Here is a 72,089-nt window from a genome sequence, read left to right as displayed (position 1 = left end):
CTGGAGTCTCTTTAACCGGGCAGCATATGGCATCTGTTTGAGCCCTTTGATCCTCTTGGTGAGGTACTTTTGGGGTCTTTCCAGTTGCTGAAGGTGTCTGGTAAGGTACATCCCAAAAGGGGCATTGTACTCAATTATGGGCCTGATGAGGGATGAGTAAAGAGGCACGATGACCTCCCCTGATCTAGATGTGAATCCCTTCATGATTAGGTGGGCTATATAAAATGTTTTTCTAACCACTTTGGCCACGTGGTTGTCAAATGAGAGATTGCTATATGTGTGTATGCGCATTCTGAGACATGTTTCATACCACCTCAGGACTCCAAATACACTGTGGCCTGGGGCAGTATATGTAGGTGTGTTGTGTGACTGGCATTCAGGATATATCTGTCCACACAGTCGTTATACTGTAGTGTTTGGTTGCCTTACCAGTATATTGCTGTGACTGTGGTGCAATTCATTGTGTATATGTACTTTCACAATGGTGTCTGTTTTTCAGTACAGTTATATCCCTGTAGTGCATGCTATATTTGCTTGTGTAATTCCCCAGAGCTGCTTTGGGGTACTGTTGTGTTGTTCTGACTTGTATTTTGGACAGTGCTTGGTGACATGCTTGTCAGCTCAGTTTACTTTCCCTATTGTTACATAGCTGCAGCCATAGCTCTCAACTCTCCAGATATTCAAAGGATGTCCAGTTGTCTGTCTCATATCTTTGGTGTGGTCCCCATGACAGATGTGTATGTCTGACAGACGGTGTTACTGCAGCAACTTTCTCAGCTTATCTATCCAATTATGTCAGATATGTCCCTATTTCCATGCCTTTGTCCCCCCACTTTGTCTGACTTGGCCAGAATCCTTGCACTAAGGTGTTTTATATACATATATATATATATATATATATATATATATATATATATATATATATATATATATATATGTATATGGATATTGGACTGTTGAACAAAAGTTCAACAGTCTGAATCTGAAATTACCAAACGCACTTTAACGAAAGCGATTTTACTGAAAAAGCACTTTCGTTAAAGTTCTAAAAAAACAAAAAAAGGTAAAACAACAAAAAGGTGTTTATGCAGGAGGTCTACGTCCCCCTTCACCCCTTATGTGGGGGACTGAGCCCCCCACACCCCCTACTTTAATATTCTCACTCCGAGAACGCACTACAGTGGGGAAAAGGAAAAAATTCCCTTACCTGCACCGTAGTATGATCTCCACAACAGTCATTCCCCCACGACTCCCTCTGGCTGCAGGCATACATACGTGAAAGCACTTTTTCGGTTAAAAGCACTTTCACGTAAATATGCCCGGCCATTAAGCCTTCGGTGAAAAGCACCATTGAGCATCAGTCCTAGACCCATGTGTGTATATATATATATATATATATATATATATATATATATATATATATATGTATATATATATTCCTGTTCTGGATCCTCACTGAAATAATATGCAGATGATTCTCCACTTATCACTATTGTTGAATCACCAACTCAACTAAAATAAGATACACAGTCCTCTTTTAACTCTGTAGAAAACTGGCTATCTGAAAACCAACTTATCCTAAATCCAAAGGAAACCAAATTACTACTCTTTCCCCCTAAAAACCTTAACCACATAAAGTCTTCCTTCTCCATACTGTCACAAAATAATACTCAAATACAGGTGGACACCAGTACAAAACTCTTAGGTGTTACTATTGATGATAGACTAACCTTTGATTTACACGTCAATAATTGTACCCAAAAAACAGATCGCAATCTAGGTCTCCTCTATAGAAACAAAAAATATCTTAACAAAACAGCAAAACTATCCCTTTCAAATGCCTACCTCTTACCCACTTTACTTTATAGCTCCCAAATTCTCACTATTCTCAATACTGGACTACTAAACAAGTTAGAAACAACTTATAACAGGATTGCCAAATTTGCTGCCCAGAATTCTTACAAGTCCCATCACTGTCTCTCACTAAAAGAACTAAATTGGCTAGAATTACCTAACCTGCTTCGGTATAACCAGTTTCAGATTATTCATTCCATTCTCTACAAACCCTCTTTCTGTCCAACTATCTCATCTCTAATCTCTCATTACCTACCCACTAGATTACTCTGCAGTTCTGAACAAGGCCTACTAAAAATCTAAAAACCAAGGACCAAAATGGGTCACCTAGTCTATAGCTTTAACCCTTCCAAGGCCTGGAATAGCCTACCACTAGATATAAGATCCCTTGAACATCCTAATCAATTCAAAACCGCTACAAAAGAATACCTTCATGAAAAATGGACTTGCCAATGTAATTATCCCCCATAAACACTCCGCTATAACCTTCTACTTGTTTTCTCTCTTCCTTCCCTTCAATAAACAAACTTACTACTTTATCTTCTCCTATTGGTAAATCACTGTACAAATATAACTAGTAAAATATCTCAGCTATGTAACTATTGCACTATTATGTATATAATATGTAATTATGAATGTATCCCTCTGATGAATGTTTAATGTATGGCACTGTAATCCAGTAATCTGTGGTACTGATGAATGTATTTCTATATGTATTCAATATGTAAAATTTCTGACCGCTACAAAAGAATACCTTCAAAAAAAAAACTTGCCAATGTAATATTCCCCCCCAACACTCCGCTATAACCCTTCTTCTACTTCTCTCTCTTTTCTTTCCAATAATAAAACTTACTACTTTATTTATCTTCTCCTATTGTAAATCACTGCACAAATATAACTAAAAAAAATATCTCATATATAACTATTATTTATGTATATATATATAATATATATGAATATATGATGTGAATGCTGATGAATGTTGATGTAATGTAATAATCTGTAGTAATCTGTGGCTGATGTATTTCTATATGTATTCAATATGTAAAATTTCTGTTTTCTGTTGGAGCGTTTCTCCTCGGGCCTCTGCTGAAAATGGGCATTTGTAGCCCAGTCGGACAAACCCAGTCAACAAATATAAAATAAATAAATAAAATATATTTATATATATATATATATATATATATATATATATATATATATATGTGTGTGTGTGTGTGTGTGTGTGTGTGTGTGTGTGTGTGTGTGTGTGTGTGTGTGTGTGTGTTTGTGTCGGTTATGTGTGGTTTCGTGTTTATGGACTGTCGAATATATGTCGGTGATGGTTGTGTGTTGTATATATATATATATATATATATATATATATATATATATATATATATAAATAACTCAGTATTAATTGCTAATATATATATTTGTATACATATATATATATATATGTACCTCCATACACACACACACACACACACACACACACACATATGTATATATATATATATATATATATATATATATATATATATATATATATATATACATATATTCTGTTTCATATATATATATATATATATATATATATATATATATATATATATATATATATTATTTTTTGTATATACAAATCATTAGTGATTCCACAGCTTTTCTTCCCTATTGTTAGCTGACTGTATTGCATGGTATGTTTGAAAAAAAAACATCAAAAATTCCTACAGCTCAGCTGGCTTAGTGGTACATTGCTGTGACTATAGTGTACAGGGTCCTGGGTTTGAGCTTTGGCTGGGCTGGTTATTTTGTTGATAGGCAGGGGATGGAGACAGAGTGATTAAAGCAGTTTTAAGTGGGTTTGCATGGGTTTGCATGAAGCTAAGTGATGCTAACAGATGGTTACGTCCTCTTAGCTTCTCTTAGCAGTGTTTATACCTGCTTACACCCACGCTAATTTTAAATAAAGAAAAGAAAAAAGGGGTGATAAGAAAGTGGTAAAAAAGGGGCATGCAGAGAGAAAAACAATATGAAAGCTAGCTAGGGTTGTGCAGAATGGGTGTAGAGAAGGTCCATAGCTGTCCATTTCTTTTACAGCAACAGCTGTGCATTTGTACAGGATTTAGGGATGAATTTGGACTCTCAAACCCCAGAGAGAGGGGTGAGGACAACAGTAATGTGCTGTCAAGCCAATTGGACCAGATTACATCTGTCCAGTGGACACATGCAAAATGGTCAGCGGGTACAGATGCCTATTTCTTTTAAGGTGAGAGTGGGATGTTGGAGTAGGCACATTTGGGGAAGTAGGTTGGGTGGGGAGACAGACAAGACAGACAAGACAGCAGACAGGTATGGTATATGGCACATGTGAGGGTAAACACCTTAGACAGGCCGGGTGGTTGGGAATCAGAGGCCCATGAGCCACCAAATGGATACAGTGGGACTGACATCCCCACCCATGGGCATTCACCACTGCACATTCACAGCCCCAAAGATGGCTATGCTGGGATCAAGACAGGAGGGGCAGCCTGCCCCTCGAGGTGCACCAGGCAGCCCTCCATATGGCTCAGCCATCCATCCAGCTTGGAGCAGATGATGCTGTGCACCAAACCCCAGAACTATCTGTAGGTGATGGGGACCTCTCAGCGCCCATACCCAGGGGGACAGGCCCCACCCCCTGAGGCAGCTCCACCCGAAGGTGATGCAGGGCATGCAGAGGAGGACATTCCAGGGTGGGTGCCAGACGTGCTGGGGCCCAGTGCCATGGCCACATGGGGTGGGACAGGTGGATCCACAGGGATTGGCCTTCCCAAATGTGCTATGGTGTTGTAGTTTTCCAACAATTATTAGTTAGTCATGCAGAAAACATTGCAATATTAGTTATAACAGCATGCATGGGTGTTCCAGTTACCAAAAACTATAGATTTGAAACAGTTGCCTAGCAAACAGAACACATGCATAAATGGAACAACAGTAAATATTATAATGGCATGCCACTTACATTGAAGGCAACAGGCCAACAATGATAGTGTTTGAACAAGGTATGTCGACCCCTAACGGGAAAAGCCGAAAGATGATGATGATGATGATGATGTTAATATATGACCAATTAAATATATGAACAATAATAGGATACATGTCCCAACATTAGGTTTTGAGAACAACATACCCGTTGAATATGAATAATAATTATTGATGCAGATAGGGGTGGGGGAATAGAAAGATGTCAATTAACAACTGTATAGGCTTCTATTTTTCACAACAGTACTGCTCAATACTCTACAGGTCTGCCCTCACTTTACATCTACCTATGCCCCATAGCTACTGTACCACATACATAACTGTTAAAGTGTTAACCCGGAATGGCATGGGGCATACAGTAACAACTCTGGATACATGACTATAGGGGACACATACATGTGAGGGTTACATATATGAAAAAGAAGGGGTACCATGCACCGATGCCATGTAGTTGTACTACTGGCATACCCCACCTGGATTTCTATCTCTGTCCATGGTTATTGGCAGCAGAGACCACTAGCAGCAACAGTGTGACACTTGAGAGACATGTATCGGGAAGAGTGCTTGGTGTATGTGCCTATCCTCCTGTCATTTTCAGGCATGGGGTTGAACAGTGGAAGAGTTGTACACAGTGTATTAGTAAACCCTTCTTACAGCTACTACAGACATGTCTTTACCTGTAAGACCTGTGGAGGAAATATCTGTTAACACTACCTGACTGTTTCTACACAGTTTCACAAAATCTTGAGTGAAAATATGCACACAGCTTACTACCACTCCTGGGATTCAAACCATGTCTGTTTGTACAAAAAGGAACAACAAAGCATATTTCATCACACTGACCTACTGGGGAAGTACTACCTTTAGTTTGACTGATTTCAGTCTAATACTGTCTTGGTTAGACAGTCTGACCTTGCAATTGTGAGATTCATACATGAAAGATAGTTACTGTACTGTGTATTTATCCTTTAAAATAATACAATCTGTGAGGCATAGGTTAGCAAACTGCAATGCAGCTGTGTACACACTATTATACACTACAAATTTCTATTCATGGTTCCAATCTTAGTGCAGGACATATTTCACATCTCATGTATATGTTACCTCAGTTAATGCATACTGTCAAAGCCATATTTACAGTGAATAACATGTTCACATTCTATTTCTACTACAACATAGCAGAGTAAACACAACAGTTTTTGGTAAACATCTTTATTAGCAGACAGATGGCAGATTACTCAATGAATAACTTTAGATCGATATTAGTCTGACAAATGTGTCAGTTATTCATTAGGCACAGTATACCTCTACTTCGTGACACTACATATTGCAAGATAGATCTGTACTCACCAGCCTGTTGGCTCATCCATGCAATTCTGTCTGCATGGGCCTCTACATTACTAGCCCTCTCTGCTGCAGCTGTAGGGGTGAAAAAAACATTATGCGTACCTGTCTATCACATACTCGGGTTATAATTTGGTACACCTATATCTGTGATACTTGCAAACATCTGGAGCACGGTTGTCCCTGGCATCTTGGACCCACTGGTCCAAAAGTGCTCCCTTACTACACTTTAGGTCAGCATACTGATGCTGTACCTGCTCACCAGTCCAGGGGATACCAGTAGCACTGGTGAAGGCACATGCCAGATGGTCCCAGGCCTCTGCTTTGTACTGCAAGCCCTAGTACCTGCCCTTCAGCAGTCTGTTGTCATTGTTTTCCACCAGGAGCCTAGCCATGACTCTAGACTCCAATGTGCCCCAGCGCTGCACCTGGAAGCATGAGCCCTCACCTACACCTGCCATTGTGCCTGCAGAGATCAGACTATAACAGGTTCTGGCTGTATTCACACCTTTAAGGTTTAAATAAGGCCAAATTCCCACCCTTTCACAAGACTGGACAATTTTCAAAAATTCTAAGCACAGCTCACCAGTGCTTAAACCCACTAAGCTGAGTTGAGCAGTGCTTAAAGAGGCATTTGCTTAGCATTGCTTAGCTGTGTGCAAATCCACTCACCTGGGCTGACTGCTGCTTTAAATTACACTTGTAAGCAATGCTCAACCCAGGTAAGTGAAGTTGAGCTCTGCTAAGCATTACTTAGTTTTTATTTTAAATAATATTAACAGATTGGACATTACTTAGTCATTACTGACATCTTATTAGGTGTATATATTTTACTTTACATGACATAACCCTATGTGCTTTCCTTACATTACCTTTGGGTGTGAATGTACTGTCTGGGACACTTGTGTTTATACAGGGGATTTCACATCATATATCTATTAACACTGCAATTGTGGACCAGCTACACTACCATGGTTAACAAATATCAACTACACACTTCAACTTCATTTATAAAAGAAATAGAACTAAAGAAATTATGACTATTATGCATATATATATATATATATATATATATATATATATATATATATATATATGGCAAAGCATTATTGATTGTACAGATGCTTTCCCTAATGTTAGTTGACCATTGTGCATGATATATTTACTGAAACAGTAGTAACTTTCACAGCTCATATGGTGTAGTGGTAACTTTCCTGACTGCAGTGTGCAGGGTCCTGCATTTAAGACTTGGCAGTGCTGATCCTTTTGTTGCTAGGCAGAACAGTGGCTGCTGCAGACAGAGGGATTAGAGCAGTTTTAAGCAATTGTAAGCAGGTTTGTGCAACGCTAAATAATGCTAAAAGCTGCTTAGCCCTGAAGGTGCTTAATCCTGCTTGGCATCACTTAGCACTGCTTAAACCCACTTAAACACACATAAATATGCCTTAATTAAAAAAAAAGAAAGTAAAATAAAAAGGGTGATAGTACAGTTCACTTCATATATCTGCTGACACTGCCATTCTAGAGCAGATGCACTACCCTGGTTAACAAATATCAATTCCTACATCATTGTGAAAAACTAAAAATAAAATTAATTTAACAATGCTTTCCCATTTAAAAGGGAATGAACAGCCTTGGTACTCGAACCCTGAACTCCTTCACACCAAGCTGGAGCACTAACCACTATGCTGTTTCATCACTGTAAGCTTTGTCTATCATTTTGTATTTGGCTCTTGCAACCTGGAGCGCAAACATGCTCAGCTACGCTTAAACATCATTTATTTTATAAAAAAGAAAATTTGTATGAGGGACAGAACAAAAACATGAAGCAAAAAGCTGGACATTCTGCGAAAATCTATGTAACGTATGGTTGTTGTATCTTTCGGCTTTTCCCGATTAGGGGTCGCCACAGCTCCGGTCCGCTAATGATTGGCAGTAGATTTTTACGTACCGACTTTCCAGGCCTGACGCACAACCTTCAATGAAGGTACCCCCATTCACGCATGTTTCCACACAGAAGATGCTTTAGCTGAGAATCGAACAGGACAATGTCTTACTGTGAGGTGACAACGCTACCGCAGAGGTATGCCTGACCAAATATATAAGGCAACACTATGGACATTCTGCAAAAATCTGTGCAGTTGAGAGGTATGCCTGACCAAATATATAAGGCAACACTCTGCATATTCTGTGAAAATCTGTGCAGTTGAGAGGTATGCCTGACCAAATATGTGAGCCAACACTCTGGACATTCTGCAAAGATCTGTGCAATTGAGAGGCATGCGGGCTGACCAAATATGTGAGCCAATACTCTGGACATTCTCCGAAGATCTGTGCAGTTGCGAGGTATGGGGCTGACCAAATATGTGTCCATGGACACTGAAATGCATTTAAAAAGTGCCGTATGACACTTTCTGAGTGCAGAGGGTTTGTTAGACGTGCGTGCCCTACTTAAATATGCCCCCTGTACTCAGTAGTCTTCATGTCCATTTAGCCTTAGCAGTAGTGCACCTTCATGAATATGCAAAGCATGCTGCTGTTAAAGCTAAGGCTACACGGACAAAATACACTCCGTGTAGGAATAGCACTATTCCTGCACGGAGTTTATTGAATCCTGGGGTACATCTATGATGCATAAATGTTTCGAATAATTGATTTGTAATATTTATTTTGTAAGTATGAATTCAGAAGTACATATAATGCAAGAAATAATGTAATTTCAGTACACCAATATGGCACAATCCATATCAACAAGATATCTCAAATGTCTTACCATTTCTTGTGTTACACCAACTTAATGCCTTAGTATCAGTAGACAGCAAATGTAAAAAAAAAACACCACTTTATGTCATTATACTGATTGCTCACAAGTTTCCAGAACCATTTCCTAAAAATATTTTTTCTGAATAAAGATATAATAAACATTAATAAATGTACATAAAGATTTCTCTGATGCATTACATTGAGTCAATTTATTTTCTTCATTCCTTGTTTGTATCTCTACCTTCCCTTTCTCTTTTACTTATTTTAATTATACATTACCTTATCATTCTTTTATCTTTTGTCTCCCATTTATGTTATTTTTTTTCCACTGGTCCAGAATTCCTAGGAGTATCTCAACCATGTTCCTTCCAGTTCAGGGAATGTTCACCCTCTGCCAGTCCAGGGACATCCTCAAAGGGCTGGAAAATGGCACTGGTCCTGTAGACACCCTGGCACAGTGTAGCCTAGTAAGCCCCAGAGACCATGGATTCAGGACTTGGTTGAGAATGCAGTGAAGCATGCAGTGGAGAGACATCTTTAGCCAGTCCAGGATGCTTTTCAGCAGGTTCAGGGCTCACTGCCCAGGTCAGAGTCAAGCACTGTGGCACTGTAGGCCTCTACCACCTCAATTTTAGGGTCATCCATTGTAACACCATCAGACAGTGGAAATGTTTGAGGTCCTGTGGACAAGGTATGTTCCTGTGATAAACTCCTCTTCACCTCCCTTCTTCTCTAATCCTCTCTCCCAGACCATCTAACCTACATCCTACCCAAACAACCCTTTTACGTAAACTAAAATGTGAAAAATAGGGGGTGTATCTGCAACTAAAATTGTAGTACACCTCCTTTCCCACCTTCTCCAGCACAATCCTTTTGATGTGCTCCTTATGTGTTTCTCTCTTTGCTATGTCTCCCCCCTTTTTCAATCTTTCATATCTTCCCCTTTCCACACTTTTAAAGAACCAAACTGGGTGTCCATGTAAAGATGCCCCTATAGAAGCCCTTTATATTTTTAAAAGTTAAGATGAATAGTTGTGCTGAGTGCCACAAATTGACAAATTTATTTATTTTTTTTTTGTTAGTTTAGTTTATTCAGAGAAAACAGGCAAAGATGTCAGCAGAGGATTACGGCAAGCTGACAAAGAACCAGTAGGCCAAGGTGTGTGAAGCCAAAGGACTAGTTTATGCCATCCTGACTAAAGAGGAAATGATTTCAGCCTTAGTTGAAGCTCAGACCAGCAACCAGGAAGGCGACCAGTTTGGTGATAGGGATGTGCAGCCATCAGAAACAGGACAATTCACCTTTTCTTTAGAGGACTGAAAAATCCATCTGAAGTTAAACAGATTTGAACTAGAGGCCAAATGCATTTGGAAACAGAATCAGCAGAGAGACTGTGGCATTTGGAGGTCAAAGTAGAACCAACAGAGCGACTGTGGCATTTAGAGGCTGGAGAAAATGAGAAGCAGGGTTAATATGAGAAGGAGATGCTGACTCTTTGCCTGGGTCATGGAGGCAATGAGGAAGGGAATAACTGAACCCCAGAAACAATAAAGGTCAGTTAATTTCTTCCATAGTTTACAGAGGGTGATCATTTTGATAGTCTTATTCATATATTTGAAAGGGTATGTAAACAGTATAATGTTGACCAAGGGCTCTGGGTAAGGTTTCTGACCCCCTTACTCCATGATAAAGCTGTAACTGCTGTTTCTAAATTGTTTGATATTGATTTGTTAAAGTATGATAAAGTAAAGAAATGTTTACTTGAATGTTTTGCGTTACTTGAAGCTTAACAGAAAAAAAGTTTTTTAAGCATAGACAAAAGGTAGATGAAAGTGTGTGTGTGTGATTATATTGCTGAGTTAAGCACTTATTTTTATAGGTGGGTGAGTAGGTGTCAGGTCACCACTTTTGAAGGGCTGGCAGACCTTTTAGTGAGGGAACAAGCCCTTATACTTTGCCTGAGGACACAAAAATCTGGTTGGCATACCGAGAGTGTAACCGGGTAGATGAGCTGAGGAAAAGGGGGATCTCTACTTATCCAGAAATAAGTACAGAGTCAAACCACCATGGTCCTGCCAAATAAATGTCCAGAAGATATGTAAAGATGCTCCTAGTATGCTTATTCTGGATCTACCAAATCATTCTATCAGCAAAGAGCATTCTGAAGACACGCCCCTGTCATCGGGAGTTATGCCTCCAACTGCTGATGTCGAACTTACATCTCTTGACCCTCTGAATGCTACGCAAGCTGTTTAGGCTAAAGCTGGAGCTCCTTCAGTGAACAGTCCTTATACAGATGATTTTTTTAAGGTTAGGAGCCCATAGTAAAGTGAAGGAAATGCCTAGGCTTAAAGATAATGGCAATATTTCCTTGCCTAGCCCTTTTATGGCTCTACCATTGCCCACCAGGCTGGATCTACCAAATCAATGAGACAACTCTCTATCAAGAGATACTTGGAAAAGGAAAGCCTCCAAGGAAGGATGGTCACCAGTGAGATGGAATGGTATGAAACCTTTTCTGAACAAGACTTAGTGTATAATTTATCAAATTATGCCCTAACAGCAGCACAGCTATCTGTACTTAACAAAGGTTTAGGCTTTGCACCAGGCAAGAAATCCAATGTAGATGATGCCATTTTAGATATCAAACTATTTGCATGCAAAGTTATGTTTGAAACTCTGGGGTAAATGTCAGAAACAGGGTCCTTATAAACCGAGTGTTTATTGTGCACCTCTTGCAGCGTCTATTGAGCCTTTTGTCAAATTATGTGAAAATTATATTTTTGCATCTTCAGACATTTTTAAGCCAAAGTTTTGTAATCTAAATACTGATGAAAACAATGCTTTGCAACAACTACGAACTGAACCTTCTATCAGTATTAGGCCTGCTGATAAGGGAGGTGCAATTGTTGTACTGAATAGATCTGATTACTTAACTAGTATGTGTACTATTCTGAATGATGTTTGTACCTATAAGAAGGTTTTAGAGAAATATGTTAATAGATATATTACTAATGTGAAGAATGATCTTTATTATTTGTTGATGTGTGGTCTTATTGACCATGATCTGTATGAGTCCTTAACCATTGAGAATCCCCTTATTCCTACAATACATGGGTTGCCCAAAATTCATAAGGACAGTTGCAAGCCTCCACTCCTCCCCATTGTCTCAGGGCACAGCTGGGTGACTGAATCTCTTTCCAAATATGTTGAACTAAAACTTAAACCTGTACTTAGTGAGTCTCTATCAATTTTAAGAGATACTGAACATTTTCTATTTAGTTTATACTCCTCTACAAATGGTGTTGTACTTGATAATGTTTTTCTGACAATCTTGGACGTGAAAACTCTTTTCACTGTTATACCTAATGAAGTGGGTATTGATGCAGTCAGGTGGTTTATTTGTCATCATGGCCATTTCTCGCATAACATGATTACTGTTATTTGTACTTTGCTAGAGCTCATTCTATGTAATAACTGTTTTGTGTTTGAAGGTCAGTATTATCTGCAGCAAACAGGAGTAGCCATGGGCACCCCCTGCGCCAATGGCTATGCCAATTTGGCTTTGGAACAGTGAGAATGAGCATGTTTATAATGATAATCCCTATAGACACTTTATCAAGTACTATGCTAGATTTGTTGATGATATTTTTCTCTTGTGGGAGGTAGTGAGGAAGAACCTTTGCATTTTGTCAGAACCTTTGCATTTTGTCAGATATCTTGAAAGTACTACAGACTATCTAAGGTTTAGTCTAAATTACTCTTCCACATTTATTGACTTCTTAGATGTTACTGTATTAAGAAATACTGTAGGCACCCTTGAGACACAGATCTACAGGAAACCCTGTTGGAGGCATAGTTTACTCCATCGGTCTAGCATGCATCCTTCACATATTTTTTCTAATATTCTTAATGGCCAGTGTTTAAGAGCCTCTAGGCTATGTACCAATGATGTGGCTTTTCAAGAGACTATGTATAAAATGGGTGAAGGCTTTAATGTTAGAGAGTACTCACAGACCTCAATAAACAACTCCAGGATGACTCCTTTATTGAATCGATGCACTAGAGGTGCTCCCTATTTTTCTTCAAATAATTACACTACGAATAAAAGACAGGTTGGTTTCCCAGGATATTTTTTAAATATTCTAATAATATACAACATTACTGTAATTTTATTAGAAAAAACTGACCTGTTCTTTTAGCAGATGAAAATGTAAGACGGGTGGTGGGAGATTATTCCTCATTTACATTCAGGAATAACATGTCACTTAAAAAGCTTTTATGTTATGGCCCAAGGTCTGTATGTCCCACACCCTCAGGGAAGGTTGGTACCCTTCCCTGTTAAAATTGTAAAGCTTGCTCTGCTATTTCTCCAGATCCCTGTTTTACACACCCTGTCACAGAACATGTTTTTACACCTAGATTTGTGGCAACATGTAGGAGCAGGAACTTAGTTTATCTTGCTGCATGCTGTTCCTGTAATGGTTTTTACATTGGTAAAACCACATGCAAGCTGAGGGAATGAATTCTTGAGCATTTAGGAAACATACACAATCAGGTTATATCTAATGCCCTAGCTATTCATGCCTTATCTTATCCAGGCCATAGTACCTTTTTGTTTAGGGTTCTGCAAGTGCTGCATCCCAGCAGAAGATGTGATTTTAACAACACTGTTGAACTGTATGAACTAAAGTGGATTATCTCTATGAGGGCTTATGAACCTCCAGGCCTTAACAGTGGCACTTCTCTTATGCCTGCCTTATTAGGCAGAAGATGATGTAAGATGATTTTTGTTTTTTAATTGGTTCAGTTTTGTTTCTTACTGATTGGCTGAGTACTTCTTTTAAAAATATGTGGTTTTTATTTTCATTTTGAATTTGGTTTGATGAAGCAGTAACCCAGCGAAAGCGTTAACCTTTTATCAATAAACTGTTTGCTGTTTTATGTATCTTCTGGACATTTATTTGGCAGGACTGTGATGGTTTGACTCACTCATACTTATTTCTGGATTTACTGCTTTGTTTTGTGAGTCTCCTTTAGCAGTTGGGATAGCTTATATATATATTTTCAAGGATCTCTACTTAACAAGCAAGGCATCACTGCACAGGAAGGGGATACCCAGTGCTGCACATGGATTAAAGGAACCAATGGTGGGCAGCCTAAACCACCACAACAGAGTCCACCAGTAACAGCGGAAGCCACTATTTTATTTATTTTACATTTGTTAACCGGGCTAGTCTAGCTGGATATATATCCATTTTCAGTGGAGGCCCGGGGAGAAAAGCTCCTCACAGATATACAAATATGTAAACATATTGTTACATGTTAATTAGGATTAATAAACCAAATGAAACAGGTAGTTATTACATATCAGAGATCAAAAACATGTAAGAAAAGTACAGTGAACATAATATAGCTTAAGAAAGCTAAAACAGATATAATACAGTAATTATTATGTACAATAGTCCACATCAGGTTAAAGAATTTAAGCAATAAGTTTATTAGAGTTTAAATAGTGTCAGTCTTAATTACAAGACTAAGTATTTAAATGTTTGGAAGTATGGTTAGAAGAGGAAGAAACAGGGGTAAAAGGCAGTTGTTAGTCAGGGTTACTACAAGGGCATAGCCAGTGCCTTTGGAGGTATTTTTTTAGTTTTTGTTTAAAGAGTGGCAAGGATGTAATTAGTGTTAGTTCACTGGGTAGCAGGTTCCAGTTTTTTCCTGCTGTGTTAGTAAACAGAGAGTCACCAGCTGTATTATTAGACTTAGTTAAGCTTGCAAGGAGTTTGCTAGAAGAGTGTAAGGAGTTCAGATTATTATATGGGAGTAAGAGTTTTGAGAGTATAGGGGTATTACTGGGTTGGTAAAATATTTTGTGGGCAATAGTGAGTTGGGGGATTATCAGATGGTTTTGGAATTCCAGCCAGTCTAGTTGCCTAAGATTAGAACAGTGATGAGTTCTGAAGGGATTGCCAGTAGCGAATCTGGCAATATTATTGTAGGAAGTTGCTAATTTGTTGAGGTTAGTTTTCTTAAGGTTGGTAAATATAGGTGAGGCATACAGAAGAGTTGAGATTAGATGGGAGTGAGTGATCTTGGCTCTGACTGTTGAGGTTAAGAAAGGTTTTATTCTATATAAGGATCCTATTTTTCTGTTGACTATTTTAATGGTGTTGTTTATATGGTGATAAAATGAGAGATTTTTGTCAATGGTTATTCCTAAAAGTTTGGTGGTAGAGTCAGGGAAAATGACAGTGCCATTATTTGAAGAGATTGAGAAGTCTAGGGGGGTGGACCTAGTAGTGGGTGTGAAGAGAAGGAGTTTTGTTTTTTTGGCATTAAGAAGGAGGCAACATTTGGTAAACCATGTTTCTACAGTATTAAAAACATTTTGAGTAAGAGAGTATAGTTCAGTCGGAGAGGTTGCTGAGCATATTAGTGTGGAGTCATCTGCATATTGAATACAGGTGGCTTGAGGAATTGCTACATGGAGATCATTAATAAATAAGGAGAAAAGAAGTGGTCCAAAAATGGAGCCCTGAGGGACCCCGATGGTGACAGGTAAAAAGGAAGAAATTTGATTTTCCCAGTGAACTACCTGTTGCCTATTGCTGAGGTATGACCTAAACCATTTAATGGCCAGAGAATCAAAGGAAAGAGATTCAAGAATATTAATTAGGAGGGTATGGTTAACCATGTCGAAGGCTTTAGAGAGGTTGATGAAGAGTACAGATGAGAGGATGTTTTTGTTGCGGTTACTATTGATGGTCTCTGTAAAGGATAGGAGGGCAGTGGTGGTACTATGTGATGGTCTAAAGCCATGTTGACAGCTTGCTGTTAAGTTATGTAGAGAGAGATTATGTAAAAGTTGTTGGTGAATGCATTTCTCCATAATTTTTGCTAAGGGTGATAAAAGAGCAATTGGCTGATAGTTAGTGTAATCATTGGAGTTCCCACCTTTATGTAAGGGGATAATATGGGATATTTTCCAGATATCTGGCATGGTTCCTTCTTGAATTGTCCTATTTATAAGTGTAGAAATAGGGTAGGCAATTACTTTGGCTGCTTTTTGGAGATATTGGGAAGGAAGTTCGTCAGCAGATGGAGTACATGGCTTAAGTTTATGAATACATTTGTAGATGAGAGAAGTAGAAATGGGTTGTAGTATGAATTTCGAGGAAGAGTGTGGTAAGTTGATGGGAAGGCTGGAGTTATCAGAGATAAGTTGCCTAGCTAGCGATTGTATAGTCTCAGTGAAGAAAGAGTTAAAGGTATTGGCAGTTTGATGGGGAGTATTTGGATCTGCATCAAGTGGGGTGGGTATTCGGGAGTTACCTGGGGAAAGGAGGTTATTTATGCAAGACCAGAACTTTTGTGGATTATTTTGATGAGTTTGTTGAAGTTTGCAGTAGTAGTTTTTTTTGCCTGTAAGTATTGCCTTTTTTGTACTATTTCTATTTGACCCCATACCAAATAAATAAGGAGAAAATAAGTAGTCCAAGAATGGAGCCCTGAGGGACCCCGATGGTGACAGGTAAAAAGGAAGAAATCTGATTTTCCCAGTGAACTGCCTGTTGCCTATTGCTGAGGTATGACCTAAACCATTTAATGGCCAGAGAATCAAAGGAAAGAGATTCAAGAATATTAATTAGGAGGGTATGGTTAAGGCACTAGTTCAGGTACACAGCCAGGATCAAGGGTTACATGTTTTAAATGTAACCAGTGGGGACATGTATCATATAGATGTCCAGGCAAAGTGGGGAACAAAAGGTGGGGGAGCTAGCAAGTGGTAATGACAGTATGCCAGTGGTATGTTGTCTGGAGACACAGAGGTACGAAACTATCACCAGAGGTTAAATCCTATATTAGTGGATGGAAAACACGCCTCTGCTAAGAGAGATAACCATTGTGAAGCCTGCAGTGGTTAAAGAGGATCAGTACTTGCTTGGGTAGTTAACTCCAGTCAGAGCTTTAAGAGGGACCCCATACCAAATCCCTTTGGCCAGGGTTCACCTTGACTGGGATGGTGGAAAAGGAAGCAAGCAAGTAGGTGGGTTTGAGGATATACCTGCAAATGTCTTGATAGGGAATGATTTTTATAATGCAGTACATTGTGTGCATGCTGTTACAAACAGTCAAGCTTGAAGACAGGTATGTGGATCTGGTAGCCTAGGGGAGATCCAGAAAGACCTCAGATCTGAATTCAAGGCTAGTGAGGTGGCCATTACAGGGAAGGAGCTACCCTGTAGCAGTGAGCCTGATGGTGAGCCACAGCTGCTGGTAGTACTTGTGTTCCCTTGAATAGGGTGACTGCAAGCAGAGGTGAGTGCCAGTAGTCAGGGTGACAGTGAGGCACTGCTGTCAGAGGATACCTGACTTCCTGTGGAAGGGAAGCTGAGAAGAGTTACAAAGATAGAGTTGAGACAGGCTCCAGTCTCAGAACCTACACTGAGAGGCTTGAAGGAGGTAGCTAGGGTGGTACCTGGATTCTCAAGGAAAAGGGGGGGGTCTGTATACTGGAATAAAGGGTTAATGTATAGAAAGTGGACCCCTGATGGAGGGCTAGAGGGTGAGGTAATACAACAATTGGTAGTGCCTACTGCCTACTATCTGATCCTTCAAACCATAACCCATGACATTCCTTTTGTAGGTCATATGAGCATAAAGCATACCAAGAGACATATTATGCATAACCTTTACTGGCCTGAGATTGCAAGGGATGTAACAGGGTACTGCAGGACCTGTGAGCAGTGCCACAAACTAGGCAAGGCAGGAGACAAGGTCAATGCTTCTTTGATGCCTTTGCCTGTGATTGATGATCCATTTCAAAGGGTAACTATGGATATTGTGGGGAATCTGAATACCCCAAGTTCCACAGGGAAGAAGTATATCCTGGTGGTAGTAAATTATTCTACTAGATACCCTGAGGCAGTGGCTCTGTCCTCTATCGAGGCACAGAAGGTGGCAAATGGTTTGTTAGAGATTTTCAGCAGAGTAGTTTTCCCAAGGGAAATACAGATTGACAGAGGTGCCAATTTCATGTCAGACCTGCTGGCTTGTCTGTGGAAGTGCTGTGCAGTGAAGCATCTAAAAAGCACCCCCTATCATTCTCAGACTAATGGTCTTGTAGAGAGGTTAAATTCTACATTAAAGACAATGCTACAGACATTTGCAGACCAGTTTAAAGAGTGAGACAAATATTTTCCCCATCTGCTGTTTGAATATAGAGAGGTATCCCAGGAATCCACAAGTTTTTCACCTTTTGAGTTACTGTATGAGCATAGTGTGAGGGGACCTTTAGATTTGATTTGTCATGAGTGGAAGGGTAAGTGTGTATCCCACAAGGTGTCTGTTATGGCTTATGTCCTAAACCTCAGGATGAGGCTTAGAGAGCTCACAGCCTTGACCCTGGAGAACCTGACCTTACAGGAGCCGGACAGCAGAAAATGGTCTGGTATGACATGAATTCTTGAGCCTGAGAGCATGCTGTGGGACAGCAAATTATGGTTCTCATTTCTGATAGACAAAACAACCTGCAGGCAGCTTGGGAGAGACCCTTCAAAGTGGTAAGGAAAGTCAGAGATATTAACTACATGGTAGCTCTGTTAGGCAGGAGGCAGGGGTACAAACTGTACCATGTTAACATGATGAAACCTTACCATGATAGGGAGGCCCTGGTGCTGAGTATTTCAGTAGGAGCCAGGAGAAATCTGAGGGGGATCTATGGCTACATCGACCCAGCCAGAAAAATGGCAAGTTCCTAAGGATGAGCCTAGGTTTGCAGACATATGACATGACAGTGCAGCACTGTAGTGGGGTTAGCAATGGCAATGCAGATGAGCTCTCAAGACAGGGTATGGGTTAATGTACTCTCAGATAGGCTCATTCCTCTCAAGCAACATTTCTCAAGGGTCACTTGAAAAACTAGCTTAAGTCTTCAAAGGGGGAAGAGATGTGACGATGCGAGGTATTGTCAGCTATGTCAGGAGAAGTAGGGATGTGGATGTGTAACATATGACAGTAGATAGCTGGAATTTGTTAAAGAATTCTATGTCATTTGCATATCAAACTGATTTGTACAGATGCTTGTTTTGAAAAATGTATTTGTAATGCTGCTTGTGTTAAAAATGTACCAACAGTGTGCCCTGCTGGACAGAAAAATAAATATGCATATATTATTGTAACTGTTTGAATGTGTATGTTTTAACAGAGGATACTAGAAGAGAAGAGGATAATCTCAATCCCCCTAACTTTGAAAATAGTTTGAAATTAAATTACCTGGTTTAGGCCACAAAGATTGTATCTTACAGTTCTCAATGCAGCCAGAGACAAAAAGTCTTTACTAGGAAGCTTTCTGTATTGTCTTTGGGGTGAACTAATTGCTACTCTGGAAGGGTGGAGGTTTGAAATTGTTTTATGATTTCCAGAAGCTGCAACAGATCTGAGCAAAACTCTATGTGTGTGTACTATTGACGCATATGTGCTTAATCCTAGTAGTTTCTAGCAATGGGGGTAGCATGGGAACCAAAAGTCAGATGACCAGATGCATGTTATGTCATTCTGTAATTTAGGACAAAAATGATGTTTAATACTAGAGGAACCTGACAGGGAAGGACCCCTCACCTACTTCATCTTGTCTTGCTCTAGTAAGTGACCAGGGAATAGTAATTCTTTTGATCACTCAGGAAAATATAGTGAGAATTAGTTAAGCACTGTTTTCCTGTATCTGTGTAAATCTATTTGTGTTATTGTAATATTTCCTGTGACTGAAACTCTGGTGTTTACTTTAATTGATATTTAGTATTTTCATGTTATTTTGTTATTTACTATTAAATATATTTAAATTTTTCATTGTGGCTGGTCTTTTAGAGAATATTTTAATCTCTGTAAGTACTTAGATATATTTGGTGGCAGCTCTGGCAGCTTCTGAATGCCTTGCTGTTGGCCAACCATGTATTTGTATTAATATTAATTTCACTCAGTATAATTGGGTACTCTTGCAAGATCCTTAGAGTAGCTGGCTTTGGAGTGTCTGGTGGCAGTGTAACTACTTTATAGTCTGGGCAGAAGGGGGCATAGCTAGTAAATCTGTGCCAGCCTTTCCCAGATGTGTCTGAGTGTGCGTGTGTGTGTGTGTGTGTGTGTGTGTGTGTGTGTGTGTGTGTGTGTGTGTGTGTGTGTGCGTGTGTGCGTGTGTGCGCGTGTGTGCGTGTGTGCGTGTGTGCGTGTGTGTGCGTGTGTGTGTGTGTGTGTGTGTGTGTGTGTGTGTGTGTGTGCGTGTGTGCGTGTGTGTGTGTGTGTGTGCGTGTGTGTGTGCGTGTGTGCGTATGTGTGTGTGTGTGTGTAAAAATCAAATCTCAAAGAATGTGTGTGTCAGCTGTTTGGAGCAGGGACAAAAAGCACAAGTTTCATATAGAGGGTGCTGGAGAACTTGGCTTGGACACTTGGCTCAAGTCTCAACTCTATAGCTGCACCAGTGGAGAGTCTTACTGGGGACCTGGAAGGAGACAGTTAGAGAAATCCAGACCCCAGACTGAGTGTGTTCCCTGTGTACTCTTAAGATGAATTGTGCTTGATGCAGAGAGCTGCATCTTGAAATAATGGGTGTATCCATTTTTGTTCCAAGTGAACGCCCCTCTCCAGTGCCAGTGGTGAGGATTCCGGCTCCTTGATTACTGGCCCAGAGTGGGGACCTCACAATATGATTACTAAAAATACAAAGGAAGTGAAGTCAGGCTTTCTGTGTGAAGATAACTCACTAGTCACAGCTTCCAGCTTTCCTTTCATGGATCACACTATAGGTTCCTTTCTTCCCACATCTTGAGGATTGTAGTCACAGGGACAAGTCAAATACACCTGCTGTTATCTAATATATACTCCTAATCTGAAGAAATGGCTGTAATCTTTTTACTGATGTTTGTGCTCTTCAGTTCCTTCTTCTCCTTATTGCACAAGATTTGTAATATTTTCTCGGCATCTAAGTATATATGTTTGGCTGTCATATGGGTATAGGGGTCAGAAAAGAATCCTTAAATTATTTTATCATTTCATTATTTTTCTGCTTGTCACCACCTTCAATTAGATTTTTCACAGGCACACATGTAGCAGATATTCTACTTGCACGTTGCTGCTTTTATATTTATTACAAAATAAAGCAACAAGAGGGCTGCTCAAAGAAACAAGGAAATAACAAAAATAACGGAAGTACTTAAATAGAAAGTAAATTAAAATAAAATACATAGAGTAAGTGATTTTGTCCTTAAAAAGGACATCTTCAAATTGTATATGGAAGCAGGAAAGCCACAGCAAATAAAATGTACCCTGGTACATGACATAAATTAATCAATCAAAAACTTTTCAAGTTACTGACCCAATGTTTTTGTTTAAACAGCTTTAAAATTAATTATTTCATTAATACAATGAAAAGTAAAAGTACCAGGTCTGACTTGCCATCTGCATTCTTTAATATCCAAAAAATTCTCAATACTTCAGCCTCTGTCATCAGTGACAACTGTGTCTAAAACTGAGAATAAAAATGTGTTGGTAAAATTACTTTTTTGTATTTTAACATAAGGCATTATTCATATCTCCCAGGTGTATAGCTCATATATGCTTGTATATTCTTTGCTATAATTTCCTGGCTGCCCTGCCTATATAAATTGCAGGACACACAGATCAGTGGTTATTTCTGAAACATGTCAGTGGCTGTGGTGGCAGGAAGTGAAGTGTGCAAGTGCATTGATACTTTAGTTACATTTGGGCATTTACGTGAGACAGGACATACATATATTGTATGTAGTGTCTAGTGGAAAAAATGTGAGAACAATGCCATTGTGTTGGAAGATGTGCCTCCCTAACTTTTTTTCCACCAATGTGCAGCTTAGTGTGGAAAGATTTAAGCTGGGGAGCAGCAGTGATAACCTTTGTATGTGGGAGTTCCCATACATACAGAGTTTGTTCCTTTCTGTTTTGTTGAGGTGCTGGTTTAAAACTGATTTGTATTAATCTCTGATTTCTTTGATCAGTTTAAGTTTTGCATGTTTTGTTGACTAGTGTGCTATTGTTAAGTGTGTCATCTCAGGTATAAAAAATTATGAATAGATCACTTTATATGACCAATCCTTCAGCATAAAAACAAACCACATAAAATCTAAGGGGCTGTCCTCTTGCTTAGCCAGTAATCCTGGAGATGTGCACATGCTACATTATTGATATTTGACAAACATTTTTAATTCAGGCAGTGTACAGCCTCAAGAGTTGCTTTGTGAGCTACTAACCAGGGATTAAACTTTTCTCCCTGCACATTTCTGAGACTACTTTTTGATTACAGAGATTAAAATGTTGACATCATTTTTAAGAAATGTTAAACTGTTATAGCTCTTAAAATGAGATTTAGATTATTCATAACTCAAAAGAAAAAAACGTGTTTCCATGCTCTGAAATGAGCTTCTCTGAATGACGTGTCTAGGGTGAGGCATATTCTAAATCATGCCCATTGGCTGTTGTCATCACAGGCTTAACTGCTACAGCATGAGGGAAAGCTTGCTTTTGGCCTTGCATCAAATGCTCTAAATGGCTTAGCTGTGTCAAAGAATTGTAATACAGCAGCAGACAATACCAGCTTAATGGGCAAGGTTACAATCATTCCACTGTTTCCTGAAGATTGAACCAAAATATAGGCTGTATCCTTATAAAAGGATTACCTAAATACTGCAGGACAAATTATACAATCGCTGTCTACTCTCGTGACATCATTTATGAATACTATGACAGTTATTGCATAGCTAAAACTATACAAATTGTCTGAAGTAAAACTGCAGTAACACATGGTTATTGTGAGTAGAGCCATTAAACGTGAAATTTCAGATACTCAGTAAAGAAAGCTGAGCTCATTTTCACCACTTGTTTAACATAAGAGTACAAGAAAGGGTAATAAAAAGTCTAGTTTAAAGCTCACAAAGTTATGATCATCACTCCATTCGGTGCACGTATTAATAGAAAAATAAGAAACTTTCAACACAGACATAAAACATTTATATGAAACTGACAATTGATTTAATTAGTTTGTTGAACTGAAATATGGTTCCTGCTATTCACAAATGTTACCTGATCACTCTGTCATATCCTAAGCCTGCATCCATTGTAAGAGCTAATATACCACTATGACTTTCAAGCATTATGGAAGACTAAAATGGTTGGATGTTGTGATTTACATCACTAACACAAATAATGGGAGTGCTGTTCTCTGTGGATCATTTTCTACTGTGCCCCAGCCTGATGTCCTTTGTCAAGTCCTGTAGTCCATAACTTAAAGCATGAAGGTCATAAACTTATGCCAGACACACACACACACACACACACACACACACACACACACACACACACACACACATATATATATATATATATATATATATATATATATATATATATATATATATAATATAATAAGTATAGTAACTACTAAAATAACCCGCGGTGGTGGTGCTGCAGTAGCGTTGTCACCTCACAGTAAGATGCTGTCCAGTTCGATTCTCAGTGAGACCGTCTTCTGCGTGGAGACATGCGTGAATGGGTGTACCTTCATTCAAGGTTGTGCATCAGGCCTGGCAAGCCAGTACGTAAAAATCAACTGCCAATCATTAGTGGACCGGAGTTCCGCTGTGGCGACCCCTAACCGGGAAAAGCCGAAAGAAAGAAAGTAACTACTAATAGGTTAGCTAGGGTGGGGCAAAGGAGGTAACTGCCCAATATGCAAAGTGTTAAGGGGCACTATCTCTGATCCATCATCCTGATTTCCAATCACTCTTTAATGCATACCAGTCAAACATTTGCATTTGATTTGCGGTCAGACCTGAGAGCTGTACTGTTCTGTGTCTGGTCTAAATTGGGGCAGCTGTTTGTTAAATCATAACAAGCAGTTTTCTTTCTTTCTTTTTTTCTTTCTTGTTTTCTTTTTCAGTAAAACCAGAGCACTGTAGCACTCTGTGTGTGGTCTAAACTGTTCATAGTCAGCAGATTGCTAGAGTTTAAAAGTAAAAAATATATATTTTTTAATTAAAACCTGTGTGCTGTAGTGTATAAACTGTAGCAACTGAGCCTCATGTTCCTGATTGCAGAGTTTTTTTTTTCTATTGAAGAGCTGGGACAGAAGGGAGGGTGCATGTATCTAGCCACCTGGTTGGTGTGGCAGTGCAAGGAGTGGTCCTTTTTTTTTCTTGCTTTTTTTCTGCTCTTCCATTGAAAAGCTGGAGTAGAATGGAGGGGGAGTGTATCTATCCACCTGACTGGTGTGCCAGTAGATGAAGAGGTGGACAATTGGATTTCTCCAGTTTTACAAATTTTGCTCTTCACTTGAAGAGCTGTAGGATGGGGCATTAGTTTGCTGGCCTAGTACAGGGTGCTGGTTGAGCCATCTGTGCCAGTGTGCCATTATAGCACTCTGTGTGTATTCTAAACTGTCCACAGCAAGCAGTTTGCTAGAGGTTAAATGTAAAAAAAATGTTTTTTTTTAAACTAAAACCTGAGTGTCTTTTGCTCTTCCATTGAAGAATTGGAGCAGAATGGAGAAGTGTATCTGAACACCTCACCTGGTTGATGTGCTAGCAGATGAAGTAGAGAGCAAATTGGTTTTCTGTACTTTTGCAAATTTTGCTCTTCACTTGAAGAGCTGCGGAGGTGGGGGCACTAGCTTGTTGGACAAGCACAGGGTGCTGGTTAAGCCATCAATGCCCTCTGGTCTGTATACACACACAGACACACACACACACACACACACACACACACACACACACACACACACACACACACACACACACACACACACACACACACACACACACACACACACACACAGAAAACACACACGCACACATCTACAGGTTTGACCACAAGTGCAGTAAAGAGAGACTGGGATTTGCTGATCCTGCCCTTACAACACTTTGCACTCAGGGCAGTTGACCCTCATATATTTAGGAAGTTGATAATGTCCAAAAGAGCCAAAACATTATCGGCTTCCTAACACTTGACAATTAAAATGGAAACACACGCACCTGGATATACCATTCAAATCAGATTTAAATAAAAAACACCCTCCAGCTAAGGTATACAACCTCCATGGTCACATAATAGGAACCACAATCAATCCTCTAATGCACTGCTAAGTTGACAAAACTCAAATCAACTTTAACACCATTTAATTTTCCCTGCACTTGATAAGAAAACAAAGTCATATAGCATGTATAATGTATATAAATATATATATATATATATATATATACACATATATATATATATATCTATATATATCTATATATGTATATATATATATATATATATATATATATATATATATATATATATATATATATATATATATATATATATATATATATATATATATATATATATATATATATATATATATATATATATATATATATATATTATATATATATATATATATATACATATATATATATATATATATATATATGTATATATATATATATAGACAGACACACACACACACACACACACATATATACATAAAGAATATGTATATATATATATATATATATCTATATGGGTTCCCTATGTTAGAACGACAGCTCAGAAGATCGACACTCAAATCACCAACGCCAGAAGAACGAAACTTCAAAAACATGAAAATTCACATGCCCAACAAACCACAGTCCCGATACTTAACAAAACAAAAAGTTCACGGTTACACACAACACACACACAACACAAGCACACCAACAACCTAAAAACCTACACTACACCTTACACAAAACTATCTATGCACTAACCTTAACCCAAACCCTAACCCTAAGTTCCGACACTACCGCACACTTACCTTACTCGCACCCTAAACCCTAAGTCCATCACTATTGCACACTTACCTTACCTGCACCCTAACCCTAAGTCCCTCACTATCGCACACTTACCTTACCTTACCCACATCCTAACCCTAACTCCCTCACTATTGCACACTTACATTACCCGCACCCTAACCCTAAGTCCCTCACTATCTCACATTTACCTTACCCGCACCCTAACCCTAAGTCCCTCATTATCGACACTTACCTTACCTGCACCCTAACCCTAACTCCCTCACTATCGCACACTTACCAGGTTGCACTCACAAGTTACCCCTGTCGGTGTTTTCGCTGCCGTGATTAGAACTTGTTGATCATCTGCTTCATCGGTCTTCTGGCATCGGTGTTTTGCGTGTCGATCTTCCGAGCTGTCGGTCAAACATAGGGAACCCAGATACATACATATATATATATATATATATATATATATATATATATTTATATATATATATATATATATATATATATATATATATATATATATATATATGGGTTCACTTCAAAATCGTAAAAGCTCAAAATCCTGAATCTCAAAATCCTGAACTCAAAATACTGAAAACTCATAATACCAAATCTCATAATACTGAAAAACATACAAGACACCAACACTGACTGTATTGCAGCAGAAATACATACAGAAACAAAGAAAAGATAAACCATATCAGTCTAAACCAACTATAAGCAGGGGGCACCCCCACACCCTCTGCTACTTAAATAGATCAACTCCAAGATCTCACTTCACTACACTAAGATGAGTTATGTTGTAGTATAGCACATTAAAAGGGAACATGACTAAGGTTATGACAGGCAGTCATGAAGCATGTAATGGTATGTTTGCCATTTTCTTCTGTGAAGTGCGATCTCAGAGATGATATATTTAAGTAGCAGGGGAAGCGACCCTGGTTATAATTGTAGATGAGTAATATGTTTCTGTATATAAACTATAAACTGTTATAAACTAAAAGCATATTCTGCAATTATCATAACTTGTAACTACATCACCAAGCTCTGCTTCTAGCCTGATGTCTCTTACTTTTAATTGTCTGTCCATGAGAACTGTGAGTTCCTACTAGTGAACACTACTAACCCATTGTATATAATCACTTTGTTTTTATAATTGTTTGCTAACTTCTGTGTAATCTATGTAAGTTTGTCTATGTGGAGCTTTTCTCCCCGAGCCTCTGCTGAAAATGGACATGTATCCAGTCGGACTATCCCGGTAAACAAATGTAAAATAAAATAAATAAATAAATATATTTCTGCTGCAATACAGTCAGTGTTGGTGTCCTGTGCTTTCAGGATTTTGAGCTTTCAGGATTTTGAACTGAACCCATATATATATATATATATATATATATATATATATATATATATATATATATATATATATATATATATAGTTTTACTATCATAATTTCAAACATGTTTATTGCGAGTACTCACGTACTCGAAAAACATTGTCGGAACTTATAGCAAGCGAGTAAAAGAAAGAATGAAAAAAAATATGTCAATAATTCAAAATCAGATTGTTGACATTTTTCGAACATACCACCACATCCGGTGTCATGCAACACACATTTTGCAGAGGGGGCAAGCCCCTATGCACCCCCTTTGTGGGGTGCTGCATCCGCCACATCCCCTGCTACTTATATATACAAACTCTGAGATCGGACTACAGTGAGGGAAAGGGTACATTTCCTGATCCCCACTATAGTGCAATCTCCACTCAGTATGCCAAATTCACAACAGCAAATGCACTATACCATTCGCTGTTGTGCAATCAGCATTTTTTTTTGCACATACAGACCTGTGCAAACTTACTTTTGGTTATCCATTGTCGCACACTTCAGCCGCAACATTTTGATGGTATACCTAAATATATATATATATATATATATATATACACACACACACACACACACACACACACACACACACACACACACACACACACACACAGGTTCATAGGTGTGTACTAGGCTAATTGCCCTGGGGTCTTTACAAGTCAAGCCATAGGATTACCCTGGCATAGTGCCACCTGACCTTAGTTCCCAGTATCTCTGTCGAGTAGAGCCACTGGAGTTATCCCCAGGGTGAATTTTCTGTTTCCCATCCACTCATCAAGATTTCTCTTGAAGAGGGTCAGTGAGGTGCTCTGCTTGACATGTATGGGAAATCTGTTCCATAGCATGGGCATATTGCTCTAGATATAAATATGTATAGATATGTGAATGTATGTTTGTGTGTTTGTGGTCATGTGTAGGCAGCACAGTGAATGGCATTATCAGCTCACAACAAGAGGTTCTCCAGTTTGTTCCCAGTTGGGGCACCTTATGTACAGGATCTACATCATCCCTGTGTTATGTGGGTTTTCTGCCACATTTGAATGACATGAGGCAGGTGGGCTGGCAATTTCTAAATTGTACATAGGTATGTGTGCATATATGTATATATATATATATATATATATATATATATATATATATATATATATATATATATATATATATATACTATCCCTGTTTTCTGCCGCCTACAGACTTTGGAGGGGAGATCTATGCCTGGCATGCAGGGCATTATCAGACTCAACTCTGATGGAATTCCTGCATATCCACAAAACAAACAGTACCAGAATTACCCATACTAAAGACTTAAACCTTGCCTGTAATATAAATAGGACCTGCTGAAGAGACAGGTATGTATCCCAGAGACTACCCTGTGTATGGAACAGGCTCCCCATCCATGTAAAGCAGAGTTCCTCCCTAACCCAATTCAAGTGCAACATGGACAACTGGATGAGGAACAGGAAATTCATCCCTGGTCTGGTACCTATGTTTCTAATAGACAAAGGCAACCTGTAAGTTGTTCATCTCCCAGGTCCTGCTTGTAAATGTTTCATCTCTCAACCCCCTGCTTGCACTTCTCAAGGGTATCAGAACTTGTCTGAGATTTGGGATGCATGGCTAGGCTTAAAAAGGCCCTTGTGGTCATTAGCCTAGTAAATACCTATGAACCTATGAACCTATATACATATATATATATATATATATATATATATATATATATATATATATATATATATATACACACACACATATATATATATATATATATATATATATATACACACACATATATAGATATATATATATATATATATATATATATATATATATATATATATATATATAGACATGACAATCCACTCCTGTTCCCCCTTTGCCTAATAAACTGTTGATAGTGGCACCTGTTCACGGGCTCATAAAGAGGAGCCAGCTGTGACTCATAAGTGTGGTTTAATATATGTATATACTGTCAAGTCTTTAAAAACCCTGGAGTCACAAATATATAGAAAATCACATGATTATTTGAAAAATCTAATTAAAAGATGACTCAGTTTGAGTTAACTCTCAGTGGAGGGAACTCCAAAACACAGACTGCATGCCACATGGCCTCTCCAGCAACAGGGTGTCAGATAAAGGTTGCAGCTGCTTGAACTCAGCCTTCACTTCAGCTTAGCAAAGATCTTTGCCTGAACCTCCTTCAGGTCTCAACTACAACAGTCTGAAATGGACCATCCAACCAAGTTATGAGTGTCTACTCTGCTTTGCCCTGTGATGATCCTCTGACTCAAGGATCAAATACCCTCACTATTTCAGGCTAGAGAACCATCCTCCAACAGTTATCTTACGAATTCAATCAATTGTTTAACTAGATTGCTGTGATAATTTTACAGACACAATCTATACTCTTATTATAAGACATATCGCCCCATTATTTACTGGTATATATTACAGATTTCATCTTTTCCGGCACAAACCATTGGTTTGAGACTTATACACGTGAGTTGCTACACCTAGACAAGCTATCCTCATCCCTAATAACCAGTCTGGGTGTGTGGGTGACAGTGTATTAAAGGGATTAAAGGGATTATGCCTGCAGCAGAGTTTTGTATTGCCATCTTGCTGTTTACTCAAATAACATCAAGAGGCATGGCCAGTCACTGAGCTGAACTAGCCTCTGCCTAAGAAATAGTATATCCCACAACAGAAGACCCACTTTATAGTCAAGCGTTATCTTTTGATGGTCAAGCATTTCTTCTCGCATTGTTTAACTTTAATCTTGTGTGGTATATATGGTGCCCTTCATCTTGGTTATCTTGGAATAATACAGTTACCAAGGCTACCTGTGAGGCATTCTTCTACAGAGTAAATTATTTAGTAACATCAGATGTTACTAATACTGGTTCAGAATATATTAATATTTTATCATGACTATTCAGAACACATTATTATTATTATTATTATTGTTGTTGTTGTTGTTGTTATTATTATTATCATGATGATCATCATCAGATTTATTCATACCTCTCGACCTGCAAACATCAGAAATTTAGACAATGGCTCTTGAAAAGTATGTAAATCTGGCTGAAAAATCTGGATAGCTAATTAGCATAAAAGGTGCTCACATAGTAGCATAACCCCTGCCATTTTCGCAGGATTGTGAGGAAATCACCATTCAGAAATACAAGTTTAAAAAAGTGAGACTGACAAATTAACACACAATATAAGTATATTTTACAGATAGCATGACAATACTGCAGGTCCAAACTTACATCTCAGAAATAAGAATAAGAATATGATAAACCCCTCTGGCTGATGAGAACTGCAAAGGAGCACAATAGTGAAAAGAGTGAAGATTATCACAGTCAGGACTACCTGCTTATGGTAAATTTTATCTTCCAACAGAAGAAATGGGTGATGGCATCATAATTTCAGTGAGTAATCCCCACTAACTCAGGGAAACTATGGTTATCTTTCCCAGGAAATCAACCTGATTTTTAAGATGCATCGCCTACTAATTTCACAAAACATGTTCAGTTCCCATATTTGTCAGATAAGTCTTTTACAATAAAATAAATAAATAAAAATCAAATGGCACTTGTAAAATAATACACTAAAAAAACAAACAAAAATGAAAAAAAAAAACAAACGTGCACAGCCTATATTTTAAATGGTTAAGCGTTTTCATCTTTTTTATTCATACAGACTCACAATATATACAACCACAGTCCATGTCTATAGTTCAGTTTTTAAAACTGCAGTTTCTACCTTGCGGAGATAAGGCTGGGGAACATATTTAGAGTGTTTCTTTTCAGAAGAAAAACATAATAGGTTTCCATTTGAAATGTAAAAACAAATATAGATACATATATAGCTATATATCTACACAGATACACACACACACACACACACACACACAAAGACACATACACAAACACACACACACACACACACACACACACACACACACACACACACACACACACACATATATATATATATATATATATACAGATATATATTTTTTGGACAACTGTTAATCATAATAACTCAGTCTTATTTATGCTTACCATACATGTCATGCCACCTGTCTTCTTGCTTCACTCCAGAAGCATTCTGTTTTATGAATGGTTATATTTTTATTTTACATATACCACAATGTAATGAAAACCTACTTACAGGTCATAAACAGAAAAAATATGAACCCCCAACATGAATACAATGTTAACATCTGCATATTTCAATGAATCCGTAATAACTATTTGTCTGATGCATACAGTAAGATGACTCTATACCCATAAACAAGCTCATATCCATTAGAATCAATTCACACAATTTCCATCAGTTGCAACTACTTATAAGTAAGATTTATGTTATAGAGTGGTATTACTGTTTATTCTCACTCAGTCAGACCACCATCGCTAACTCAATAGTTAAAAAAAAAAAAGATAAAATAACTATTTTCTCCATGCTCTGCATAGTGTCCATGGATACTAGCATAATAGTCAGTCTTTTTATTAAAAAAATAATTCAAACAAAACATCCTTCTCAACTAATACTTACCTCTCAGTGCCTGCGGTCACAGCTCTACTGATATTGCAACAGCACACTACTGATGCAGCAGTTAAAATAAAACAAAACAATAACAAGAAGAAATAATTGTAAGCATAGATGGATGGAATTTAAAAAACTTAATTGCAATGTCTTCCTCAGTTCAGGCTTGCCTCTCGCCACTTTGCACAAATAGCAATATGCTGGCACAGGTCAAACTGTAAAAAAAAAATCACAATTGGCCATGTGAAAGTTTGTGGCACCCTGTCACTTTAGTGCAAAATTCTGTATTTTTATTACAAAGAAGAGACAGTTGAGAGGTAATCAGTATCTGCCTCCAAAGGTTTCTCCTTTTGTGAGATTTGTTAAAGAACAGACAATAGTTGCAAAATTAGGTCAATGTTTTCTACAGTAATCCAAGGAAACCTTTCACTTGTCTTTTAGTGGGTGACACAGGAGAGTTTTTTAAAATCTTGATTTTCCGTAGTTGTTTTTCACCACACTCTTCCTCTAAAGTATCCCTAAAATACTTGGATTCAACCATGCCTAATTTCCTTTTCTTTTCTTAGCATTCACAATTTAGCCAGCTTGTCTTACAGATTCTGACAGCCTGTACTTTTAGTATGTGAGACTCCCAGTTGTCAGAATAGGCAACTATGTGACCCAGGTATGCAGCAGCATATTGTGAGCAGGGCTTTAGTATATTGCCCATAAATCTCTGAAGATGGAGCTCTATAGAGTCCAAATTGAAGCACTGGGTAATGAAATGAACCTGCAGAGGTTATGAAAGTTTTTTTTTTCTTAACTGCGTGGGAAAGCAGTATCTTCCAATACGCTTATGTTAAGTCTAATGTTATTCACTATCTTGCGTTTCCTAGACTCTCAACCAGGTCATCTATTCTGGGCAGGAATAGCTATCAAGCTTTGAAATACTATTCAGTTTTCTAAAATCATTACAGAATCTGATGTATCCATCATGGTTTGGAATTATCAGATATTTCCACTTACTCGAGTATTCTTCTATTATTCATAGTTTGAGCATCTTCTGAACTTTTTTCCTAATTAGTCCTAAGACTGTGGTACTCTATAAGGGCTTAATCTAACCCTCACTCCAGGTGCTGGCTCAGTGTTATATCCATTTAGTTCTCCCAGTTATTTCATAGTACAGGCCTTTATGTCTCCCAGTCATTTCTGAGGATACCCTTTTATGTCTCCCAGTCATTTCTGAGGATACCCCTTTATGTCTCCCAATCATTTCTGACAACACTCCTGTATGTCTTCCAGCCATTTCAGAGAAAAGCCCTCTATGTCTTCCAGTCATTTCTGAGGATACCCCTTTATATCTCCCAGTCATTTCTAAGAACACCCCTTTATGTCTCCAGTCATTTCTGACAACACTCCTGTATGTCCTCCATCATTTCAGAGAATACCCCTCTATGTCTCTCAGTCATTTCCGAGGACACCCCTCTATGTCTCTCAGTCATTTCCAGAGACACCCCTCTATGTCTCTCAGTCATTTCTGGAGACACCCCTCTATGTCTCTGAGAACACCCCTTAATGTATCCCTTTTGTTTCTGAGAACACCCATTTATGTCTCCCAGTCATTTCTAAGAACACCCCTTTATGTCTCCCAGTCATTTCTGACAACACTCCTGTATGTCTTCCAGTCATTTCAGAGAATACCCCTCTATGTCTCTCACTCATTTCCAAGGACACCCCTTTATGTCTCCCAGTCATTTCTGAGGACACCCCTTTATGTCTCCCTTTTGTTTCTGAGAACACCCCTTTATGTCTCCCAGTCATTTCTAAGAACACCCCTTTATGTCTCCCAGTCATTTCTAAGAACACCCCTTTATGCCTCCCAGTCATTTCTGAGAACACCCCTTTATGTCTCCCAGTCATTTCTGAGGACACCCCTTTATGTCTCCATTTTGTTTCTGAGAACACCCTTTTATGTCTCCCAGTCATTTCTGAGAACACCCCTTTATGTCTCCCAGTCATTTCTGACAACACTCCTGTATGTCTTCCAGTCATTTCAGAGAATACCCCTCTATGTCTCTCACTTATTTCCGAGGACACCCCTTTATGTCTCCCAGTCATTTCTGAGGACACCCTTTTATGTCTCCCTTTTGTTTCTGAGAACAGCCCTTTATGTCTCCCAGTCATTTCTGAGAACACCCCTTTATGTCTCCCAGTCATTTCTGAGAACACAACTTTATGTTTCCCAGTCATTTCTGAGAACACCCCTTTATGTCTCCCTTTTGTTTCTGAGAACACCCCTTTATGTCTCCCAGTCATTTCTGAGAACACCCCTTTATGTCTCCCTTTTGTTTCTGAGAACACCCCTTTATGTCTCCCAGTCATTTCTGAGAACACCCCTTTATGTTTCCCAGTCAGTTCTGAGGACACCCCTTTATGTCTCCCTTTTGTTTCTGAGAACACCCCTTTATGTCTCCCAGTCATTTCTGAGAACACTCCTGTATGTCTTCCAGTCATTTCAGAGAATACCCCTCTATGTCTCTCACTTATTTCCGAGGACACCCCTTTATGTCTCCCAGTCATTTCTGAGGACACCCTTTTATGTCTCCCTTTTGTTTCTGAGAACAGCCCTTTATGTCTCCCAGTCATTTCTGAGAACACCCCTTTATGTCTCCCAGTCATTTCTGAGAACACAACTTTATGTTTCCCAGTCATTTCTGAGAACACCCCTTTATGTCTCCCTTTTGTTTCTGAGAACACCCCTTTATGTCTCCCAGTCATTTCTGAGAACACCCCTTTATGTTTCCCAGTCAGTTCTGAGGACACCCCTTTATGTCTCCCTTTTGTTTCTGAGAACACCCCTTTATGTCTCCCAGTCATTTCTGAGAACACCCCTTTATGCCTCCCAGTCATTTCTGAGAACACCCCTTTGTCTCCCAGTCATTTCTGAGGACACCCCTTTATGTCTCCCTTTTGTTTCTGAGAACACTCCTTTATGTCTCCCAGTCATTTCTGAGAACACCCCTTTATGTCTCCCAGTCATTTCTGAGGACACCCCTTTATGTCTCCCTTTTGTTTCTGAGAACACCCCTTTATGTCTCCCTTTTGTTTCTGAGAACACCCCTTTATGTCTCCCAGTCATTTCTGAGAACACCCCTTTATGTCTCCCAGTCATTTCTGAGAACACCCCTTTATGTCTCCCAGTCATTTCTGAGAACACTCCTTTATTTCTTAACAGAACTGCTCTTGAGAATGATTCCTACAATGATACTTTAGGTAGAGAGTCTCTGGTCTCTCCTCTATGAATTTTAGCTTATAAGCTGACCACAGAACATTCTACTTCTTTCCACAGCTTTTAGTAAATGTGATGTGATAAATTTGCTGTACGATTCTCTTTTGTAGTTCACTGTAATTAATCTTTCAGTCACATCAAAAGAGTCTTGCTTCATAGCCAGAAATGTGTTCTCTTGGGAGGCTACTGATACTAATATCTACATTGGCTAAATTTTCTCAGTTAAGCAGTCTTACTGTAGACTTGTGTTGCCACTCCTAGGTCTTGTGAATACTTTTACTAGGGGCATAAGATAGAAAGTGAGAGACAAATTGTATCACTCTCAACTCCCTGGTAGACTGTAATGTAAAGGGTGTCGTCTGCAGTATGTGTGCAGACCACTCATGCAGTTATTATGACTCCCACGTATGTCATATGTGTGATATCTACCAATGGTTTGCTGAGAGTTGATTTTCTCCTGAGGTATCTAATTGGTGACGCTGGATATGCCATGGAACTCTGGTTGATAGCATCAATCAGAAATCCACAGAATGAAAAAAAAAATCAAGTCTACAACAGTGCCCTACCACAAATCAGGGTCATTGTGGAATGTGTGTATGGGCTACTGAAAGCATACTTTCTCTGCCTGGAGTTGGTGTCCTGTAGCATGACCCTGCCATATGTGCTAAAATGTTTCCATCATGTGCAGTGTTACACATTACCATACTTAGGAGGCAATTACAATAGAGGGGAGCAGATTGATAGGGGACAACCCCAACAAATCAGGCATTGGAGGCTGAGAAAGTTGAGGAGTCACGGGGGATCCTTCAGCAGGGAATGAACATGCTGTCTGGAGGTGGGTATAATATGCAGTGGTACTGCCAAAGACGCCATAGCTTGCACGTAGCTTTGGTCCATATGCACAGCATACACACTACAGTGAAAGTGATGCATACTAATACAACCCCAGGCAGTGCTTACCCATGCATAGAATAACCACACTATGCATTTGACACAAGTAAGAAAGTGTACAGGACAAGGTACACCTATCATCATTTGCACAGGTGTGGTAGTTAGCACAAGTTGGCAGTGTCTTTCACACTTACTTTATTAATAACCCAGATGAAATCAGTCAGTCTATATCATGACAGAAAACATATTGCAACAGGTACCTTATAGCTTTAAGTTAAAACCATACTAGAGTGTTTTAACACAGAATACCCCAAGATGAGAATGTTATCTTGTGCCTCAGTCTGGTCAGAGTATGATGTTTGAGATGCGTTTTGTATGAGCATAAGTACATTTTAAACACACACACATTCTAATGACCTACATTTTATCTTTTTGCCTGCTGACATTCACTCAGGAATGTCTTTGTAACATTTTTCATGCTGCTTTCTCTTTAAATATCTAAAGGCATGTTTTATAATATCTCCAGGCTGATCTAGCCACCAGTTCACTAGTTATTTGAGGATTACCCAGGCTGTACAATCTAGTTGCCTTATCCTGGTCAACTACCACCAAAAATAATACATTTTTCAATAGATATAAGTGTGATGTTAGGGGAAAACAGGTAGGCATCAGCATGTCAAAAAGAATAAAGATCTACCCTCATGAGTTACTACTGAAAGCATACATTTTCAGGAGATATAAATGTGACATTATACTAAAAGGCACATGTCATCATGTCAGCTAGAATAAATGTTTCGCTTTAAAGAGGTGCTATGATTTTGCAGATCCTCTTAAGTAAATACATTTGTCACATTTGAAGCTAATGGAGTTTTAATTTTTAATGACTTCTGTAATCATTTTGCACTTAAGCATTTTAGCACTTTTGATGCAGTACTTCCTCGGAGTGACATTTTGTGTTATTTGTTATGGTCATAAAGAAAGAGTACAAAACAGTGTGTGCCTATATGTATCTCTTTCTCTGTATACATAGTATATATATATATATATATATATATATATATATATATATATATATATATATATATATATGTGTGTGTGTGTGTGTGTGAGTGTGTGTGTGTGTGTGTGTGTGTGTGTGTGTGTGTGTGTGTGTGTGTGTGTGTGTGTGTTGTATATATAAATATAATTATAAATACATATATATATATATATACATATATATATATATATATATATATATATATATATGTGTGTGTGGATTTACTTCACATTATCGAATACTTACTTTATCAAATCCCATTTCATCAAACGTCACTTCATCGACTGTCATTATATCAAACTCCCGGAACTACGAAAAGGAAACCCCGGGAAAGGAACCAATCAACCATCAAGACAAAACAACAAACAGAAAAGCAAAAAAAACACTCCAAGTGGGGGGCTTTGCCGCCACCCCCAACTAAATATACCAACTCCGAGATCGCACTACAGTGGAGGAAGGGCAAAGTTCACCATGGTGGCCAAGTGTTTCCTTTCCCAGGGTTCCTTTCCATAGATCTGGGAATTCAATATAATGAGAATCAATGAAGTAAGGTTTGATGAAATGGGATTCAATAATGTAAGTATTCGATATTTTGAAGTAGAACTATATATATATATATATATATATATATATATATATATATATATATATATATATATATCTAGGCTAGACTTAAAAATATTTTAAAAAGTATCCCAGTAGTGATTAATTCACCAGACATAAGTTTGTTTTTTATAATGTATCTGCATTGACCATCAAACTATGTTTCCTCCCCTCTGGACGGTCACATACATGCAGATTTGGTTGCAATGAAGTGAGTGTTGTGTACAATTCTGGATTAATATTCTGCTAAAATAAGGGCTTGCTCATCTGATCAGGGTTGAGTCTTTAGTCAGCAATGAGAGTACCTCTGTTAGAATTCTAGAGCTAAGCTCAGAAGGACTATGAAGAAAGAGTAGATCAGGTGGCTGAATATTAGCTCTCAATTTTGAAAGGAGGGTGTGGGACATTTCAATTGACTGGCAGCTAATCAGTCTGTGATATAGGACTGGTAGGAAGCCATGGAAGGGTGTAAAAAGTATGCATGTTCCCATCAGCTACTGATGCCTGCGTGAAGCCACAGGGAAGCATTACATTGCTGCTAGCATTTAAAATCATACTCTGCATGTATTGTGATGATTATCAAATAATGAATCTAGACAGCCTCCAATCACTATGTTTGAGACATTTATGCTATGATCCTCCTGGACAGGAGTAACCATCAGGTATAAGGGTACAGTGATTCAGCTGACAACCATGTATGTTGGAAAGGGGATTTATCAGAGGTAGGGGGTCATTTGGAGCATCTATGAGCAGGATAAAATGGACAAGAGATGCCTATCTGGCATGCAGTGCACTTGTTTGTAATTCAGGTAGGGGGAAAGAGGAGCACATCTGAAGTAGGGTTGAATAGCTACATGTGTGACCCAAGTAATAGAGAGAGGGAGAGAGAGAGACAGAGAAGACACCCATCAAGTGTACACTGGTGCACTTGTGAAACAGTAAATTGAAGATAGAGAGAGACAGAGAGAGAGAGAGAGAAACATTTCTCTGTATCTGTAGCCACCTAGCCATGCATCTCTACCTAATAAAGATACATACAGACACACACATATATATAATGAAGTTATATAGTACATATGTATATTTTTTGTTTTACATACAGACACAGACACGCACATGTACACACACACACACACACACACACACACACACACACACACACACACACACGTACACACACACACACACACACACACACATGTACACACACACACGCACACACACATGTACACACACACACACACACACACACACACACATGTATATACACACACACACACACACACACACACACACACACACACACACACACACACACACACACACACACACACATGTACACGCACACACACACACACACACACACACACACACACACACACACACACACACACACACACACACACACATGTACACACACACACACATGTACACACACACACACACACATGTACACACACACACACACACACACACACACACACACACACACACACACACACACACACACACGCGCACACACACACACTGGTTCTTTTCACTTCTAAGTGATTGCCCCTTGCAAAAATGACGTTTAAAGGAGAAGAGCAATCTTCCAGATTTGCTCTGCTCCTAGGTTTTCAGTCCTTTTTTTGGCTTGACAGCACTCGTCATTTTGAGTGCTGACATTTCAACAGGCAGCCACCACTAATACACAAAAAGACTTACTAACACGTAAAACTTTACAAAGAAATCTAATAGTAATTATACAAACTGACCATTTATAAACCCAGCAAATGATTTTTATATAAATACCAGTCACTTTACAAAAGAAAGATTACTAGATTTTTATTGTTCCTCCTATAAGGGTTACAAATTATTTTATGAATTTAATAGCATCATACTTGGTCAAACATAAAAAAGAATCCTTTGAATTAGCTCACTTCCTTAGTTAACAAACAAACAATAAAAATAATATAAAATAAAAAAAATGTAATTTTGTACTTCTGCATGATAAGTCATTACCTTCAGATGCAGTCTGGGATTAGTTTGCATTTTGTCCTTGTGGCAGTGTACATTTCCTTAAAATAATGTAAGTTAGGGTTTGAAAAACAAAAGAAATCCCCTACGTTTGTATTGCAAGACTTTTCTTTCCAGCTACCACAACAAAGGTATTTAGACTCACTTGAATTTAATACAAGGAAATATTTCTGTCATTAATATTTATTTATTTAGCATTTCTTTACCGGAAAAGTCCGACTGGGACAGAGCCCATTTTCAGTGAAGACCTGGGGATAAACGCACTGTATAGATACATTGCAGATAGCATAGTTTAATCAAAATATACATTCAGATTTCAGCTACCTGCTTCATCCAGTTGAGGGTCACAAGAGAATGGACATTATTCTGGCACTCGGTGGGCACAAGACAGGAAATGATTTCCCTAGAGGATCACACATGCATGTATGCGCACACACTCACACATGCTACTTAACCTATGGGATGTCTTTGGGATATGATGGAGGATAAGGAGACTCTGTAATCAGGAAATCTACATTTAAATTAATAAGGACCTCATAAATTACCCCCAATTTATTTCATCTTTTGTTTGTACAGAACTGTGCCACTGAGTATAAAATACTTCATTAAACTCTAATTCCTTTTCCCCAATCTGACAAATTCATGTCATCTAAAGTTTTAGTTTTCTAAAACAAACTAAATGTGGAGAAGCCCAACTAAAACTCATGTTGTATGCACTGTTCTACAAATTAATGTCATCTTTAACATTGTTATACTTTACATGAAAAAATATCTTCCTTTGTGATTGGTTTAGAACATAAGAGCTGAGTGCCTGTCACTGAATCACAGATAAATCCTGAATAGCAGAAGACCTCCTGTGATACTTTTTAAATTAACGTGGTATTCAGGTATTTTTTCAGTTAAGCCAATATTAACATACAGAAGTAATAGAGAATTGCATTTTAGAACACTTAGTATATTGGTTCATAGCAATACATCATGAACAGATACAAAACAGACAAAATATATCCTTCCCCCCCCACACACAAACACACTCTCTCCCAAACATGTATACACACCCACCTCCACCGTGTGATGAAAACTGTATGTGACCCTTTGTTCTAGCTTCCTTCTGAATATTTTGATACCATGACTAAGCAATACTATAGAGTAAGATATGTGTATAACATTTCTGAAGATAGGAGATACTGCCAGCACAGCTAGCTGGAATTTTGTAAATACGTATATGTCATTTGTGAATATCAGACTGATTTATACAAGATGCTTGTGTTACAAATGTATTATAACTGTATATCAAACTGATTTGTATAGGTGTTTGTGTTGAAAAGGTATTTGTAAAGTGCTTGTGTTTGAAATGTATCCACAGTGTGCCCTACTGGAGAGAACAGAAATGTACATGCACTATTGTAACTGTTTAAATATATATATTTTAGTAGAGGAAACTGGGAGGTTAACCTCAGTCCAGCAAACTGTAAAATATATCTGAAATTAAACTACTTCACTGGCTAGGTCATAAAGATGCTGTCTCACAGGTTTCAATGCAGCCAGCGACACAAAGTCTGAATCACAAAGCTTTCTGTATTGTCTTTAGTTTGAATTAATTACTGCTCTGGAAATGTGGAGGTATGAAATTATTTTATGATTTCCAGTAACTGCCATAAATCTAAGCAAAAGCCCTTGTGTGGGTATTTTTACAGGTAGGTGCTAAATCCTGCCAGATTCCAGCAATGGGGTTTGCATGGGAACTAGAAGTCAGATGACCAGAAGTGATGTCATTCTGCAAGCTATCCCAGAAGTAATATTTTTGATATTATTGTAAGAAGTCTCTTAGTGAGACAGCGCATTCTGTATTCTGTCTTGGGCCTGACAACAAGAAGGACCATTCACCACATCATCTGCCTTGCTCTATTAAGTAAGTAGGGAATAGTGATCATCTTAGAGTTAGGAATATAGTGAAGTTTAGTTTAGATATTGTTTTTCTTTATTTGTCTGAGCCTGTCTTTCAATGTTATTTTAAATATTTCCTGTGGTTTGAACTCTGATATCACTATGAATATATACTTAGTATTTTCTTGTTCTGTTATTGTTTATTATTAAATATATTTAAACCTTTCATTGTGGCTAATCTTTTAGAGATATTTAAGTTCTGAGAGTACTTGCATATTTATTTGGTGTCACTGTGTGGCCACTCTTAATAGCCTTGCTGTTGGTCAAACTACCATTTGTATTAACATTAATTTCATTCAGTATATTGGGTACCCTTGGAAGAGCCTTAAGGTAGCTGGCAAGAGTGTCTGGTGGCAGTCATAATAACCTTATAATTTGGGCAGAAGGGGGCATAGCTAGTAAACCTGTGCCAGCTTTTCCCAAGTGTGTGTGTGTGTGTGTGTGTGTGTGTGTGTGTGTGTGTGTGTGTGTGTGTGTGTGTAAATCAAACCTCCAAGAGTGTGTGCGTTAGCTACTTGGGCAGAGACACAAAGCACTGGTTGGACAGAGAGTATGCTGGAGGTCTTGGCTTGGACATTCAGCTGAGATCTCAACTCTGTAGCTGTGCCAGTGGGGAGTTTTATTGGGGATCTGGAGAAAGAAGGAAAAACAGCCCTGGACTGACTGTGTGCTCTTAAGGGAAATTGTGCTTGATTGTGCTTGATGCAGAGAGCTGCATCTGGAGATACGGTGTGTGTACCTGATGTTCATCGTGTTTCACTGTTGCAGTCATTACACTTGGGCTATCCTGCTGGCAGGCTACCCGCAGTCAGCATGAATTCCAAAGTCTAGGTCTGGCGTCGGTTGTTGTCACCTCCTCCCTGACGTCAGTGCGCCAGGGGTATAAAAGATGCATCCAACGCCATTTCCTTCAGTCTTTCTTGCCGTGCGGTGCCCGAAGCATAAGCAGTTCGCAAGTGCCGGTCGGCCGACTCTTGAGATTTTCAAACACGAATTTCAGATCCAAAGTCTTCATTAAAGCTAAGTACCCCTTTGGGGAAACTTTTTCTTGCTCCAGTCCGATGTCAGAAAAAGTTAACTTGTGGGAAGCAAATACCTCATAAGGATTTTCATTCTTACTGCATTCCTTGCCTAGGCCCTGATCACAAAGTTGCTAGCTGTCGGTTTTGTGCTAGATTTAACCAACGCACTATTAAGCGTCGGTACGATTTTGCCTTTCATAACTTTGGCCGAAGATTCAATTATATAATGCCGTTGGAACAGCCGACGACCGGAGTTTATAAAAAGCGCAAGGAAAAAGAAAAGGACAGGCATCCTAGGTCCAAAACCGACAACGAGGGTTCCGCTAAGCCAGTTGCTGGTTCGCCGGTTCTCAGTGAGGCTCTTTCACAGCCCCTGGCACCTGCTACCTCAGAGCCACAGGCCACTGACGACTCCCACGTGGAGCCAGCTCGGCCTTTGGATACTCAAGGTACTGGACACTCAGAAACTATTCCCTCAGATGGGTCCGGAGCCGCTGAGCAGGCATTGGCTTCTGAGGGTGTTTTCAGACCTACACAGTTATATGTAAAGCCTAATTCAGCTTCCAAAGCAAAGACTAAAGCAGTTCTAAAGACAAAGAAACAAGTACAGCATTCTCCTGGACAGACTACCATGCCTGAAAAACAGATGCTCAAAATGGCCGAAGACCTAATTACCTTGATCAGGGGTTCCCATCCCCCTCCTGACAAGAGGCCTAGGCAAAAGACAGAATATGAATCTTCTGATCAGGTTTCCATTTCCTCTGACTCCTCTTCTGAACAGGAATACTCTCTTCCTCCTTATGAGGATTCTGATGCTGAAGAATCTATCCCTTCAGCCTCACCGCCTGAGGATTATTCTTTTGGGGAAACCCTGCATACCATGAGGGAGCACTTCCACTGGGAGAGCCAAGACTACTCAGAATCTAAGAAAAGTCTTAGAGATTTTCTTTTACTACCTCAGCACAGGCCTTTGGCTATTCCTCCTGTGTTAGACATTGTAGATGATGTATTTTCAGAGTCCGGACTTTCTCCTGACTCTTTACCTCCTACCCCTGTTAAACCAGACAGATACTACAGGGTTCCAGATTCACATAAATTTCTTTATAAAAACCCTGCTGCTGACCCAGAAACTATTTCTCAGGGTCCCAAAGGGGTCAAGGCTTCTACTGCAAAAATCCCTATCCCCTCTGATAGAGATTCAAGGGCACTAGACAGATGGGGAAAAAAGGTTTACACTTCTACTACTTTGGCTGTGAGGGCTTTAAATTGTCAATTTCATATGCTTAAATATCAGCAATACTTAATGTCACTGCTAAAACAGAAAATGTTGTCAAATTCTGATTGTGCAGAAAATAAGGAAATGCAGGAGTTATTGCATGCAACTGAACAAGTGGGAAAGCATACATTGCAATGTGGTTTTGATTCACTGGAGGCCTCTTGCAGGGCTGCAGTTACGGGTTCTGTCATTAGGAGGCATGCTTGGTTAAAGGAACAGAATCTGCCTGATCATGTTAAAGCAAAATTATTAGATGCTCCATTACAGCATGATACCTTATTTGGTGTTAAAGCAGAGGAGGTGTTGAAGAAACTGGAGGACAAAGCGAAATCTATGCAAACAGTAAAGGATTTCTTACAGGTACAGCCACCCAGATTTAGCAGGAACTGGCCTACAAAGAATTGGTCCTTTCCAGTGTCAGACAGGCCACAAAGAGGCAGATACAGATGCCCCAGAGGCAGATCCCAGCCCCAGGGCTCATACAGGCCTAAACAGTGGGGCGCTTCTACCTCCAAAAGCGGAGAAGACAAATCACAGCCATACAGGAATTAGTCCCAATGACTTTCCCCTGCCAGCACCAAGCACTTATCTTTTGGCTGCCCCCTTAGGGGGAAACTAGCACTTTTTTCTCAAAATTGGCACATGATCACCAAGGACAAATGGGTCTTGAATATACTATCCCAGGGCTACAGGTTCCACTTTCACACCCTGCCAAGGGCAAAAGGTATGCCAGACCTGCCACACAATCAATGGGCAGAGGCACAAAAACAAGTTTCATCCCTCATGGACATGAGGGCCATTCAGCAAGTACCACAGCAAGAGCAGGGACAAGGATTTTACTCAAGACTTTTCTTGGTACCCAGAAAAGACAAAGCCTGGAGACCAATACGGGACCTGTCTATTCTAAATACATTTCTGGATGTTCCAAAATTCAAAATGTTGACTCTGCAGCAGCTTCTGCCCATGCTAGGCAAGAAGGCTTGGCTTGTAACTTTGGACCTAAAAGAGGCATACCTGCATATTCCAATCAGACAATCTTGCAGAAGATACCTCAGATTCATAGCTGACTCAATGCACTACCAATTCTCTGCACTGCCCTTTGGCTTATCTACTGCACCCAGGGTTTCACAAAATGCCTGGCACCAGTAATGGCATTTTGCAGACAAAGAGGAATTCAAATATATCCTTACTTGGACGATTGCCTTATTCAAGCAGAGAACAAGGACATTCTACTAAAGCATCTGGCTTTTGTAAAAAGATTACTAATTTGCCTAGGGTACACAGTAAATGAAAAGAAATCAAAACTAGTACCCTCTCAAGAGATAATATTCCTGGGTGCAAGCTTAAATACAACTGCCCAGATGGCTTATCTCATGCCAGACAAACAAAGGCAACTGACTTCTTACTTCAAAATGTTGGCAACAAAGACTCAGTTATCTGCAAGAAAAATTCTGCAGGCTTTGGGCTTCATGGCATCCTGCATTCTGCTAATTCCATATGCCAGACTGCATATGAGGAAATTACAATGGTATCTAAAAAGTGTTTGGACTCAACATTGCCTGCAACAGGAGTTCCGATGGTGGGCACAGGCCTGTCACCACAACAAGGGACAGCCATTCACCCTACCCACAGCCAGGCAGTCAATAACAACATATGCTTCAGATTATGCCTGGGGAGCCCACATGGCAGGAAAATGTATTAAGGGCACGTGGCCCACAAGCCAAAGGCATCTTCATATCAATCAAAAAGAGATGCTAGCTGTTCAGAATGCCTTGACAGCTTTCAAGGATCTACTCCATCCAGGACAACTACTGATAAGGACGGACAATACTACAGTCATGTGGTACATAAACAAACAGGGAGGCACTCATTCCTACCACCTCTGCAGACAAGCCATGACTTTGTGGGACACAGCATTGACTTATCAAGTACACCTGCAAGCACAATTCCTGCCAGGAAAGAAAAATATTCTGGCAGACGAACTAAGCAGAAACCTCACGGATCCCCACGAGTGAAAACTGGATCCACAAGTCTTAAGCATGATAATAAAGAAATGGGGATGTCCAGACATAGATCTATTTGCCTCCCCTCACAACTGCCAACTACAGAGATTCTGCACAAGGACTTATCACAAGCAAGCATGGAAAGTGGATGCTCTATCATTCAGCTGGAAAACCCTAACAATATATGCCTTTCCTCCTCTGCCTCTCCTACCCAAGGTACTCCTAAAGGTCAGACAAGAGAAGCCAAAAATGATTCTGATTGCTCCAGACTGGCCCCACCAGCACTGGTATCCAATCCTAAAGAGCTTGTCTCAAGGCCCAGCCTGGACATTGACTCTAATTCCTCATTTACTGACCCAACGAAACAATCAGATCCTGCACAGCCAACTCAGAACCCTAAATCTGGCAGCATGGTGGATAATGTTGCCATAAAGAACACACCTCTCTCTAAAGCAGTGATGGATGTTATTTTGGAGGCCAGGAGGCCCAGTACCAGAAAATCTTATGCAGAAAAATGGAAAAGATTCTGTGCTTGGAACCAGACACAAGGAATTGACACTTTTGTACCAAATATTCCTCAGATTTTACAATACCTAACTGAGATGCTGGACAAAGGCCTATCCTTATCATCAATTAAAATCCATGCCTCTGCCATTTCAGCTCATTACAATACGGAACCACCAATTTTTCACATCCATTGCTAAGACAGTACCTCAGGGGGGCCAAAAACATAAGACCTCCAAGGAGAGCACCAATACCTGCATGGGACCTCAATTATGTCTTGGAAAAACTCACACTGCCACCTTTTGAGCCAGCCAATATAGCTGAAATAAAGTTCTTATCTTGGAAAACAGCTCTGCTCCTAGCAATAACCTCTGCAAGATGAGTCTCAGAGTTACAGGCACTCATGGCTGTGGAGCCTTTTATCATTTTCCATCCAGACAGGGTTTCTCTGAGGACAAACCTGACATTTATGCCTAAGGTAATGTCCAGTGTGGCCCTTAACCAAACCATTCATTTGCCTACCTTTTATCCAAATCCACAGAATAAGGGCGAGAGACTCCTGCATTCTTTGGGCATACACAGACAGCTGCACTTCTATTTGGACAAAACTAAAGCTTTCAGAAAGACTGAGCAACTCTTAGTAGCATATGCTGCAGGAACACAAGAAAAGGCTATCTAAAAGCAGACTATTTCAAAATGGATAGGCCATTGCATTCATTTCTGCTATTCACAACATGGCAAATCAGTGTCTAAGGGCATTAGGCCTCACTCAACCAGAGCAGCAGCCACTTCAGCAGCCTTCCTTAGAGGAGTGCCAACCAAAGACATTTTAGAGGCTGCAACTTGGAGTTCAGTGCACACTTTTACCAAGCACTACCACTTACCTCTCTACTCTAAATCCAGAGCAGGCTTTGCCACTGCAGTTCTGCAGGGCCTTATAGTCTTTCCTAATCCTATTTAGACCCAGCCACCCTACCTCAGCTTTGGGATTCAACCCAAGTGTAATGACTGCAACAGTGAAACACGATGAACATAGTACAGTTGTGTACCTACCATAAATGTAGATGTTTGAGTGTATTCACTGTCGCAGTCCAGGTTACCCACCCACCATCCCCCTTTTCTTTGCTGGGACTTATCTGTACTTCTGTATCCTATACAACCTATGTGGTGTATTTGCTTGTAGATGAAGGAAATGTTTATTTTTGTGCATGCATACTTATTGGCATAATTCCATCTTTATCACGTAGTAAAGCTTGATCAAATTCTACCATAGGAATTCTGAAAGTAGCCCCACCCATAAACTGGAAAGGAATTCTTCAGTTTTAGTTCCTTCAACATTTTATCTATAATATCCCAGAGTTTCATATCTGTTTCCACAGTATCCTTTCCATTTTTATCAAACAAAACATCCATATGTTGCACATACTGTTAGTCTCTTTTTATTTTTATTTTCAAAAGCAATCTACTATTTTACTAGATTTTACATACCGTGTATAACATACGTATAAATAGATAGATAGATAGATAGATAGATAGATAGATAGATAGATATACATAATTACACACACACACACACACACATACACACACACACACACACACACACACACACACACACACACACACACACACACACCATTGCTTGTAATAATATGCTTACATGGGTCCAGGGCCTTCCTTCCTGCATATATCCCCTCGCTAAGCTCCCGCGATCCCGTGGTGACGTCCTTCCTTCCTGCAAGAGCAGGCCATCCTACTAACTGCAAAGACTTCTGGGATGCTCTTGACTGCTGTGCTTCTAATCTGGACTGCTGCTGAATCAGTCCGGAGCTCTGCACATGCTCCGGACTGGTGCAGCAGCAGTCTGGATGTCAGTAATGCTGCGAGTGCACATGCGCAAAAGTCCACGATTTTTGTCCTGCTTTTGTTTAGTTTTTTTCTTCTTTCTTCTACAGCTGGGGTCTTTCTTCTTTCTTTTATAGCTGGGGGGGCTGCAGTCCTGCAGTCCAATAGCACGGGCCGTCCCTGGAGTTAAACAACTTATGTCTCTGCCTGGTGAAGTAGCTTACCAAAATACTCAATCATTCATACAATTTAAATTCCAGCAAAAATTTGTCAAGTTGAAATATTACAGTGTTTCTGTACAAAATAAATGAATATTTAGATTATCAGGAAAGACGTTGGAACCCATGTCTTTTTCTCTTCCATATACGTTGATTACAGGAATCTGCATCTAGTCTATAAAGTCATTAATTAAAAATTATTATCCAAAATTATAGGACTAGAAAACCATAATACATTGCAAGCATCTGTCACTCATCATGTGGTATTAAAATAATATGAATAAAAAGAGTAGGACAATTAATGTATCTCAGAGATTTCTTGCCCACTACTAAGTGATTAAAGTTTTTTTTTAAATGGAGGGGAGACAAAAATAGTTCTTTATGTCTGTTGAAAACTATTCAACAAATATTGTGCTTAGCAAAGCCTTAAGTCATAAAACATTAGCAATGCCTCAATATGTTTCTCTATCATCAACCAAGTGGCATTTCTAGGCACCTACTATTATATGTTTATATTTACCTTAATAAATTCAAACCATGTTACATATAAGCAAATGAAACATATGAGCTTAAAGCATACATAATGAACAGAAATAACAATGATTACTGACTTTTTATAGTACAGGCGCAGATACAGTAAGTGTTGTTCAGCCACATAATTATGCAAATGGTTATAATTTTCATTTTTTGTGAATATCTCAACAACAATTCAACATGGACAAAATGTTCTTATCTCATAGGAAAGCTCATAACTGGACATGTAAACATGCTGGTGAGGTATGTGTGTGACTTGAGTAATTGCTGACATGACAAAAAATAAAATTTGCTGTGTTTACTCTAACTTTTAAAATTAATTTTAAGACATGAAAACTAACGCATGCTATTATATTAAAAAATAATTTATGCTAAGCAGTTTTGTCAAAGACCTCAAAGTGAGAATGGAACTTTCCAGAATTTTCAGTGGAAACAAAAAACTAACATTCTAAAACAAGTTGTTCAATTAGATAAAGACATTTTTGGGAGCTGACAGAGAAAGTACAGGTCACTGAGTCTGTTCCCTGGCTGCTCCTAAGATGTGAAAGCTCAAGCATGTTATTATATTAATATATTATATATAATACGTTAATAATATATTGTATATGACTATATTGATAATACAACCATTGAAGTCACTTTTTATAGCAAACTATTAGAAGTGACAGTGGGTGATAATGTTACATTCAACTTGCGTATACAAAATCGCATAAGAAAAACTCATCAAAAACTGGGGACACTTTACAGAGCCAAAAGCTTTCTCACTGGCGCAACTAAAACTACACTTGCCACTACTTATCTTCTCCTCACTGTTCTTTATGGTGCTCCCATCTTTACTAAACTCCAGGCTTCACAAAAATGTAAACTTGAACAATGCTATAACAAAGTTGCTACATTTGCAGCACATACCCCCTTCAGAGTCCACCACTGTATAGCACTAAAAAGTCTAACTTAGTTAGAACTGCCACTCAACTAACATATACATAACTTCTTACCACCTATAAAATTACCCAGCATCCCTCTGTCTGTCCAACACTAAAAAATATTCTATATAACTATGTTCCCAGTTGGTCACAGAGATCCAGTCACCAAAAACTCCTGTCTGTCTACAAACCTATGATATCTACTGGGCATTGTTTGCAAGGTCTGGAACTTCTTATCTTTATCCATCAGGTCTATACCCTCCCTCCCTCCCATCTTTCAAAATCATTCTGAAAGACTTCCTAGCTAAAATATGGCTCTGTTCTTGCTCAAATCCAGGATAAACTATACCCTTAAATGTGAACAGGTATCTTTTCATTTATTATACTTCCTTACTCTCCCTTCTTCACTTACTTCCTTACTTCTATCTAATTCTCTTCTCTGACTTTCTCTGTAAATATACCATAAGCCTGTTTTCCACTCACTTAATATTGCAATTCTTATTTGTATTAGACTAACTTACCTTTAATTTCTCTACAAACTGTCTAAAATTTCTTTAAATATTAAATGATTGTCATATACATTGTATCGATTTATAACCAATGTTTTATATTATGTCTAATTTGTTATAATTATTTAAACTGCAGATGTTTTTATTTTATTTTTTAAGATTGTCAAATTATTGTTCTTAAAATGTTTTGTAATAATTTGGAGCCTGCTCCATGGGCCTCCATTGAAAATGGGCTTCTACCCAGTCGGACTTTCCTGGTAATCAAATTTCTATAAATAAATAAATACAACATACATACATACATATTAAGAAATAATTTATACTAAGCAGTTTTATCAGAGACCTCAGCATGCATTCAAAACCACAAGTAAAAAAAAAAAACAGGCAAGAAGCTGTAAGCTTAGAAAACAACAAAGAAGGAAGACCAGGATCCAAACACCAATTCCAGCAAGTAGTTTTAATAAAAACCTCTAGCGCCTCGGCAATAGCCTTCAAAGAAGAATACTTTGAAGGCTATTGCTGAGGTGCTAGAGGTTTTTATTAAAACTACTTGCTGAAATTGGTGTTTGGATCCTGGTCTTCGTTCTTTGTTGTTTTATAACCTCAGCATGCATCCACTGGAAGTAATAATGCAAATTTCCAGAATTTCACTAGAAACAAAAACCTAACATCCTAAAACATGTTGCTAAATTAGATGCGAGATAAAGACATTTTTGGAACCTGGAAGCTAAGAGACAAATTCTGCATTACTGAGTCTATTGCATAGCTGCTCCTAAGAAATGATGGGCTTACTGGCTACATTTGAGGGCTGGGGATAGGTTCATGGGTACATTTGAGGGCTGGGGATAGGTTCATGGGTATATCTGAGGGCTGGGAATAGGTTCATGGGTACATTTGAGGGCTGGGGATAGGTTCATGGGTACATTTGAGGGCTGGGGATAGGTTCATGGGTAAGTGTTAGGCTAATTGCTCTTGTAGGCAATTTTAAGCCTAGTCAATTTCCAGTCAATGGTGAGAATATCTTAACCTTCAACCCTTCAGTTTGAGATACAAAAATGTAAATATACAGAAAAAGGGAACTTTTTATTAGAAAATAATGATAAATGAAAACTTAGGACTGTCACAGTCAAGAGAATATGTAGAAGACTGGGTTGCACTGGGATGCCATGAGGGCAGACTGGTGGGACTGAGTTGCCAATGTCCTACTTGCATTTTTTATGGAGAGAATGAAGGACTCTGTAATGCTGTAGGAACCTCTGAGGATGGTTGGAAACTTCTGCAGGCACACAAAAAAGGGATGGGGCAGGCCAGAAATGTCTGCAGTCACACAAAATAGGTGAAAAGGGCTGGAAATGTCTGCAGGCACACAAAAAATGGGTGGGGCAGGCTGGAAATCTCTGCAAGTTGCACAAAAAGGGTGGGACAGGCTGGAAATGTCTGCAGACACACAAAAACATGATGGGCCAGAGTACTGTTCACTGCACTTCCTGTGTGGGAGTATATTTCACATGTCAAGAACACTGCAAGCTCATGTTGTGGGGGTTGAAAAAAGAAACAGTAGCTAGGGAAATTCAGAAAAGCACTCTGCAACTACAGTGTGATAAGACTTATTTTTATTTATTTTTATTTATTTATTTATCATTTGTTGACTGGGAAAGTCCGACTAGGTTCCACAGAGCCTGTTTTCAGCGGAGGCCCGTGGAGAAATGCTCCATAATGGATGCACTTGTTGCCAGTATGTTGAAGAAGCACAAAATATTCTAAACCAAAGTAAAATGAGAGTCTGAAAGATACAAGTAAAAATATTTTCTCTGGAGAGAAAACACTTTTCTGAACTTGATGAACAATAACTGATCTCTTTTATCTTTTAGGTAAAAAAAATCGTAATGAATCAGCAATTTTTTAATTCAGTAATTTCTTTAACTCAGTTTTGTAATTTCCAGACTCATTTCATGTAAAGTAGAAGGAAGAGACATGTAAATTCTTTGAAATGACAAAGGATTGTCTGCACAATTTTCTAAAGCCCTGCCTTGATTTCATTAATAGAAACATAGCGGTATAAAATAATTTATGAACACGACCTATTGTGTTAACTTAAACTTGAAGTCTACATTTTAGTAGAACTAATATACCTAAATTAAACAAACACATATTTTGATGGTAGGTAAGGATCATTTGGTCCTCCTAATCTGCCTAATTCTTCATCTTCCTGATAAGCTATAAATCCTGCTTTCTCAACAGCTTTTTTGTTCCTGATGCTCTGCATAACAACTCCCTTGCCTGCTCCATTTATTCTTGAATTTTGCCATCGTTTATGATGCTGCCACATCTTCAGACAGGTTCTTCCAAACAGCCTCCACCTTTAGCCAAAAAATTTAAAAAAATCAGTGAATTTCTTTTGAGCCTTTTAAGTTGTGTCACAAGTGATAATTCCACAAATGTGTATAAATATATATATATATATATATATATATAGTTATTTAAAATCAAGCCGTCCAATAAGATGACCTTACTTATGTCTATTTGTACTAAAAATTACATTTTTTATCTATTTAATTTCTACTTTTGTTTCAATTTCTTTAATATCTAGCTCAATCTGTTGAAGCAAAAAAAAAATCTGTTGTACTTTTCTGAAATATTCTAGTGTTTATTCAAAGGACAAGACCACCACCGTAACAGGTATAAGCATGTAAATTCTGAAGGTAATGCTACTCAATGCTAGAAGTCTAAACCTCAAAATGAACTCTCCCGAGGCACGCCTAAAAATGTTGAACATCGATATCTGTGCAGTAACTGAGATCTTGTTCAAGGCTCCAGAGAGCACCCCTGCAATACCAGGCTACAACTCTTACCACACTTTTCAGCCACCAAACCAGGACCGAAACACTAAAGGTGGAGGAGTGTCCATATTCACCAAGGATATTCACAGCACCAGGCTAGTTGCCCAACACAATGCGTCTGAAATTCTCCAGGTGCAACTAACACTAGGTAAGACTGCAATCCAAATTGTAGCTTGCTACAGATCCCCCACCATGCCCCAAGATTCTCACTACACCTTTCTAAACATACTGGAAAATATTAAGATACAACTAAACACCCTAATACTGGGTGATTTCAACTACCCTGCCATTAACTGGGAAAACTACTCGTGTGCCAACACCTTTGCCCAATGGTTCTTGGAATTCATAAATTCCAACGCCCTGGATCAACTAATCCATAGTCCCAACAGAGGCTCCAATATCCTGGACCTGGTCATTACCAACATGGGAAATCAATGCTCCACACCAGTGGTCACCCCCTCGTTGGTTAGGTCTGACCATAAGCTAATCACCCTTAACATCCACATCCCACCCCCACCCCCCCAGTAAGGAAATCTCCATAAAAAACTTCTCCAAAGCCAAATTCATGCTACTCAAGTCAAAAGTGACAAACTTCATGACACCCATGCAGACAGGAACTGAAAGTTCGACTGCTGAATCCTACACTAAGGCACTGTACCAGCACATCCACTCATGCATGAATCGTGCCATCCCAAATAGAACCAATATGCTCTCCTCCAAATAAAGGAAGCTAATCTGGTGGTCCCCTGCCATAAACAAACTTTACAACAAAAGGAAGAAACGGTTGCAGAAAAGAGGAAAATCCCAGGATGCAAAAAACTCCCTTACCAGCCTCAGTAAGAAGCTGAGATCCCTCATAAAATCCTCCAAAACTAGTTATGAAAATAAAATTGCCAAAGATTATGCTGCTTAGAGATTTTATTTCAAAGTTATTAGAGAGAGGGTCTTCCATACCAAATAATGCGGGTAATTACACAGTTATAACAGATATTTATTATTCTAATATGTGGTCTAAGATATTTTTCCATATTTTTAGGAATTGTATTTCTTTCTTTTTATCATTAATCATGAGTTTGTGTGAAATTATGTAAGTGTGGGCCATATTCGTAAATTCTCCCCAATTTAATTTAGATCTGTCTACCCAGTTTAGAGTAATATATAATTTGACTAGTTCAAATATGGGGATCAGAATTCTTAAATCTGATGTGGGTACGTGAAGTGAGTTAACATGTAGAATCACAAATTCCCAGGATAATGTAGATTTCTCATAACCCATTTTGTCGAGTTTACTTCTTAATGAGTCCCAGAGGTTATGTGCAAATTTGCAGTACCAGAGGATATGTAATAAGTCTGCTATTTTTGATGGACAGAAGGGGCATAAAGTTGAGTTATTCGGGAAAAACTTATTTAGTCATTCTGGCGTGTAATAGGCATTATTGTTGACCATTAACTGGGTGTAAGTCAATTTCATGTAGAGAGAGTATTTATTTGTATTAAACCATGCTTGAAAAAGCTGAGCATTAGTTATTTCTGGATTCTTGTCTTTCCAGTATTGATCAGATGTAAAGATGGACTGGTATTTTATAGAGGTGCTTAACTTGTATGTAGCTGGCAGCATTTTTTTGGAAGTTTTAAGAACTTGACTAAGGCCTGTGTGTTTGTTATTTCATTTTTTATTTCTTGTGGGATGTACCTGAAGATAGATATCCTTTCCGCCAATTGTCTCAATATTATTGTGCATTTGTTATTAAGGTTGAGATGATGTTTGATATCTTTTAATGACCTGTTTTTAAGTCTATATAGATCCCAGACTATAAAATCTTTGATTTGTGGATATTGAACTAGGTTGATCATTTAATTTCCTATTTTTAAATTTGGGTTCAAGTGTATTGGCTGTAATAGGGTTAAAGCACTTTTTAGCTGTAGGTCTGACAGAAGTGATTGAAAGATTTTTATTTTGTGTTTAATGGAGGCATGAAGTTTTATATCTTTTAAGTTAGATCCATCTATAAATGGTATGGATTTAGGATTTATATTAGTCTTTAAAAAATGAGCGTACCATACATTAACCCATTTTGGAAAGGATTCCGCATATTTTGGGATGTGGTCGGCTATTAAAATAAGTCTATTTGCGCATATTAGATAATAATAGAGTTTAAAGTCTGGTAACCCCAGACCTCCTTTGTCTTTAGAGGAAATAAGTTTTGTTATAGCTATCCTTGAGTTTTTTGGAAACCATATGAACTTAGCTAGTATTTTATTGATTTTTTTTAAAGAAGTTGGTAGGAATATGGTGTACAGCTACAGTTACCCCACTCCACAAGGGGGGATCCACCTGTGATCCTGGGAACTACAGCCACATCAGTCTGATGAGCCTGATCTGCAAGGCCATGGAACGTATTATCATGGAACTTATAAACAAAGACATTGTCAACCTTCAAACATGGGACCCCACCCAGTTTGGGTTCGTGAAGGGCCGATCTTGTCTCCTGAACCTGATTGACTTCTTTGACTCAGTCTCCAGAGCCGTGGACGAGGGTAAGGCAGTCCACGCAGCCTATATGGACCTCACCAAGGCCTTTGACACCATCTCCCACTCTGGAATCATAGATAGACTTACTAAGCTGGGCATTAATCCCTATGTCATTCGATGGGTTGCCAACTGGCTTACTGACAGAACCCACACTGTAAAAGTAGCCAACTCCAAATCCAGCTCCAGACAAGTGACAAGTGGAGTGCCTCAGGGTTCAGTCCTGAGACCGTTCTTATTTGGCATCTACTTCTCTGAAGTACAGGCCAACACTAAGGGACTCTGGCTAACAAAGTTCACAGATGACTGCAAACTGGAGCCATTACTGAATCCCCAAATGATGTGGATACTCTACAAAAGGGCCTTACAGAAACAGATGCTTGGTGCCAGAGCCATGATCTCAAGCTCAATGCCACGAAATGTATAGTTATCCCCTTTGGAAAAAAACATGTACCCGTGAATTACCACATAGATGGCAGTACACTAAACACTGAAAGTGTGATAAGAGACTTAGGGACACAGGTGGACAGTGGTCTCAGCTTCAATAATGACATTGCCACAACAGTCAGGAAATCCTTCTATGTGGCACACCTCATCACTAAGGGCTTTTCATCCAGACAAAAGGAGGTCATTGTCCCACTGTACTCATCTCTCATTAGACCCATTATAGAATACAACATCCCGTTTGGTATGCACTTCTCAAGACATCTGCAACAACTGGAAAGGCCACAGAAATACCTCACTAAAAGAATCACAGGCCTAAAGCAGATGCCCTATGCTGACCACCTTAAAAAACTGCAACTATACTCTGTCACATATCATCTACTCAGAGGCGATCTCTGCTTAACATACAAGGCCATGTCAAACCCAGAGCTGTTGGACATGCTACACCTAAAGAAATTCCAATCCCTCAGAGCCACAAGCTCCAGGGATCTAAACCTTGTCATCACAACAACAAAACATGCTGGAGGGATAAGTTCCTTACCCAGAGACTCCCCAGACTCTGGAATAGACTGCCCATACATGTCAAGCAGAGCGCCCTTTTGGCCCTCTTCAAAGGGAACCTTGACGATTGGATGGGAGAAAGGAAATTCACCCACAGGGATCACGTCAGTCACCCTGCTAGACAGGGGTCCAGGGAAGTAAATAGTGTGGGAAGAAATAGCCAGGGAATTGTTATGGCTAGGCTTGTATAGGCCCTAGGGCCTATAGCCTAGTACCAACCTATGAACCTATGAGCCTATAAAAGGCAGTCTACTTAATGCCAAATGTGTGATAAGAGACCTTGGGACCTAGGTGGACAGTAGTCTCTCCTTTGATAATCACTTCATCACAGTAGTCAGGAAATCCTTCTATGTGGCACATATCATCACAAAAGGGTTCTCATCCAGGAAAAAAGAGAGGTTATTGTTCCCCTCTACTCAGCACTCATTAGACCCATTATAGAGTACAACGCCCCTTTTGGAATGTACCTCACAAGACATCTGCAGCAGCTGGAAAGGCCACAGAAGTATCTCACAAAGAGGATTACTGGCCTCAAACAGATGCCCTACACTGACCATCTCAAAAAACTCCAGCTTTACTCTGTAGCATATCGCCTACTCCAAAGAGATCTCTGCTTAACATATAAAGCTATGTTAAACCCAGAGCTGTTGGACATGCCACACCTAAAGAAATCCCAATCCCTCTGACCTACATGCTCTAGGGACCTAAACTTTGTCACCACAATAAACAGGACATGCTGGAGGGATAGATTCCTGTCCCAGAGACTTCCTATACTCTGGAACAAGCTACCCATCTATGTCAAGCAAAGTTCCTCATTAGCACCCTTCAAGAAAAATCTTGATGAGTGGATGGGAAACAGGAAATACACCCTGGGGATTACTTCTGTGGCTCTGCTCGACAGGGACACAGGAAATTAACTTTCTTGGGTGGCGTAAGCCAGGGAACCTTGTTGGCTAGGCTTACTTAGGCCCTTGGTCCGATAGCCTAGTACCTACCTATTAACCTATGAACCTATGAGTGATTGATTTACTTGTTTATTTATTTATTTGGAGGACATGATTAATGACATACACAGTTAACCACGCCAGATTGCTTTCAACATGAGTGGACAAAACTGAATCCATAGAGGACTGGAATCCCAGAACTGCATTTGATGAAAAATGGCAGAAAAACATTTTTAAGTGTTTTCTGCAGGGGGCAAGCTCCTCTACATCCCTAATGAGGAGAGGCAAGTGCCCAGACCCACAAACTTATATATGCCAACTCCATGATCGCACCAACTCAAAAAAGGGTATCAGTGCTGGCAGAACTCAACAGCAGTGATTTCCTAAGGAGGAGTTCTGATCATCATCAGGTTGAATCTAGGGCAGCTGAAGCTTGAGAATTCAGTCTTCATCTACCCGTAGGTTACCCAGCTACACTAGACATGTGCTGCTACCTTTTTATTTATTTATTATTTATTTACATTTGTTGACCGGGAGTGTCTGACTGGACATAGGTCCATTTTCAGCAGAGGCCCGGGGAGAAAAGCTCCACAGTTAAAATAAACAGACAGTAGTTACATTGGATTACATAGCGATTAACAATATAACATAGCAATTACTTACAACATATTTACAGATGAAGAACATAGTACATCAGTAGATAACTAGAATCTTTATCTGTGAAGTACATAACAGACATTAACAAATGTTACAATAAGAAGTTCCTGCTGTATAATAAGTACTAGGCTTATGAGCATCTGAGCTTGCTATAATCAAGGTAGTTAGTGGAGTGGAAAGAAAGGTAGTGGTTGGATGGGGTGGGTGATATTAGAGTGGGAGTTGCAAGGGCATAGCCAGCATGTTTTTAGGTGCGCTTTTAGTAAAGTTTTGAAGTGGGTGCATAATGGTATGGAGGTAATTGTGGGTGGGAGGGAGTTCCATAATTTGGCTATAGTGCAAGAGAATAGTGCTTGACCAGCAGAGTTATTGGCTTTAGTGATCTGCAAGTGACTTTTATTGCTGGATCTTAGTGGTCTGGTGGTGCGATAGGGTTGGAGTAGATTCTGGAGGGATGGGACATTTAGTGGATGGTTTACTAGTTTGTGGGTGAGTGAGAGTTGATACCATTAAAGGAGGTGAGGGAGTTCAAGCCAGCCCAGTTCAGGAAGTGAGAGACAGCGGTGACTACGGTAGGATGCCCCTGTGGCGAATTTGGCGATTTTGTTGTAGCAGGTCTCTAGCTTGTTTAGATTGCATTGCCTTAGGTTGGTATATATTGAAGAGGCATAAAGTAGGGTGGAGATAAGGTGGGAATTTGCTATTGAAATCTTTGCTGCTTTGGTGAGAAGTTGCTTATTTCTGTGTAACGCTCCTAGTTTTTTGTGGACTTTTTTTATGGTCATGGATATGTGAATGTCAAATTTTAGTTTATTGTCTATTTCCACTCCTAGCAATTTGGTGTGTTCAGTTGGGTATATAGTGGTGTTGTCTTTTGCTGTGATGTTAAAGTGAGAGTTGTTTTGAGTATGTTTGGTGGGTTGGAAGATGCGTAGTTTAGTTTTGTTTGGGTTGAGTATTAATTGGGCATCGGATAACCAAGTTTCAACAGAGGAAAAGGCTTCCTGTGTGACTTTTTGCAGTTTGGGTAGGGACTGGGCTGAGCAGATGATGGTTGAGTCATCTGCATATTGTATGAGTGTGCCATGTTTGGTGGCAGAGGCTAGATTATTGGTGAAAACAGAGAAGAGTAGGGGTCCAAGGATGGATCCTTGGGGAACCCCTATGGAGACAGGTAATTGGGGAGATATGTCATTCTGCTATACAACGGATTGTTGGTGGTCAGACAGGTAACTCTGAAACCAGTTGGTGACTGATTGAGAGAAGGATAGGTTATTAAGGACAGAGATAAATTGTTTGTGTGAGACCATGTCAAATGCTTTAGATAGGTCTAGGAAAGTAGCAGAGGAGAGATAGCCATTGTTTTTATGGTGAGGGATAGTGTTAGTAAAGGAGAGTAAGGCAGTGGTGGTGCTATGGTTTGGTCGGAAACCATGCTGAGTATTGGAAAGGAGGTTGTTAGTAAGGAGGTAGTCTGAGACCTGAGAGTGTATGCATCTCTCTAGTATTTTGGAGAGTAGAGAGAGAATAGCTATGATGCAGTAATTGGTTAGCTCTGTGGAGGGTCCGACCTTTGTGGAGGGGAATTATATGTGATACTTTCCACAGTGTGGGAACGTAACTTTCTGACAGAGATCGGTTAATCAAGATGGATACTGGGTAAGCCAGAGTATCAGCTGCGATTTGTAGGTATTAACTTTGGAGGTAGTCTGCTGCTAATTTGGTGGGCTCAAGTTTAGTTAAGAGTTTTTTTTATGTTGGAGGTAGGTACAGGAGAAAAAGAGAAGACATTGGGGAGATTACTAGTTGAAGGTGTGCGTTGGAGGGAAGGGTGGTTGTGTTGTTTAGCTAGTGATAGTATGGTTTGTGTGAAGTGTGTGTTGAATGAGGTAGCAATATTTTCTGAGGAGTGAGGGATGTTAGGAGGAGGGGTACTGACTTTACCTGGGTGGAGGATGGAGTTTATGGAGGACCAGAATTGTTTGGGGCTGTGTTGGGAGGAGTCTAGGACAGATTGGTAGTATTGGAATTTGTCCTGTTTTATTAGCTTTTTGACTCTATTACATAGTTCTAGAAATTTCTGTCTAGTTGAGGGGGTTTTGGTTTTGGTTTTGCACCAGTGCTCCTAGGCTTTATCCCTGTTTTTCATTTCTGACCTAGTGGTTTTCTGTAGCCATAGGGAGGGTTGTGCTTTGGTTCTGGAAAGTCTTATGGGGACATGGTAATTAAGGATGCTCAGGAAGGTAGTATTAAAAAATTCAACTGCGTCATCAAGACTGAGGTACTTTAGAGGATGCCAGTTACATTCTTTGAGGGATGAGATGAATGTGAGTGGGTTAAAGTTTAGTTTTTTACATATTTGATGGTAGATGACAGGATTAGCTTGGTATAGGTATTTTTTGAGTAGGAATGTTGGGGAGTGATCACCGAGGCTATCTGATAAGCAGCCTGTTATATATGACTGGCTTACTAACTAGTATCCAATCCAGGGTAGTGTGCTTGCTGGAGTTTTTATTTATCCTGGTTGGCGACTGGACTAGTTGGGTGAAGCCATGAAGGTTTACATGATGGGTTGGATGGTTGCCAGAACAGGATTGCCAGTCAATATTGAAATCACCTAAAATGATAGTTTCTTGGGGGAGATGGTGGATAGACCAGCTGAGGAGGTTTTCTAGTGGGGGGATGTTTTGGCCAGGTGGGAAGTAGCTTCCAATTATGTTGATGGTTTTGTTTTGAGGTTGGTATATATTATTTATTCATTGCCTATTTGTGGAGCTGATGAATTTAAGATCTGGATGTTTAGATGCTGTTTAAATATTATAGCTACACCGCCTCCTTTCTTGTTTAGCCAGTCTACTCTTAGTATGCCATAATCTGTAGGGAGTATTTGCTCACTGGTAATGTGAGGTTTTAGCCAGGTTTCTGTCAGGATGACTATATCTGGGGAGTACAATTCTATGGTGGCATGGAGTTCATGGACTTTGTTGGATATACTTCTAATATTTAGGCTTAGTAGAAGGAAGTCACTTGGCTTTCTATTGGCCGTAATATGGGAGAAGTTGTGGTTTCTAGTCTGATTATGAGGACTGGGGTTGGAGATGGTAGGGCCAGGGTTGGGGTGGATGTCTCCACTTAGGGCTAGTTTTGATATGCATGAGGTTATTAGTTTTCTCAGTTTTTGAATGTGTTTGTTTATAAAGGAAACTTTATGATTGTGCTCTGTGGGTAATAGGTATGGTGGGAGGGTTACTATGTTAAGTTGTAGGGATGCTTTATGTTTGAGTAATATAGTTGGTAGAATATGTGGGGGTACATAGGGATGGTTTTTGAGTTGGTGGGAGGGGAGCTGAGTGAGGGTGAGACATGAGTGGTGGTGTGAGTAGTAGTACAGTGGTAGTGATTGAGTGGGGGAATGACGGTGCTTTGGTAGGATGTATGATATGCAAGGAGAGTGCATGCAGTGAGCATAGGTAAGGTATGCTTGTACATGTTAGTTGAGGAGATGTGATAGTAGTGGGAAGATGGAGGAGGTAGTGTTGGGTTAGCACTGTGGTTGGCTATTGGAAAGATGGGAGGGGTTTGTGAGTGTAATAAAGGTGGGACCACTGGGGGCGGGAGGGAATAGGGGGCAGGGTGGGGAGCGAAGCAGGTAGAGACCCTGTTAGTTGCTCTTATGAGGGGCCTGGAAACAATCAGGTAACAGAGTTAACTGATAAATGAACATATGATAGTGACAAGGGTGGTTGTAGTTTTAAAAATGGTGCCTGCCACAGGTAATATTTATTAACTTTGGGATTGTCTTAAGGTAATAAACAGGGAAGGGTGAGGGGAGAACAAGGGTGTACCATTTCTCAGGTGGAAAAACAGGATAACCTTGTATCAGTAAACTACTGTAGTCTCAGTTTAAATTAACAAATGCACAGTATCGATCAGTTATGGATACTATTTGCTAACAGAAGGGAATAAGAGAGAAAGTGGAAGATGAGCGTGTGTGTGTGGGGGTGGGGGGGTGGGGGGGGTTGCTTACAAGTCAAAGCCCAGTGCTCTCCAGGGGAAAATTAATATTGGCTCAAACAGGTAGACACATACTCAAAGTTAACTTTAGCTGTTTGCAGACAGTTCAGACCCGGACTGCGCTTTTCTTATAAGAATGATAAAGGTGGTACCGCAGTTGAATACTTAAGAGTGGTGTTAGGTCTAGAAAAGAAGAGTATAGAGAGGAGTAAGCACTTTTGAGATGGTAAAGATATATTATAAATGTATTTATTTATTGACAACTGATTCCTGGGAAAGTCCAACTGGGTTGGAGTCCATTTTTAGTGGATGCTTGGGGAGAAAACCTCCAAAATATTACCAAACATTTTAAGACCAATAATTTTACCGTCTTTAAAAATGGATCTATATCACATCATTGAATCTCACATCAGTGAATGACTCTTCATTGAGCAACTAATCATCGAAGCCACTAATCAGCAAACAAACTTTTCAGTGAAATGTTTCCTAGGGAAAATGGTAGTAGTCCTCCCTAGCGACTGAAAACAAATCCATAAAACGTAACATCAATGTAGGAGGGGGCTACGCCCACCACATTACCCAGTGTGGGGGGGATGTACTCCCCACACCCCCTCTAACTAAATATATGAACTCCAAGATTGCACTACAGTGGGGAAAAGGGCAAATTCCAGATGGTGGCCAACTGTCGGTTTGTCCTTGGAAACATTTCGCTGAAAACTTCATTCGCTGATTAGTGGCTTCAATGATTAGTTGTTCAACAAAGAGCCTTTAGCTGATGTGAGATCTGATGATGTAATATAGACCCTTTAAAAATAATACAAAAAACAACTGCAGTTTTAATAATTATACCAAATTCGACAAAATATGAAAATATTGGTTAAGAATAGCTGCAAGCTATATGATAATGATTGAATATTTAGAGACATTTTAACCAATTAATAGAGCAAATAAAAGTTACTATACTACAAACAGGAATTGCAATATGAAGTGAGAGAAAACTGATAGAAGTAAGAACGTGAGTGATGAATGTAGAGTAAGGAAGTGTAAGGTATGAATAGGTACTTGTTCACATTTAGGGACATAGTCTATTCTGGTGTTGAGCAAGAACAGAGACAGCTTTTGGCTAGGAAGTCTTTCAGAATGGTTTTGAAGGATGGGAGGGAGGGTATTGACCTAATGGTTACAGGTAAGGAATTCCAGGCCTCAACAACATGGTATAAGTACAGACAATGCCCAGCAGATTTGATAGGTTTGCGGACAGGTGGGAGTTTTTGGCATTGAATTGTAATGACCGACTGGGAACATAGTTGTGTAGAATGTTATTTAGTGCTGGACAAGCAGATGGATTCTGGATAATTTAACAGATGGTGAGACATGTATATATTAATTGATGGGGTAGTTCTAAACAATTTAGGCTTTTTAGTGCTATACAGTGGTGGGCTGTGAAAGGGGTATTTGCTACAAATTTAGCAAATTGTTATAGTATTGTTCATGTTTTTATTTTTGTGATGCTTGAAGTTTAGCAAGGATGGGAGGGCCATAACGAAGTGTGGGAACAAGATAAGTAGTAGCAAGGGTAGCTTTAGTTGTGTTGGTGAGAACGTTTTTGGTTCTATAAAGCATCCCTAATTTTTGATGAGATTTTCTTATGCAATTTTGTATATGCATGTCAAATTTAAGATTATCATACACTATCATCACTAATAATTTGCTATGAGCAGTTTTGCTTTTCCTGTTGAAATTGTTTTAAGACTGAAATAAGTATGATTTTTCAGTAAAATGGAATTTTAAAGACCTGTGATTCACATATAATAATGCCACAAAGTAAAGCTTCACTCCCCCATATTTCTACTTTCTTTTCCTTCATACTAATAACTAGAATGTTAACAAACCGTATTCTCCTTCCCCAGTTCTGTACCTTCTCATGCACATCACCTTCAATCCTCTTTCCCTGTTTTACTTTTGAATGTCATCAGCTTAAGAAAACTAAGGCTATTCAATGAGAGACCATGTCTGTAGGCAAGAATGAAACACAATGTTTCTTATACATTGCAGAATAGTGCTAGAGATTGCATTAGGTTCCAGAAAGATGAGAACAGTTTTGTTTGATCTTATTAACATGATAGTAATGAAGAATGGTCCTCAGGAATCCCTAGATCAAACATCCCAATAGTGTAAGCAAGCATAATATGATATGTATGTACCTACCGGTCTAGGCTCTTCTCCATGGTGTAATTGTACAGATAAATGCACCACATTATTCATTATGTGAGATACTGATTGAAGCCATGAACATGACAGGAGCTTGTTCACTAAAGGTGGTATGAGTTATGATAAAGACTACAGTGGGGATATCTGAGCATTGTAGACGATATGGCTTCATGTCTATGTCTTCAATGAATCCAGAACCCTAAAAATAACTTTTTTTACAATATATGTATATGCATATATATATATATAGAGAGAGAGAGAGAGAGAAATTGATAGACAGATATACATATATGTGATTTTATTGACATTTGATGCCTTGTGACTCAAGTTCTGTTTATACTGAACGACTGACTCACAAGCTGATGAATCACCAGAAGAAGGCTATCATGAGTCCAGTAGGGGAGCAGGTCCTATTGTCCCTCCTCTTCATGGTCTGTAAATCAGGACTCAACAATCACTGACTGACAAGCCCCAAGATGAACATCAACTGCTCAGTCATTCTGATTGCATCTGTATATATAGATATATACATATGTATTTTTTCAGGCTTTACAGATGTTTTCCATTTTATAACAAGACCACAAGACTCACATGAGCCTGCTGCAGTATATATGTAACAGCTATGTATGTGCTACTTCCATTCATAATTTAACCATATGCACTTTTTCAGAGCATGGACATTGTCTAACACAGCATTACCAGAGATGAATAAAACAGACTGAGACAGTTTCATGGCACTGTTTCTCCAGTATTTAATTCACATTAACCTCTCCTGTTAAACAATAATAGATAAAATATACAGTAACTTACTACATAAGCTTCAGCCAAATATAAGGAGATATATTAATTCTAATTCTAAACCCCCTACCCTATTCTTACCTAAAGAACAAAGGCTTTAGACTTTTAGCTGATAAATCTACTTAATAACAAAAGTGTTTCTGAGACCTTAAAATTAATAAAAATGTGTTAATTCCTAGAAAGGACAAAGTGAGAATATTAGTGTCCTTATAGCTACCCAAATGGACTGCTAAATGCTCAAAGCTTTATACCAGTTTAAATTGTAACACTTGGCAGAGAATGGACATTAATGTGAAAAGTGCCATCATTTGCTTAAAATTCTTGAACCTTAGAAAATCACCTGAGATGGAATTTTACACAAGATTTATATAAGGTACTAAAGGATCATTACATTAGGAATCTTGTTATGTCCGTTACGATAGGAAGGTTTCCTGCATTCTTATAAACGTGGATTTCTTTTCCAGTATGCAGGAGGGAAGGAGAATCACTGATCTGCTGGAAGGTGAAGGCCGCTCCGTTTGGTAAAGTACTTTTACATATGAATGGAAAACGTGGGACTGAAACTCTGCAGTAAAGATATGCAAGGGAAGGAGCTTTGTGGCATGTTTTATTTATTCATCAACTGGGCAATCTCATTGAACCCAAATGTCCCTTTTGGGGGGCAAGCTGTGAGTACTATCTATTTAAATGACTTTGCTGAGAGTCACACAGTAGGCAAATGCAAGTGAAAGGAATAAAACTCTGTCCCCTGTATGTACTACGGGAAGCAGTTTGTTAACAACTCAGAGTATTAATTCTCTCAGGTAAGTGTCAGACTGCAAGTTAACCTGGAAAACTATATGTTGCAAGATGTCTTTCTTTGAATGGGTAGAACAGACAAAGGACCAGAGCCTAGGACTGCCAAGACATGCTTTAGTTTCAGTGAGGCATTTGAATATGTGCATCTCATTATAGTTTTGGAGAAGATGCATGCATCTATAATTAATACTTTTATATATATATAATGTCTTTCGGCTTTTCCCGGTTAGGGGTCGCCACAGCGGAACTCCGGTCCGCTAATGATTGGCAGTAGATTTTTACGTGCTGGCTTGCCGGGCCTAACGCACAACCTTCAGGGAAGGAACGCCCATTCACGCATGTCGACACACAGAAGATGCTCTAACTGAGAATCGAACGTGCAACGTCTAACTGTGAGGCGACAACGCTAACACGGCACCACCACCACAGTTATAATTAATACTTTTATATATAGATAAATAATTTTTGAGTGGTTAACAAAAAGGAAGAGCAGTTAAAAAAGACAATGCAAATGGTTTGACCGAAGGTAGAAAGTCTGAAGTTCCTCAGAATTCTATCAATAGTTTTGTAATTCTTCTGCATATGTACTACATATCTTGAGGTGGGGCAAAGTCTGGCATAGCCAATAAAAAAATGAGAATGCTGGTAAATTACATAATGCACTTAGAAAGCTGTGTGCTCAGGTCAACAGAATAATCTGCCTGTGAGCCTAAAATACTTACTGAGTAGTTTTAAGTAGGGATTAGGGGGACTGCTTCATACCTTCAACTGTCTACTGAGACTTTCTAGAAACTGTAAGATGTTGGGCAGAGATATGAGTATCTGTTTCAGTAGCAGATTACTATTTGAATCCCACATTGATAAGTTCTGTTATAGTGTTAACAGTAATGTTACTATAACATAATCACCTTCATAACAGAATAGTGTGATATCCTGTTTTCTGAGCATTCACTCTAACTATGACAAAATGTGCTCAGTCTTATGAGATGTAACCACACATATATATGTGTTTGTGTGTGTGCGCGCGCGCGCGTGTGTTCTATCTAAAAGAAACAAAAGAAACACTCAAAACTAAATAAAGTAAAAATGGCAGTTCACAGACTCTACTGACAGCAAGTTAGCATTCACTTCCTTTATAAACTTGCTTTAGCGTTGATTGGTTAAACAACTCATTAATATTAAATATATTTAAATTATTCCATTTGCACATATTTATGAAAGGTGTAGTTGACCATTTTATGAAATGTTTTTATGAGATGTTAAGTTATTGAAAGCACATGCAGTGTTTTGATGTCAAAACCCAGTTTATATACACAAAAATGTTTATTAGAAAAGTTTTTAACACTGGTCTTAAACTGTTTATACAAGATTTTAAATTAATTTTATTTCATAGTTACTTAGAATTTAGTTATATATGTTGTCTGATGAAGTTTAACACTTCTTTTAAAATGCGCTAACAGGATATTTCAACACACACACACACACACACACACACACACAGGTGCTCAGTGCCACCACACTGGAAATGTACTTACAAAAAATTGAGGGATTGAAAGTACAAACAATTGCAAACTGAAAAACAAATACTTTCCTTTTGCCACCGGTTAACAAAAACCCTGCAACCAACTTCATAGGTTCTTCCAGTTTATAGCCTGCTACAGACCACCCTCCAAAACCCAGGAACCCCACTCGGCCTTCCTGAGAACACTGGAAAATATGAAGGTCTCTCCAAACACCATTATATTGGGCGACTTCAACTACCCAAACATAGACTGGGAGCATTACTCTAACTCCAACACCCTAGCCCAAAGGTTCCTAGAATTTATAAACTCAAATGCTATGGAACAACTTGTTACCACTCCCACAAGAGGGGAAAACATACTGGACCTGATCATCACCAACATGGGGACGCTATGCTCCAGACCAGAAGTGTATCCCTCACTGGTAAGATCAGACCATAAACAAATCTCACTGGATATTCACATCCCAACCCCACCCCCTGCCCAGAAAACCACAGTGAAAAACTTCTCTAAAGCAAATTTCACACTCCTCAAAACCGAGGTGGAATCCTTCAAAGCCCCCAGGCCTGTGGAAAATACGGCCCAGACCACAGAATCCTTTATAAATGCATTCTATGAACACCTTCAGGAATGCATGGATCATGCGATCCCAAATAAAACCAAGACCCAATCCTCCAAAGGCAGGCGTCCTGTCTGGTGGACCCCAGCCATAAAAAACTATACAATAGAAGGAGGAAGCTACTAAATGATAGAGCAAAATCCCAAAAAGGGAAGGCATCACTGATCAGTATTAGCAAAAAACTACAGGCACTCATAAAATTGTCTAAGGCCAGCTTCGAGAGAAAAATTGCACAGGACACTAAGGATAATCACAAGGCTTTCTTTAGTTATGTTAGGAACCTGGGTGGTAATTCCCACATATGCTCAGAATTAGTCCAAAATGACAAAAAATACTCTGAACCCACAGACATTGCCAACATCCTAGCTGACAGGTTCAGCGCAAACTTCTCCCCCCCCCACCAAAAGGCAAATATCTATCCCAGCAGAGTGCTGCCCCTGACATCTCAGATGCTCAGGTAAGAGCCACCCTCTCCAAAGCAAAAACACAGCATCAATGGGACCAGGCGGTGTCCCGGCTCGTCCTACATGAACTCCAAGAAGAGCTAAACCTAAACATAAAACTACTGTTCAATCTCAGCCTTACTACAGGATATGTACCCAAAGAGTGGCGTACAGCAACAGTGGTCCCTCTCCATAAAGGTGGTGCCTCAACGGATCCTGGAAACTATCCCCCCATAAGCCTGACTAGCTTGGTCTGCAAAGCTATGGAAAGGATCATCATGGACCTCATAAATAAAGATATTGGGGACCTACAGACACTGGATCCTACCCAGTTCGGCTTTGTTAAGGGCAGATCCTGCCTCTTAAACCTGGTTGATTTCTTTGAAACAGTCACCAAGGCCATTGACGAGGGAAGGTGGTCCACACAGCCTACCTGGACCTCGCTTAAAAGCCTTGATACAATACCCCACTCGGGCATTATAGATAAGCTCACCAGCTTAAATATAAACCCCTATGTCACTAGATGGATTGCAAACTGGCTCAAGGACAGAACCCACATGGTTAGAATTGCTGGAGCCATGTCAGACTCCAAACCAGTTACAAGTGGTGTCCCACAAGGCTCAGTCCTGGGACCTCTCTTGCTCGGTATATATTTCTCGGAGGTACAGGCCAACACGGAAGGACTGCGGCTGACCAAGTTCGCAGATGACTGCAAACTGGGCGCCATAATCGACTCTCCAGCCGACACAAGCATCCTCCAAAAGGGCCTCATAGAAACAGACAACTGGTGCCAGAGCCATGGCCTCAAGCTAAATGCCAAAAAGTGTATAGTCATCCCCTTTTTGCAAAACAAAGTGCCCACAAATTACCACATAGGTGGTAATCCATTAAGTACAGAAGAAGTAATTAGGGACCTGGGGACCCAAGTTGATAGCAATCTCTCATTTGACAACCACATGGCCAAAGTGGTTAGAAAAACATTTTATATAGCCCACCTAATCATGAAGGGATTCACATCTAGATCAGGGGAGGTCATCGTGCCTCTTTACTCATCCCTCATCAGGCCCATAATTGAGTACAATGCCCCTTTTGGGATGTACCTTACCAGACACCTGCAGCAACTGGAAAGACCCCAAAAGTACCTCACCAAGAGGATCAAAGGGCTCAAACAGATGCCATATGCTGCCTGGTTAAAGAAACTCCAGCTCTACTCAGTGGCATACCGCCTGTTCAGAGGCGATCTGTGCCTGACGTATAAAGCCATGTCCAACCCGGAATTAATGGCCATGCTGCACCTCAGAAAATCCAAATCCCATCGAGCTACGCTCGAGAGACTTGAACCTCAGCACTGAAATAAATAGGACATGCTGGAGGGACAGATTCATAACCCAGAGGCTCCCTTCACTCTGGAATAAAACCCCAGTCCAGGTTAGGCAGAGTCCCTCATTGACTCTCTTCAAGAGGAATCTTGATGAGTGGATGGGAGATCGTAGGTTTACCCCGGGTATCACTTCTGTGTCACTGTTAGACAGAGGCACAGTATACTAACCTCGAAAAAGGGCATAGCAAAATAAATTTAAAATGGGTGGCGAAAGCCAAACACATTCTGGCCAGGCTTATAAATGCCCTAGGGCAGATAGCCTAGTATTTACCTATGAACCTATGAACCTATAGGTTCATAGGATGACACTAGGCTAATGGCCCAGAGGCCCTTTTAAGCCTAGCCAAGAATTTTGCCCATGTTCCCTCAAAGTCAGCACCTGTTTCCCCTGTCCAACAGGGACATAGGTGGGATCCTATGGGTGTATTTTCTGTTTCCCATCCAGTTGTCTAGGTTCCTCTTAAAGAGAGCTAGAGAGGTACCCTGCTTGACATGGAGAGGGAGTCTATTCCCCAGATGGGGGAGTCTTTGGGACACAAATCTATCCCCCCCACAAGTTCTATTAATATCACAGACTACTTTAAGGCCTTGCATTTGGGTTGGGCAAGTGGAGTTTGATCTACGGATATACAGCAACTCCATCAAGGCTGGGTCTGAGATGGCCTTGTCAGACACAGGTCACCTCTGAGCAGTCTGTATGAGACTGAGTAGAGGGACAGGGCTTTTAGCCTATCTATACAGGATAGATGTTTGAGACCTTGGATTTTCCTGGTCAGGAACCTCTGTGGTTTCTCCACTTGCTGCATGTGCGTGGCAAGGCTTCTGTACAATGGAGGCAATGTCATGGTCAAAAGTCAGGTTGCTATCAACCTGGGTGCCCAAGTCACTCACGATTGATTGCGTGCTTAGTACATTGTTATTAATGTGATAATTAGTGGGGATGACATTTTCCCCAAAGAGGATAATGATGCATTTCTTGGCATTCAGTTTGAGACCATGCTTCTGCCACCAGTCATTAGTTTGGGTAAGGCTCTCTTGGAAGATGTTCACATCACTAGGGGAATTTATGACAGTGCCGAGCTTGCAGTCACTGCAAACTTGGTCAGCCACAGACCACTGGTTTTGGCTTGCACCTCAGAAAAGTATATACCAAACAGTAGAGGCTCCAAGACTTATCCTTGGGGTACACCGCTCATTACGGGTCTACTACTAGAGGTGGCGTCCCCTATTTTGACTGAGTGGGTTCTATCAGTGAGCCAGTTAGCTACCCATCTGGTAAAATATGGGTTGATGCCTAGCTGGGAGAGTTTATCTATTATGCCCAAGGGGGGAATAGTGTCGAAGTCTTTGGCTAGGTCAAGGTAAGCAGTGTGCACCATCTTCCCCTTGTCCATGGCTTTGGTGAGTGTTTTGAAGAAGTTGACCAAGTTTAACAGGCATGATCTCCCTTTGACAAAACCAAACTGTGTGGAGTCAAGCGTTTGGAGGTTGCCAATGCCCTTGTTTATAAGGTCCATGATAATGTGTTCCATGGTCTTGCAGATCAGGCTAGTTAGGCTGATGGACCTATAATTGCCTGGGTCAGTTGACACTCCACCTTTGTGTAGAGGGATGATAGTGGCTGTCCTCCATTCATCTGGGATGAAGCCAGTGCTCAGGCTTTGGTTGAATAAGGTGTCTAATGGAACTGGGAGCTCATGCCTGAGTTCATGTAGTATACAGTCAGGGATGTTATTGGGTCCCATGGAGACTGTATTTTTTGCTTTTGAGAAGGCATTAAAGACCTGTTCCCTGGTGAGGAGGGGAAAGGGACAGGTGCTGGGGATGTCTTGATTTACTGATGGGGGTACACTGGGGTAGGGAGGGTGGCCTAATGGGGGTAGGGAGGGTGGCCTAATGGTGAAGGTGTTTGCCTTACAAACACAATGTGCAGGGTTTGAGTCTCAAAGGGGATAATTGGCTAAGCTTAAAATGACTCGCAAGGAC

The sequence above is a fragment of the Protopterus annectens genome, chromosome 4.part0 (assembly GCF_019279795.1).
Source record: "Protopterus annectens isolate FY-2018-M chromosome 4.part0, PAN1.0, whole genome shotgun sequence".
NCBI lineage: Eukaryota > Metazoa > Chordata > Ceratodontiformes > Protopteridae > Protopterus > Protopterus annectens.
Note: the sequence above shows the minus strand (reverse complement) of the source record.